This window comes from Numenius arquata, chromosome 6 (genome assembly GCF_964106895.1).
Source record: "Numenius arquata chromosome 6, bNumArq3.hap1.1, whole genome shotgun sequence".
NCBI classification, from domain to species: domain Eukaryota; kingdom Metazoa; phylum Chordata; class Aves; order Charadriiformes; family Scolopacidae; genus Numenius; species Numenius arquata.
The window spans coordinates 28,615,826-28,687,914 of NC_133581.1; the positions used below are offsets into that span (position 1 = coordinate 28,615,826).

General features: G+C 40.0%; 1 protein-coding gene across 2 annotated transcripts; it reads right to left on the reverse strand.

Moving 5' to 3' along the window:
* Positions 1-989: 989 nt before the first annotated feature.
* Positions 990-60,310, reverse strand: ANO5 (anoctamin 5). Of its 2 annotated transcripts, XM_074150002.1 has the most exons (23): positions 60,087-60,157; positions 53,982-54,019; positions 45,023-45,093; positions 39,292-39,339; positions 34,764-34,808; positions 33,461-33,574; positions 27,194-27,262; positions 25,738-26,022; positions 25,269-25,382; positions 23,681-23,796; positions 22,682-22,816; positions 21,353-21,458; positions 21,203-21,263; positions 19,441-19,592; positions 15,354-15,428; positions 14,475-14,697; positions 11,739-11,908; positions 10,406-10,503; positions 10,009-10,139; positions 8,129-8,334; positions 6,841-7,022; positions 5,588-5,693; positions 990-4,704 (listed from the first exon to the last, which is right to left on the reverse strand). In XM_074150002.1, the coding sequence occupies exons 1-23, from the start codon at positions 60,155-60,157 to the stop codon at positions 4,483-4,485; spliced, it is 2,838 nt and encodes a 945-aa protein (XP_074006103.1). In that variant the 3' UTR covers positions 990-4,482. The 2 variants fall into 2 exon arrangements, with proteins under 2 accessions (XP_074006103.1, XP_074006104.1); XM_074150003.1 differs by lacking the exon at positions 53,982-54,019 and having other exon boundaries at positions 60,097-60,310.
* Between the last annotated feature and the right edge of the window lie 11,779 nt (positions 60,311-72,089).

Sequence of the window (72,089 nt, forward strand, 5' to 3'; positions counted from 1 at the left end):
AAGATTGTTTTATTCATCTCATACATTTCTTTCATTTGATTACTGCTATTGCATCCCTCAATCATTTCAAAGTTACAAAGGAAATGACTGAGCAGGTCTGGCAGGTGACCCTGTTGACAGAGAAGTTCTAATAACGTGGTGTAACAGGGGAGATAATGTGCTGATGCTGTCTATTGAGAGCAAGTCATAACCTTGCATCTAGATTCTCTGTGATTTAATCCAAAGCCCTATACTGGTGCCAGAAGTGAGTTTTAAAAAAAGATCAAAACATGTAGAGGTATATATGAGCAGAAAGACTTTACCAGTCTCTTGGAAAAGCTTTTGCTCTGCCATACTTTCCAGTATATGGGCTCCAAGCTATTCAAGTGCACGTACGTGAACCACTCGCGCTGCGTGTGAAAACTGCATGTGTGACTGAGTGAGAACTTGAGAAGTCACCTCAGGTCCTGGCATCGCAAGAATAAAAACTGTATCCAGAGAATGAAGAGACAAGCAGCCTGGCTGAAAATCAATGCGTGTAACATACTGTTCCTACCGTACCCTAAAGGAAGATGAAGGTGTCGAGTCTTTTTCACTGAAGTCTTCTAATGTAAGGAATTTGCAAAGTCAATTCCCTCATGGGCTATAACACACTCATGCCATCTCGGTCCATGTGGATTGCCATATATACAATATATGCAGAACTTAGTACGGGTTCTCCCTGGTTATTCATTCTTAGGAAAATGCATGAAGACAGAAAAGACAGTTCCACAATGTGATTAACCACGCGGAAGACGGCAGTCAGATGGAGGCTTTCTTCAATAATCTCAGTAAAATCTTGTGAAGTTACAACTGCAGGGAAACTATATAAGGCATTCCAATATCCTGCAATGAGTTGCAGAAATCTATATGAATGCTTTTCTCCATGAGGCTCTCTGGGCAATTAACTTTTAATACATCAGCTGCTCTCTGAATTCTTAGAATTTTCAAAAAGAAGCTGACAGCACATTAAAAATAAACACTGCTTTATTTGCCAGATTTAGGTCTTATTAAATGTACATATATAAGTTAACTGAATGCAATGTTTAAAAAATTTATTCCAACATTAGTGTATCATATATACCAGCAATATACTTAGCAGACAAAAATGCCACTCAGACTACATGACAGTACAAGTCAAAACAAGCTGGAAAGTCCATCTATTCTCACTCCGTTCTCTTGTCTCAAACCGATAGTATTACATAAAAAAGTAAAAGCATAATAACAAAACCTTCTAGAAAAAATAGTATAGTGTCTCATAGTAGCACTCTTATTTTGCAGTCATTTGCTTAGAACATACCACGTTAAATCTTTCCAAGGTAAAAATACTAAATTTTAATTGGGAAAAAAAAATAAAAATCCCTGATTGTATTACACTTGAAAGGCCAGTTTTCTTTTTCTAACTAATTCCAATGAAGCAATCATCTACTGTTGCTTAAATTACAGTAGTTCCGACACAGAACTATCTTCACTTTGGTTAAAGGACACTTTTAGATACATACATTAAACACATCAAAATCAAATATTCCAACAGTAATAATAAGCACATCCCAAACTGACCAGTCTGTTTTTCTTGGTTTTGTCACTTTTCAAGAACACTTCAGGAAATGTATATATGTATGTGAACCACTATAATCGTAAACATACTAATAATCTTTTGTCAAAGTACTGCTTAGTGACAAGTAAAAGCAAACTGTTATATAAAGAGGTGTTAAGACTTATTTTGTTATGTGACATTAGCTCTTAATATTACACGTTCTCTTTTCAACAGTTTCTATATACAAAGAAGTAATGCTATGAAGTATAATGATATATTTTTAAGATATAAATATTTCTCTTCAAATAAGCTGATCCCAGGTTTTTTCCACTTTCTGTTGTATGATACAACATAGGCAAAACATCTGTTTGTATAGCACTAAATAGGAATTGATCTCAAAAAATAAGTTTGAAAGAAGCAAGAAGTAGGGGTCAAAACACCAATTCAAATTCAGGGTCTTCATGCAGGGCTTCTGCATATCATTGCTGTATCCCAAACTAAGGTATTTCCTTGGTTTGCTCCATCTTGCTTCTAAATAGCATTATTCATTCACAATACATCTATTTTGCTGACATCTGTCCAAATGCAGTATATTAGGACACTTTATTACAGGACCTGAAGAAACTAATGTTCCGTAAGCAGGAATAGTGCATCTAATGCCGAATTTTCCAATCTGTTTTCAGCTTCAATCAGATCGTATGTTTTGCATAGAAATATCGTTTTGCATCTCATCACCTTACCATTTGAAGCAATTGTTTGCATTGCTAACAGTAACAAAACCGTGAAAACTAAATTAAGCAGTTTATTTAACAGTCTATGTGTAAGAAGCTCGCATTGTGTAAATTCTGGTGTCTCATACATAATTACAGTGACTGATACTCTTCTTTGGCTTATACATTAAGCAGCAGAGCAAATCTATTTATACATGCATTCCTCCAATAAATCCATTACTTCAAATGTATCTGAATATTCAAGAACATGGCCAGTTCATCATGACCATGAATTGCCAACCTGCTTGATTTATCAAGCAAAAACTTACAGAACGAAGCTGAATAACTTACAGTAATGAGAAATGTACATCTGCTTCAACTCCTTGACTGGCAGCCAAACCATGGGATGTTTGTTCGAGGTAGGCACTTCAACGTAAAAACTTTTGCTAATAATGACGGTTCAACTCAAGACATTGATTTAAAACTCTTGTTACAACTTTAAGGTTCCTAGCCAAGTATTCCAAGACGTAGGCTAGGTCTGCTAAAACAAAATACGTAAACCTTAATTTGTGCATCTAGTAAACAATACATAATTTGGCTGATGCGGAATACAAATCTGATTTCTTATTGTGTATACTTGCAAGGAAGTATAACTTTCAAAGTGCAAATATAGTACAATTTCTAATCTCTCCAGCTAGTGTACTTCAGCATGAGAGAACTCAACAGTCTGGTGCTACTTTATCTAAGCAGTTCGCACAGCACTAAACCAGAAGCGCGCCAAGGCAGGCATGGTTTGGCTAACACTGTCCAGCCATGCGTGGAGGTTCACAGTATCACGATGCCTGCAAGCACCCTTCGGAAATAGGCATTTCTCCAGAGCCATCACTTTCACATCTTTTGCCAAATGCAAATAAACAAGGCACTAAGCATGGAAGTGTTGATATGTTTTAAATATACTGCAAAATCATAAAAATGCCTAACTGCTCCAAATTATAAAATGAGGGCACATTCATAAACATCTGGTAGCTACTTTGCACAAGTAGTTGCTATATATTTATAAACTCGATAACTTTGTAGAAAAGCCCCATGACAAAACAGAAAAAAAAACCCAAGAAAACCTTCTTAAAGATTAGAAAGAAAAAAACAGGCTCCTATGTATAAGGACAACAACAACAACGTAAACATGGATTATTTAGCATGCTTAAAACCTTTTGAATACAAATCCACATCCAAACCATCCAGCTAGATGAATCAGTGTGGCGGTGCAGCTCCCAGCCCCCGGCACTGTGCAGGCACACTCCATAGTACATCGAGTACAGACACAAAAGCTTTAGACCTTTGTTGGCATTCACAGAGAATCCAAACAAAGCAACCAAAGAAAGGAGCAGCTTTGGCCAAAACTAATGTTAAGTGTGATCTTCCAATGGCAGTTTTAGAGACCGAGAAAAAAAATTACCTGTACTTCTCCACATTGAATACAACTTTCCAAAAAACCCCTGTAATTAGATGATTCCACAACATTTGCATTTAACAAGCAAACTCTTTGGCGGATGATATCTTCATAAAAATAAAATTATGGGTTTTTTTTTCCTTCATTAGTATGTTTTAACTGAATTCTATGCCTATAAATAATTCCAGGTGGAATTAAGCCAACGTATCTTTAAAAATCAATTCCTTCTAAAAAGCGTATAGAAGTTCAAAGCTGCAAACAAATGTTTCGTAAGACATAGCAGATACAAAAAAAGCCCCAAGCCCTAACCCTTGTATCAGGAGTGTTCTCCTATTTAAATGATCATGTCATAAAAATAATAATTCTCAGCATTTTCCACAGCAGGAGTCCTCTATGGTATCCTTTTCGTTCAGCTGGGATACAGCCTAGAACCTCACATTTAGCAACAGGAGGACAGGTCTGTGGTAATCACCTTATCATATCCTGTGAGCCCTTTGAGGGTAACATTCCCAATACTGGGAATCCAAATTCTAGGATTACAAGACTACACTTATATTCCAAGTGAAGGGTAAATAGAAAACAGTGCTGAAGTCATACTGTTAAGTAGATTTACTAAGCCTAGAATGCTCAGTAAGACTTTTACAGAAAAGTCTAAAATCTTTGGACTGAAAGCGAAGGGTTGTAACTGCTTTCAAGATGCTGCATACTGAGCAAAACACAGATAAAAAAGCTAGTATGAGCTAAACCCCAAACAGTTGTTTTTTCAACTACATTGCTCTGGATAACTCCATTCTGCCTTCTGTGGCGATGAACTCCTTTTCCGTGGCTAGTTTATCACCTTGACACAGTTTCTCCCTCAGTTTTTCAAGTTCATATTCATGTAGGATTTTCTGTGTTAAATATTTTTCACGTTTTATTTTGGCTTTCACGTCAGCAGGGACATCAGGAATCATCCATGCTACAAAGAATTTGACGACGAATACAACATGCTGCAAGAAAAAAAAAAAAACAAAACCAAAATAAAACAGGAAGCCAGGAGAAATGTAACATCTCATTAGCAAATGAAACACACGAAACACCTATTTTTTATCTAATGCAAAATTGATCATTTTTTGTTCACAAACAGAATACATTTCATTTGGCTGTCCTGGAACAATACATAACAAACTGATGTGTATCTGAGATGTGCACAGAGATTAAAGTGCTTCGTTTTATGCAGAAACTTTAATTCCAAACTATTTACGAATTAGCAAACTTAAGTGTCAGATTCTGAATCCTGAGCATCGCTTTCTAATATCTCTGTGTGGTTTCTTAGAAAATTGCCATGACTGTGCTGATAACGCTCAGCTGTTGAGGACTGATAGGATACAGCAGGACAAGTGATGAGAAAAGCACTCGAACAACTTCCTTTTCCCTTCAAAACTTGCAAAACAGTGGCTTAATGCTGAAGTACCAGTTATCCAAATTATTGATTTATTTCATTTTAGCCAATATACCTCCCTGCAAAATGCTTTCTGGATTTTAAATACAGTCATCTCACATACAGCTCTTTAATGAAACCAGTCAGAGTGAAAGTGCTAGTCCTGGTGGTTCATGTCTCTTCCATCTCCATAAAGACTTTTTTTCATTCTGCTGTTTTATTTCGATCAAATTTAGGAGTCTGCTCAGCTGTTTTCTCTGTTCTTACTCTGAGATTATCTTTCTGAAGTTAAAAGACCTAGTTATAGTAATCGTTTAGGACATGAATATTTGGTATTACTTCAGGAAGAAACTATTTTATACTCTCAGTAATTCTGTTTTCTGTAACATTAGTAACTACCTACAGAATCTATAAGGTACCAATTTCAGAAGGAAATTTTGTAGGCAACATACCTCCATAATAATTATAAAGGCCAGTTTTGCAGCAAGAATGTGCCAGAACTGCATAGTGTGTAAATATTTCCTCTCATGATCTGGAGGATATCGATAGTCTCTGTACCTGTTGGACAGAAAGACATGCAAAGGTGAAATGTCATATTCAGTCTGAGACAGACTACAAGCTCAGTGACACTTACAGGCAAATACAGCTGGCACTTAAGGAACCTTTTCATCTTGTTTTAAATGGTCTGTTTCCTTTTGCAGAAAAAAGGTTGCCTCTCAGTTTGCTTCTATCTTATGTTTGCTTAAACACCCTCCCCTTCACAGCAACAGAGCAGAGATGAGGAGGTGAGAAGTGCAATTTTATACACAGGTTGCTTTTTTTTTCAGGCAATGATGAAATAATACAGGACAGAGCGATGGAATGTATCACACAGTAATGGACAAGTACTGAATAAACGAGACAGATGTTGACAGATTATAGACTGGGCAGATGCAGGGTTTAATGGAAGGGCAGTCTTGACTATGGGTTCTACACTCACACATGTAAGCAGGATAAGGATTCCTGGAGCTTTACAGCTAAAACATACAAATATAACTTCTTTAACTGCTGGGTTGTTAGTTTGTTTTGGGTTTTTTTCTGTTTGTTTGGGAATTATCCTTTTTTTCCATCAAATCAATACTTTCCTTTTTTCTACCATGTACTTCTCCGAAGCTCTTTCTCAATTCTTCTAGAACCTCCAATGTTTCTTCTAGCGAGAAAGGACTATTTTTTAAATGAAAGCAGGATGGCCCAGGTCCTTGGTGGTATCTAGCACAATAACGATTGACTTCCAATACCATATCTCATTTTCAGCTTTGGAATCTAAACATCCCCTTAGTGATACTTTGTCCACTTAGACAGTGCAGCCTAAAAACCTTTGAAAATATAGGCTGAAGTTTGCAACCTTAGGGACATAAATCTTCTCCATCACTCAAAAACCAATAGTTTAATTTAAAGTAAAAAACGAAAACCAAACAAAAAACCTGTTAGCAATGAGACTCTCTTAAACAACAAAAAGGTGATTTTTTATTTTTTTTTTATTGCTGGCACAATCTCTTACCATCTCAAGCACTGCCTTGTTAACAGCTTAAACATCACCTCTCACACTTTAGGACGATGAGAATGACATCATTTAATTTCTAGTGGACTACTTAGACCTGCATTGACTTTCTATGCTGCGTTCTAAACAAAGTGATACAATATTTATTATCACACCAACACCAACCTGCATATGACAAAGTTTCCTGGATTCATTTTAGGCTTGTTTCTGTCAGGAAAATCTGAGATTTGAAACACTGACAAACTATTGTTTATGTATCCAGACATAGGGGAGTCTTCATTTTCGGAATAGGCATAGTAGTAAACTAAACGAGGAATCATATCTGATGTGAATGCAACAATAAAAGCCTGAAAAAGAAATTGGAAAAAGAAATTAAGGAAGTGACACACAAAACTTGTGAGCGGATTCATAAAGGGGTTTTTGTACAGTGACTCTGTGGCATCACCTGGGATCTTTTAAGCAAGGGCGAGCATGATTAGGGCACTTTGCCTCGGCAAAGATGCTGACTGCAGCCTCTGCTGCAAGGACCAGCACTCGGTGAACTAAATATGTGAGTAGTCCTTACAAGAGGCACCAAACCCCAAATATCCCCTCACACCAACCTGTCCTCTATCTGTGATCACAACGCTCCTTAGTGAAAGAAGAGACATGGTTTTGAATTCTTGTGAGAAAGGATGAACTGGAATCCAGTGTGATCGCTTTGTGAAAGAAGGGGAGCCATTTTCTCCAGCTTCCATTTAAAGCTGGAGCCATTTCTCCAGCTGTTTCCATTTTAAAAGGAAACAATGGCTACCAGCACATTTTCCCAAGAAACCTGAGATACCTAAGATACCCAGGTACCTTGGCTAATTAGGCAATACCTGCAAGTGGGTTTGTTGCCTAAGACACTTGCAGATCTGATAGTCTTTACTATTCTACATTAAAAAGAGGCAATTCTTTTGCTCAGCAGCCTGCTTTACTATATATTCAGGTGAACTACTAGCACAGCATTTAGCTTCTAGTTTATAAAAAGTACTCTGAGCCGCCGTCCCCATACAGGCATCCCGAAGCAGTTAAACGAGCAGAATTCCCACAGAATAGGCCTCATTGCGACAAGACAGAAATGCCATCTGGCCGACAGAACTAATCCACCTCTCCTGTCCCCTACAGTCCCCTCTGGGCAATCTTCAGACTAAGCTTCAGACTGGCTTATGCCGTTCTAAAATGCTGGAAAACACGGACAAGTGAATGAAAGATTCTGGTCCAATGAAATGTGGATTGGGAGCTGCATGTCATGTCATCAATATACGGACAAGCTGATCCACCCAGATGGCTTGACTGTACCTCTGTAGGGTAACGTGTGATAAAGTGAATAGTGTCGAGGAAAGAAAAAAAGCGTCAGTTGATTTTTAAATGGGCAAATTCTGAGTGCATGGAAGAATCAAAGTTGATGTAGCAGAGTTAACGTACTTACATTAGTGACAACAGACAATATGGCCATTCCATTCAGGATTTCTTGCCAAACTCCTATGCTATGTGCTTTTGCAGCCACAGGTCTCCTGTACTGAGTGGTTAATTTCCAGGAGTCTACTCGAATCTCCAGGATATTATTCATCAGAGCAAGAAGGGGAGCCAGTGGAAAGGATGCCACGAAGAGAGTAATGAATCCAAACTGAATGACTGCAAGGGAGAAAAGAAAAGTGCCAAAATCTGCCTCTACAAAAGCATCCTCAGGGTGACAATAAGACAGTGAAACATGCAAGTTGCCACTTGCAGACAAATGGCAAACCTCTACCAGGTAGAGGCAAACCTCTACCAAACCTCTAAAGTCATCTCCAGCCCTGGCCTGAGCTAAGTGAGAATGTGCCTCAGGCCCGAGACTTCTTTAGTTCCCAAGGGCTGCCGTTCAGCAGCATCCAAGGGAACGGGGCATTTGGGTCCTGTCTCATGATGCTAGATACCAAAGTTTCCAGTAGTGCTGGATACTCATTCTTTCATGATGCTGCAGCTCTCTCATGAACGGAACATATCTGTAGGGGAATGGGAACCTACTCATACATCACATTTTTAAATTACGAGAGAGGAGCAATTTAAAATACAATAAAATGGCTGGTTTTCCCATCCTGCAGTTTGTACAGAGCAAGCCCGCTCTCCTAAATGAAAAATAGGAAACACTTTTATCACGCACTTACCTCCACCTATTGTCATTGGCTTAGTCAAAATATTAATACAAATTCTGTATATAATAATTCCACTGGGGAGTCTTAATATTAGTTTAAGAATTGCAGATAAAATACACGTGACCCCTTTAGTCATTACAAAAATGAAATGGCTCTTGGTACAGAATGTGGCAGTCCTCAGTGCACAGCCAGTACTGTCACTGTATTTTAAAGACAGGAAATAGAACATCTTGTCTGGTTGAGGCAGCGGATAAAAATAAAATCCCATACACCAGTCATCAGCTCTTCCACGATTTCAGCAATCAGTTCTTTATCTTAGAGAAGTAACAAAATTCCTACTAGCTTAGCAGCCCCAGGACAGTGCTGGAGCGTACTGGTTCAGTTCTGATGCAGGAGGAGGAAGGACACCTATTAACAGGCAATGGCTGACAACGCTGATGGTTCTTAGCGTATGTATTTCACAAGATCACAGCCCCGTATGAAATATCATTAAGTGTATGGAGTGACAATAATACAGTTGCAAAGCTCTAGCCAATAGTTATCTCTGTACAAATAAAATAGTACAAGGGACCACTTCTCAACAAATTTCATCCTTCTAACAGACAAATGCTGATTTTTTTTTTAAGTGTCTTTTAGATTTAGTTTGGCTTTGGCTTTTAGCTTTGAAAAATCCTACTCTGTTACCCATGCTCCCTCTGCTGGTCTCCTGGACTGTATCAAAGCATAACCAGTGCAAACCTACAACTAAAAGGATTCTCCATGATCCAGTTTGCAGATCTCATATCTGCAGTACCCATCCTTACGGCATGTTTGGCACTCAGCCCATACATACAGTTTCCACTGACATCAGCTCAGAATATGCTTGGGAACAAGAACAGAACAGACACCGAGACAGCTGGCTGCGCCGAGAATAATGTTCCCCGTTCAAATGAGGGAAACAAACAGTCTTTGCAGTGAAATTCCCTGCAGTCTGAGATGCAAAGGCAGGTTTTATTGGTTTTGTTTTTAATTGGGCTGACCTATTTAATGATTTCCAGCAGTTAATCGTCTCCTGTTTACCAGATGACAGTGGTGGCATCAACCCATAACAATTAATTGCTAAGCTATTTTTTTTTTGCAAGTGTCAGTACAAGGTGTCTCGTCCTCAATTCCAAATGTGTATTTTTAAACTTACCCATTTCTAGATATTCATAGAACAGCCCTAAGGCTCCAAATATCTGCAGATCATGGTCTTGCTCCCAGCGACTGTATAAATTTTCTGGATTATTTCTGGCTTTCCGGCGACCCCACCAGTTACAAATCCAGCTGTATATGCAGAAAAAAGTTAACAATGAGAGAAGCAGTTCAAGGATCCATTTCTCTAAGAAAGCTCCTTGTTACAACATGCTTTTACAAGCATGGCTCTCACAAAAAGAGGCCAAAAGCCTCTATGAAATGAGTCTATTTGTCAGAATTTGTGCTTAATTTACAGAAATTTTCTTAGTTTCTTCATACGGCAATACTTGTTATCACTCCTTCCAAGAATTTCTTCTGTCTATACCATGGGCATCTCAATGTAAGAGATAACTTACGGTACAATGGCCTCTTGGATATTTCCCCAGATCTGTTTGCCAGCCATGACAATGGTGAGCTGTGTCGTCAGTTCTATCAAACAGCCCGCAGGATCGCACTGGCAGAGACAAATTGGAGGTTAATGGACATGAATAATGGACATAATCCAGATAACCTATATTCTACTGCTGAATAAATGAAAGCAAGAAGAATTCTTAAAACTTGTTAGGACAATACTTAACTTCCACCTTGACTGCCAGCTAAGATACCCTCTCAGGAAAGCTGTTACAATCAATGTGCTTGATAAAACACACACCAAAACATAGTGACCATTTAAAGACAGAGTAATTCAGAGATGCTTCAGGCCGACCACTGTGCAGACACACAAAGATGGGGCAGCAGGATCTGAAGGCAGCAGCCACCCCACAACCCCAGCAAGGTGAATCTATGGCGCTCGGTTAGCCCTCAACACCAGACCAACCCTGACCTAGCAAGCACCTGCATTTTCTATTCATATCCCTACAGCAGATATATTTAAATACCTGCCAGTATCTGGTCTCTGCTCTGTGCTGAAAACACTGGTTTTAAAGTTTCAACTCTTTATTGAGGCCTTCTTAAGAACAGAATCATAGAATCGTCTAGGTTGAAAGAGACCTTTAAGGTCACTGAGTCCAACCATTAACCTAGCACTGCCAAAACCACCACTAAACTGTGTCCCTCAGCACCACGTCTACCCGAACTTAGAACTTAACAGCCAGACCAGTATTAGGAGATACTCTATCAGTAAGTGCACTCCATTACTTCATTGTGTTTTGCATGAAGTTTTTCCTCCGCTATTGACTCCCAAGCAATGCTTCACATTAAATAATGCATTTCATCTCTGTACAAACAGCATAATCAGCAATGAAATCAGGGAAAAAAGCAAAAGTTTATACATATGCCTCTTACCAAACGGTTTCTCTGAAAATGTAGCGCTTGAAAAAGCTTATGAAGACACCCAAAAGCCAGAGACCATTTCCATTTATACTAGCTTTCTTCAACCTAGAGGATCACTTTTAAGACCTATGGCGAGATCCACTGGTATTTTAGGAGAACTGGGACAAAGAAAAGCTTTTTGGATTTTTTCACCCTTGTGACTGAGAGCTACCGATTTTCACTGCTGGTGGTTCCCTGACTAGCAACAGCAGGAAGAGTCCTTGGAAGCCCCTCCATCAGCCTCAGAACGGCCAGCTGAGGTCCTGCTTATTCCAGTCCAAACCTGCACATGGCAACTTATGACTGCACAGGTTAGAGGGGATAAAAATTTAAACTGATTTATTATTATTCAATCCAGCTTCATCAAGAAAGTCCTACCTCTTCATTTCGCCAGCGATTAAACATGTATGTGTAGGCACCTGGGTAACCAACAAACTTTCCTTTAAAGAAGGCCACGTAGAAGCAGGATGAATAGTAGTTGACAAACTGGAACAGAAACATTTTCATAGTGAGCCTGTTCTCGTACTCCATATGAGTTCTGGGAATCTCTGTAAAACCAGAAAACAGTAATTTTATTTTCTTTTATTACCTTTAAAAGGATACAGATTCATAAATACTCAACACCCACAGTGCCCTTACATCCCAAAGGGGAAAAAAGAGAAAAAAAAAAGAAATAAAGAAAAAAGAAAACCACCTACAAACAGTTCAGCAGATGGAGCTCTGGCTCTCAGACACCCTACCCTTAATTTACAATGCAATGTTCTCAATAGGCAGGCAAGTGAAATTCATTCTTGAAACATTTATAAGCTTCAATTTCCCCTTCTTTTGTACTGTCCACTACCACTTAACCATCCTTAAATCTTACACAATTTTCAGGAGATCCAAGATGAATCTCAAACATTAACACTAGCAGTCTCTCCTAGACTACGAAAATTCCACTGTTAGCAACACACATGATAAAGAACTTTTTTTTTCTTTGTGGTAGAGAAGTATGTTACAGTATTGATTTTTTCAATATGCTGTATGTGTGTAACTTATCTCGAAATTAGCAGAAACTGGATGGGCCCTGTGCCTCTGGAATATGAGACTTATAGTAAGTAGGGGGAAGAACAGGGAAAGATACAGGCATCTCAGTGGTACTGAACAGCACCAAGCCTTTGCATAAGATTTTGCTGCCTTTTCATTCTCCATCACGCTTACATTTTTAAAGGTAGCAGGAAACCCTAAGCACATTATGGGTAAAATGTACTGTTAAATGGTAACATATACCCAATTCAAGCTGGGAGAAAGGGGATAAATACACCACAAGCATTCAAGTCCCTCTGAATTGGTCAGGACCTGACAGACGTGTTGAATTTACTTGCCCTATGGCAGTTATTTTATATCCGAGTAACCTAATGTTTCCAAGCACAAGTTTGCATGACAGAAGGTACTTGCTGGAAACCTGACATCAGTGTGCTACAGAGGAGGCAGTCCTGAGGTGAGGTACTGTGCCTATGTTGCAGCTCATTAAAGCATTTTTAATGTCAGAGAGCTGTTCAATTGTCTACGTCAGACACACAATGTTCAGAGCACCAGAGGTAGGTCATACCTGCATGTCTGAAAGCAAAATCTGGCCTAACCTTTTGAAGGAATTCAAGAGTGACAAGAGTCAGACCAGATACTCCTGGCAACAACAGACAACGTATTTCATACCCTGGACCCAACTTTGTCTCTAAGCCTGGGTAAGCGGAGCTGCCAGGGCCGCCAGAGGAGGGCAGCAGTCCCACAAAAGTAAACCTTTATTTTGCCTCTGTAACTGAGAGCCACAGGTAGTGCTGACACTTAAGAAATTAATGCTCCACACTTGCAAGCTGCAAAATAACATTGCTGAGGCTTCATGCTTACGATTCATGGCCTTCAAGAAAGAAAGATTAAAAAATGATTATTTTCTGTGTTTTTTTTTTTTTGTTTTTTTTTTTTTTTTTTGTTGGGTTTTTTTTTGTTGTTGTTGTGTTTTGGTTTGGTTTTTTGCTAGCGGCAATTTTACTTATTACTTGTTCTGTCTTTCTTTGGTCTAATTTGGCCAAGTGAGAACAACAATAAAGATCTCTGAGACAAGAGATGGTCCATAATAAATCAAAATAAACCCAATGCAACACCCCATTAAGTTTCTGCAACAAACACCTTTCAATTCTTGATCCCACTTGTAAGACCTCATAAAAAAAAATCACCCAACCATGTTTATGACACCTGTACAAACTACAAATATATAATACTTTCATCTCTCCCATTTCCAGCTGAATATTCCGCAGTTATTTCTTTCTATAAAGCACCTGCAGGGACTTGTTCATCTAAATCATTAAGGGCAAACAAAGAAAAAGACATAAGAAGGGCTCTAGGGAAGGATATTTCCAACAGGCAAGCAGGAGTCAAACATGAAATCTGCTACAAAACCAATAGATCTTTCTGGGCCTGCCTGCCAGCTCCTCCAGCTCTGGTGTGAGCCTACGGCCGGTAAAGCTACCAGCGGCTGCAGCCACAATAACACATCCTGCGCCCAGCATCTCAACCTGCTCAATCTTTGCCTTCAATCCGTATTAACTCCAAACCTGTAAATCCACAGCTAAGGGAAATAGGGCCAAGAAAAAGAAACCCTGGAAAATCTGCTGTCCTATCCCATCCCCTAGCCTCCTAACTTTTCCTCCCAAATTAAGAGACATGATTATTTAGTCCACTTTCTTGTAAAGATGTCTGTGAAAGCTGTGATCTGTTTTTAAATATATATCTTCAGGATTTCTAATTGAAATACTGCTAAATCAATACAGTTTGATCTCGCTTTAGTGACTCTAATATAACACATGGTATTTTTTTAATTATGTTCAGAACTACGATACTTTCTGTAGGCTAGTTTTAATTTAAGCAAACATTATACTAAGAGAAACCAGCTAATGATAACTATTCGATTGAGGGGAAAACCTTCAGTATGGCCATGGATAGAACTGAGTCATTGCTGCAAGCTACAACCAACGTCTCCCACTGGGCCCAAGGTGAGAACAACTCCACAGAGCACCTTTAGATGGTTTCTATCTTCGGTAACTCCTTGAAAGTTTTGTCTTCAAGTACACTGCTTACCCATATCAGTAATCCAGATGGCTATTCTCTCATAAAAGAAATTCAGTATCATGATGATGACAAAATTCAGGCATGAGGCTGTGACTGAAGTTGCCAGCTGAGGGGTCAGTAATCCACTGATGGACTCTAAAGATTGAGTGTTCTCCATCAGGCTGGCAAAGGCAGCATACACCGCAAGACGATACACGATCACAGCTATCATGCTGGCTATAATCAGAGACACCTAAGGAAAGGACAGAGATGTGAAATACACTTATAGCTCAGTGTAGCATACACATGCAACTTTTGAAGTAAGATGTAAAACATCATGCATTATACTTTTTAAATTTTATTCTGTATGGGTATGAGTTCAGCAGCATTGAAATGCAAAGCACAAAGGCAGAACACTTTGTTATATTAGACGCATTAAACCTAACAAAATTATTTTGTTAACGCAAGAAAACCACACAATCTAATGCCAATATAAAAAAAATAAACAGTGCAGAAGGATACAGATTCATAGAAATGGAGATGGAAGGGAGAAGTTAGATTCTATTGTCCACCTGAAATTCACTCTGTAGATACTTCATTGTAGTGAATAGTATCTTTTTTTTTTTGCCTTTAATGTAAATTTTTTCAGTATTGCTTGTTAACAGGCAGAGAAAAAATTATCCCTATACCAAAATGTCCAATCAAATTACTCATTAGTGACAGATTTCCAAGGACTTTTTTTTTTAAATCTGAATTGAAGCGTATTTTGCATGAGAGCAGGAAATCAGCAGGACAATGATAAAAACACGTGTTAATGTCGTGATTAAAACTGGACTGTGTTAATGTCATAATTAGTTATGATCAGCAACTCTGATATATATTAAAATGATGATTCCAAAAGATGCTCACCCAGAACAACACTGTAGTTCCCGAGATGCAGAACCGCACAGCCTGGCTAGTTAAAGGCAAATAAGGCTCCATCTCCTGAAACAGTCAAGCAAGCACAGCACAGTTCACAAATCCATCATCTTATTCTAACATCAAGCAGCACACAGAGCTCTCATCAGCTGTGTGAAAGTGCCCACATCCGAGGAAACCCCTTCAGACTCCCCTTAAAAGGGCAGATAAGATGTGATTTTGAATATGTTGGGGAGGGTGGGAGGGGGGTGGGAAGATCAGGACAGAAGCGGCCATAACAATGCTAAAATTAAAGACAGTACTTGGAACGAATGGTAAAAGCTTTGCAAAAAACAACCTGTAGCTGAAAGAAAAAGACCACCTCCTTCATTAGATGAACAGGACAGAAGTATTACTGTAATGCTAGGTCAGCTGTCATACAGCTCTGAGTCCAGAACTGGACTGAATTTTAAGAAATTCTTTATGTCGAGATTTCCTAAAATGGTCATTTACCTGGATGTACCATGTTTTTCCACACAGCCAGAGAGGGTTTTCCTCCACTCCTTCAATTTATTTTTTTTTTAATTGAAGAAATGGCTACATTCGTTAGTTGCCAATCTCTGCTGCAGCACCAGGCAGCTAGATCTTACCCAAGCGAGTATCCCCATATAGCACATGAACAATTTTCCATGTTCGTGTAAAGTTCTCTTTTTCGCAACCAATTCTAATTCCTAAAACATCAGATTATATGTATTAAGAAAGGATCATTTAAGAACTAATGCCAGTGGAAGAAGATGTAGTAAAAAATAATCTGAATTTGGTAAATCTTGGGACAAGGCATTGTAGTATGCTTATGCTCCTCTTGGACAAAGGGGCACTGATTACTACAGGCAAGCACAATATTAAGTATATTATCAATAAGTATATTAAACCAGGAAATGCTTGTTTTGACAACAGAAGATATTGAACCCGTAAAATGTTGTTGAAAGGAATTTCTTTCCCGTTGCACCCAAGCTCAGAATGTGCCCAACGCACTGGCATAGTGCGGTGTAATTACGCTGAATACAATGGCCACAACCGAGCTGTGCGCTCGTCTCTGAGGCAACCGAGTGATAGCAGTTGTTTCACAAGCATTTCTTCTTGATGGGGATATTCTCCAGTCAATCAGCATGCTCATAGCAATGTGATTTTGTTTGAAGTGCAATGTGCTATTCTCTCAGGAGAGATATGCTGCCTGTACCTGCCTAAGTATACTTACTAAACATAATTATCAATACTGTAGTCTTGAGTCACAACAAGTTGTTCGATGATGATAACAGTTAAAGGCTCTAAAAACAGAACTATAAAAAAACAGCTGAAGATAAGATACAAGCACAGATACCGGGTGGCTTTACATAGGCTCATAACATTTTATACCTGTTAGGTATTAATAAGTAATAGATATATTCTAGACTAAGAAATGTTTTGCACATTCTGGGCTATTCAAAAGTTTTCTACTTTAGAACAAAGCGTAGACAATAATGTGCAATGACAGAGCCTAGGTTTGAACGGAATGTTTCACTATTTATGTAAATTAAGATTCTACTGTAAGCAGCAAAACCAGATTTTAGCTATCATCTAGCCAGGTAGTTTAGCATAGTGACCAAAAGAGTTGTTAATTAAGGCCTCAAGATGGGCATTTCTGTTTCAGTGCACCTAGAGCTTTGAATCATGGCCAGGAATAATGAGGAAATAATTTTCTGGAGTGAAGCAACGCCAACCTTTGGATGCAAGATACTCAGTGACCTGTATGTGTATTAACTTATCAGTCTGCAGAATTAACTTATTTGAAATCCCCGTCCTTTCACGTGTTCAGTATTGCACATTATCTAATGAAAGGAAATTACACCACAGCGTGGCTAATCCGTATGGTTTGCTATAAAGGTTATTGATAAGGATCACTGCTAAACCCTGCCACACAAAGTCTTCTAAAAATCCACCAAAGTAATATATTGATGTGTCATAAAATAAAGGATTGTATGGTCATTGAATTTTTATGGCAATTGTTAATGCATTCTTAGAAAGCACAGAACAGTGCAGTATCTCTCTCTGAGATAAGAGAAATACATTACAGTCCAATTTCTATTCCCTGAATAAAGTCCAAATAAACCATCCTACCTAAGAGATCTGCATGAATGAATTTAGAGAGAGAACAATCTTCTCCCCCAGGACAGTTATACGAATACCCCTCACCCATACCATCTTTAGCTGTCATCTGCTGCAGCTGAGTCACCTTGCTGGACTATGGGTTTTGGTCCACGCTGACCATAACGGCTGTCTGCGAGCGAGCCCATTACTCCCCTCTCCTCACACCATCGCCCTCTGCTGCAGCCCCGTCCTTCGGGGCACACAAGGGCCATGAACCACCTGCGGGATTTCCCCTGGCTCTTTCGTTTAACTGCAGCAGAACCACCATGGTCCAGCTGGTTTCGGTCACTGTGCAGCCATGTAAGAAAATGGAGGTTTTGAGACTGAGCATACACAGGGATGCAAAGTAGCAAAAAACACACAACAGGCAGGCATCTGTTTTCAATTAGGTGAATGAGCTAATCAAAAATTGATTTACCTGAAGCCGTTTTCCTGAGCATGCAGAAATCAGTACCTTGGGAGAGCTACACTCAAAATCATAGTGCATTGTTATCAAAGACCTCTGCGTAACTTGTATAGTGTACAAGCTACAAGTATAAGAAGAACAACATTAATGCTGCATGTGCAGAAGGGAAGGAGAGACAGAAACACTGCCTCTCATAAGAAATAAGAGTGATGTATGTATTTCCTAACAATTAAAGAGACAAGCCCTGAAAGACTGGAGTTGTTATATATCTTTATATAACAATGATGCTTTCTGTGTTCAGGCTAAGCTTCTGTTTCTTTTCCAGAGACTGTGTTATCTTAGTATACTCACGACTAGTGAAAATAAGGTATCTATATATAACTCTAGGAAGAGGAAGGATGATTTAAAAATACGTCAAATTGAGGTGGTAGATGTTGTATTGGAATGCAACCATCTGATCCCTAAATTTGTCAAGTAACTCCTACCTAAACTAAATTTAAACGTAGATGATTAACTTCTAGTAGGCATTTATGTACAGCATTTAACAGAGTTAAATAGTGTGGTTAATTGTACCTCAATCAGATTTCAGACACAGGGCTTCAGCAGCCTTCATCTCTCTAGCATCCCCCAAACAAAGCAGCTGTCTCTCAGAAGCAAACCCACAGCTACTCCCACCTATGTATCCTTAGCTCAAGAGGACTGCGTCCGCTCTGTTGTGGAGGGATGAGAAAGAGCGCTTTCAAAGGTGTGATTTCAGAGACTGCCACCTTGAAACGTGAAGGACACTGTAAAGATGGCGTTAGCCAAGTGAAAGCTATAAACTTTGCCTTTGTATTCCCAATTTAATATACCACTTTCCAGTGGAAATTAAAATCAACAGAGGATAATTAAATTTATGCACACACTCCAGAGGCAAAACCTCCACATTCCCACTTATTCTGTGTCAAAAGCCCAGATAACAAAAGACATCTGCAGGAAGAGAGCCGTGGTCTAAGAGATGGGGCACGTGCCGCTGTGGTGACAGCCTTCAGTTACTGTTACCGTCGGACTGGGAAGCGGGACAGCCACACGGCAGCGGCTCTGCGCCAGGCTAAACAGACTCCTGGATTGACTGGATCGCTAACACAGCCACGCTGCTTTCGGCAGTTGAAGCGTTTCTCTCCGATACCCGTCAATCACAGAGCGCAAACCTCAGCACTCACCAACCGGACGCCTTCAGCGAGAAAACACCGCGTTACTGAATTCTGCTTTGCTGTTTGATGCAATCCATTGTGTTCAGTGAGGGTGTGGTTGGCATCACGTCCTACGTATTCCAGCCAAGCTCACTGCTACCATAAACCCTACTCTGTGGAGATGTAATAGCCAAGGGCATTGCTTATGTGTGTGTCACAAATCTTTACCTAGCCACGAGATACAGGCGTTCCCGAGGCAGAACCCTCGCATTATCAAACTATCTTTCAGCACACGAGCGGGTTTGCACACTTGTCAACCCAGCAGGCTCACTACCTGAGTTACGGGATTCTTCTTCTTTTGGGTACATTTTGCCTCGTACTCAGGCCTCAGCTGAAGTTGTTGCTGCTCCTCTTCAAAATCAACCAAATCCCACTCGTATTTCAGTCTAGCTTGCCGTCTCTTCCAAAACTCCAAGAAAAGCGTAACTGCAATTTGGAAATATTAAAATCCAGTTAAGAGAGAAGTGAACAAGTTAATGAAAAAAGTTAAACTTGTTTCTGTGCTGGCTCCTATTCTGTTGTCCCTCACAATATGACCCATCTATTTTATTGACTACTATTCACAGCTAAGATCATAATATGGATTAAGTAATTTATCAGCTAATTGAATTCCAGAATTAGCTGACAAGGAAGACACCAAGACAGGATGTGGGTATCTCCATGGTTATGGCAACCACACTCAATTACAGTTTAACTATTGTTCATACGCAAGTAGCAATACAGAGTAAAGGAATGTGATAATGCAACTAATTGCTTGTGTATAAACCTGTAGCACATGAAGAACTATTACAAACAAGCAGAACTGTTTTCAAGTAGTATGTTCAAAGATTTCTGTTGCTTTTTGATGATTATTTGGTATCATGGTAATCTGAAAGACAGTGTATGTCTGATGCTTTTCCTGTGACCAAGAGTGAGGCTGGCTAAGAAATCTGTAAGACACTAGATGGAAAAGGTTTCATATATAAAATAAACAACTATAAAAGTTATGACACTATATAACATTTTAAAACTCCTCTGTAAACTACTTTAAAATGTAAACCTTCAGTAATCTGATTGTTCTTATTTGAACTGTAGGGGCTTTACAGTTCACACAAACACAGGAAGGCTTATCTTCTGCAGTCTGAAATCTTTTGCCGGTACTTCCTGAATGACTAATCCACGTCACTCAAATGCTAGTGATTAAACCAAGAAAAGTTAGGAAAACAGCCATACAACAACATCTAATTTGAACTGGTTTTGAGAATTCTCTATGAAAGTTAGCGGCTAGATCCTTCGATAAAAAATGCACAGATTTTTTATGAGCACACGGAGATCTTTGTGTGTTGATGAAATACCTATATCTAAATCGAAGATTTAATTAAGATATTTCATACAGACAGTATGAAACAGGAGACAAGATATTTAAGGAAATAAGAAACAATAACTGCACTATGCTGAATCTACAAACCCTCACAGAGCTTAAGAAAAGAACGTGTATTCAAGACAACATGATGTTAAAGTCTGAACAAGTACCACTTGGCGTGAAACCAGTTTACAGACAGAGTCAGGAAAACCACCCATTTCTGCATCATCAGAACATACTATAATGTATGAACTTCATCGGAACAGAAGCCAACTAATTCTCATCCTAAAAGTGCTGCTAATAAAGTGGTAGCACTGAACGACCATCCAGGGAAAGGCCACAAAAGGTCTCCACTCTTTCACAGGGACACTGATAACTGGCAGCACCCATTAGAGAGAGGACTCTGACAAGGACCACTCTGTCTTAGGTTACTAATGAAAGAAACAAAAGTTAGCAGAAAGAGAATGCAATGCTTATGACATTCTAGACACCCACGAGATTTTTTTTTTTTCGATTTTGGTGAAGTCAAATCCCTCTGTAGCTTTAAATTATTTTTATTCTTTCATCACTTTTGCATCTGAGGCAGAATATTAAAGCAGAGCCATTACTATCCTTCTTCCCACCCCCAGTGTTCCTCAGCAGTTTGGTTAATATCTCCTAATTGCTCGACATAAAACTTATCAAATGTACTCACCCCATATGCCCATGAAAATGGCAAAAAAGAGAGTTGCCACGTTGTCAAACAAATGGGAATACTACAACAGAATAGATGTGAACAGGTCAGTACTAAAACAGTTTTCAGTATGAACAAAAATGACGAGTGGCTGGAGAACCAGATACAGACCTCTGAGGACTCACAGGTGGTGTTCAGTCTCCAGTACTCACACTCTCGGTCACAAAGAGGGCACATGATGATCTCTCCTCCAATTGCAGGGTCACAGATTTCTTTGCTGAGGAGAAAATACTGTACAGTATCTGTCTTCATAGCACCTTAAGAGCTGCTATATGAAATCTATTTTTAAAAAATAATTAAGAGCTTCATTTGTTCCAAGCTCAGCATCTGCAGCTTCCCAGAGAAGATGCCAAGTCTTGTCACATTCACTGGTGTTAACCTGTAGGTGGTCAGGGCAAGCCGAGAAATGTAGCAGCTGCTACAAGGAGGGAAACCAAGAATTCCCTTGGTACGGGCTTTCTGATTCTGCCAGTAATGAATCACAAGTCTGTAAGGAGCTGAACTGCACACACACTGCTTTCAGGTGAGATACAAACCCTGCTATTTTTCATCAGGTTAGTAATGAGTTCAAAACGCCGTTTCTAAAAAGCGGAGGTATTCATTCAGCTTTGCTATCTACAGTAAAATTCGCTACTTCAATTTAACTACTGCCGTGGGCGAAGTTTACAATCTTATGATAGTCCTTCAGTATCCAGAGAAATCTGAACATGTATAGCAGTATTCCGAGGTGAATTCTGAACCTAGCTAAAATGCAAGTCTCAAAATGACATAATTCAATAGAATGGATGAGAATTTTAACCTGTCATTCATGTTTTATGGTTAAAACTCAAAATTTTCTGGAAGATTTCTTATAAAGAGCAGCGAGCAATGAAATGTCAACCCTCTTTTCCTCTCCCCACCCCAACACCCCCAAATCCCTGAATGCAATAAATCTTGGGATCCTTGAAGAAAAAAATATAACTCTTATTTAAAAAGAAGCAAACTCTGGCTTCCGAGATACTGGATTTCTCTGATGGGAGAACCTCAGCTTTTGGTGGTTAGTACAAATGATGACCTAGACAAAAAGGTCAACAGACTGCTCTGCAAGATAGATTACAAAAGAAAAGCTTAAGGCAACAATAAACGCTTGAAGCAAACAATTTTGAGAGATGTCAGTGGTACTCTTAGGACTTTAAGTATTGCAGGTACGCCAATACAAAAAGCTATTACCAAATGGCCATAAAATACTGCTTTTCACCTACAAATTGAGTCTTACTAATTAATAGTCACAAGGTCTGCGTTAGCTGTCCACCACCATTTCAGTCAAAGATAGCTGAAGAACAAATTTGTCTGCTCTGACAAGCTTTTAAATATTGTTACCTGTTTTCTGCAAGAACAAAATTTTCATATTACTTAGCTTTTCCCATAATAAGACCAGGAGATTTTCAACATTACACTCACCTGCTCATATTTTCATCCATTGTAAACAAGCCATAAAGAAAACAGATTAAGCCAACAACTGCTGCAAGGAATAACATCTCAGTGTAAAATCCTAGCCAGGCAAAATAGATTCCAATCTTCTCACCATAGTACTTCCTGAATAAAAAAAAAAATAAAAAAAAATAAAAAATAAAAATGCAATTAATAGGATTACAAAGCAAAGTTTACACACTTGGCAAAATTCTCATTTAACAGAAGAGTAAATGCATTGATATACACTGGAAAAATGAGATCTGAAGCTAGCTGTGAGAAGTTACGCAAGCTGCATGAGCAAAACATATGGCCTCTTTTGACCCTTCTCCTCCTCCTAGCAGAAGCTCCAGCTTTAAAATCACTCTTTCCCCTTCCCATGGGATAATGTAAATGAAGATTTATTTTTTTTATTTTCCAAGGAGCTCTATAATTTAAACTGGGCACAACAGTTCCGATCATACGGTTAGAATGAATGGGTAATTCACAGAAATACAACTGGTTGTGTTACGAATGGGGCAACTGTAATGTGTGAATGAAGTAACATTTTTGTTATATCGTATGAGCTGAATCAAAGAGATCTTGGGTAAGACTGGATTAAATTTGGGTTTAGTGCTGATTTTATCAGTGTTTTTTCCGGTCCATTTTGAAATTTAAAAATTTCAAACCGATCTTTAAAAGTTGTGGCAGATATTGATTATAATATGCAAAGTATTATGTGTTCCTCTACAGCTGAATAATCTGTAATATACCTGACCCCAGAACTGGCTAGATTGAAAGTGGTTTGATTTGGAAAACTGGCAATTTTCCAGTTGCTAGTAAAAACTTGTGCCATGTCCTCCAAGGACGTTAGTGCCCAATTAAGTATCCAATTCTCATCGGATCTTAAAAGTAGTAAAAATTTCCCAGCGGGATCAAGCTACAAATGAATACACACTTGTATTACAGTGAAAACCAAGTAAATGTAATAAAACACACAGGGTATGTTACCTGATGAGGTCCAAAGGCTGTTCTTTGTAGAACCGCAAGAAACGGGCCCACTCCATGTACAGCGTGTATCTCTCATTGTCACAGTTTGGATCATTTGCCTTTTTCCAGTACTGACACTGTGAGCAAATCAGAGTAAAGGCAAAACACCTCATCGACAGATTCAAGGACTACATTGAAAGAAATGAACATTAACGGTGATGATGCATCCCTCTTCAGATTATACCAGTTAAACTAATTTGAAATTCAAACTTAGCACTCTACTTCACCACTTAGGTAGAACCCTTTTAAAATATGTTTTAAAATAATACAATACACATTTTCAGACAACTTTTACCAATTTTAGACATTAAGCCACCCCGTACTGTAACCACATCATGTTACGTTACACCAGTGTTGTGCTGGTTTAACATACTCATTTCCACTGGTTGATTACTGCAGTGAATGGTTTGTTCCCTTACTCTGGTGTAGCATATGAAATCGCAGAATTTCAAGCTTTCCTAAAGTAGAAAACTATCGTTTTACTCCTGCTTCATTAAAAATAATCATAGAATCGCAGGATGGTTTGGGTTAGAAGGGACCTTAAAGATCATCTTGTTCCAATCCCCCTGCCATGGGCAGGGACACCTCCCACTAGACCAGGTTGCTCAAAGCCCCATCCCATAATGTAAATTCAAATCCTGTTCTCTCTACTTCTGAATCAGGTTCTCATTGTAAATTGCAAAGCCAAAAGCATTTCACCAACAAGACGTAAACTAGGGGATATAAATTAGTTTCCTGCCTCCAGCCATAGCACTGTGATGTACTCTGTGCTGTGCTCTCCTCAAGCTGCCATGCGAGGACATGCACAAAGAAATTCTGACACTAATTAACTTCAGTGGTGTTCATCACCATCATGTATCTACCTGTCAAACAGTAAGAAAATTTTGCAAGTCCATCAGTTTCCTAGAAATTAAACAGCACAAAATAACTGCAGTTTCTGACAGCTCTTGTAATTTTATTTTGTGTTGTAGAACTCCGCTTTTAGAAATACTTGGTTATGTCAAATATTCAGTTTGTGATCTTGGTTTTCCTTGTCTTCCTGAATGTTTCTCAATCACAAAGAAAAGCATGAAAACTGGTTTCTAAATAGAAATCAAGAAGTTTAAACAACTGAAAGTCTGCATTTTTAAAATATTTTAAAAGGTTTGGTAGTTGTTTTTTAAACAATGATTTGCGAGTTTGGGGTTTGGAATTTTTCATATGATTTCTTAGCATTTAAGGTTGGTTGTACTTGTATAGAAGAGATTCTTCTACAACTGCTTTTTATTATCTGTACTTTTAGTAGTCCTAACAGTATAGAGCCTGACCGACACATATCCTAAAATCTCAGTTCCCGTGTGCATGCACAGGAAGAAACATATCAGCACATAAAAGTCAAATGGTAGGGCTGGCAGATATGTCTTGTGTATTACAAATCAGAATCAATTACTGGGATAAATGGAAGGGTTTGAGTGCGTTTTCACTTCTGCTGGAAACAGCAGTACCACAGTGGGTAAAAGAGTAAAAACACTGGGAAATGTTCAAGGGAGCAGAAAGCTAAAATACTTACATCATGAAGAGGATATGCAGCTGAATAGGTGCCATTATTTAGTAGTCTCTTAATGCCAAATTTTTTCTTCCCTTCTTCTGTTCCGTACGGGCAACGTGTAAGAATATAATTAACCTGAGATTCAAACACAAGGATTTCAGACCTTTCCTGCTTTAAGGCCATTGAACAGAAACCTTTAATGGTTGTGCGCCGTATATAATCTGCAGGAATAATACACAACAGCAAAAACTGTTTCTTCAGGAGGCTCTACCCTGTATGAGACCATTGAGGGCATGCTTGTCATGTAGACACCTAGAAGATCCATTCCAACAAATACTATTCCAGATTTGTAAGAAAGATGCACACACATCTAGGTTTCCTTATATTTACCCACAGATGTCACAGTTTATATTCTCCCTCTTGCATGAATATTCCTACAGGACCGTGTAAATCTACATGTAAATGTAAGTAGGAAAATTCACATACGTACTATTCTGTTTCTCATGGATGGTGAGAAGAAAGTGCTCTCGTCATTAATGAGGTACAGCTCCTGCTTCTCCTTGCTGAACGGGGCCGTGAAATAATCCGGTTCAGGGTGCATCACCTTCTCAGGAAGCCTGAGCGGTGCAAGCATACAGTCCAGGGGGTTTTCCACCGTGGATGGAATGTCATTTTCCTTGATGGGAACTTTAATGTTCAGCACTTCTGCATACGTGATCAGAACCTCCCACGGGGCATGGATCTTCACAAAATAAATCTTGCCATCTTCAGATTCCTGCCCCAGGAAAGTTACATCGGACATCAGACTAAATTGTGCTTTAGTGTAAGGTTTATGAGAATAGTTGTTATACAAAATTTATTGCCTTTTATATATTTTTGAAAGCTTAAAAAAAATGGGAGGGGGAACTGGGGATCATTTATTTATTTATTTATTACCCGAAAGGCTTACCGAGTGGTTGATTGTTCATACAGACAATCTCTGCACTAATAAAAGCTCACAAAGGCTTTTCAAAGTACATTAATCTCGTACATTGAAGCCTGAAAACTCTCATTACAGCCCGAGTGTGTTGGAAATGCAAGGGTTTGCTGTGCCGGGCTGGCCACTTGGCAGCCCAGGTGTCCTGCAGGCCACTGAGCTAGATTGCAAAGTTGTTCTCTTTCATACAGTGGAGTAGAGCATACAGGACTCCTTGCAAAAAGGAGTCACCAACCAGAGCTGAGAGCAGTTACAGCCCCACAGCTATGATAAGGACTAATCTCAGTAGAGGCCTCACCCCGCAGTATGTGTTCTTCTAGCGTTCCTCTGCACACACTGGAGAAAATGGTAACCAGAAGGTCTTTTCAACATGTTGCTCAATGAATCCCCATCTATGGATGTTACAGAGTCTAAACTTCATCAAGAGTTATACTGCCCCACTCAGTCCGAAAAAAAAAAAAAAAGAGCATCCTGACTGAAGTCAGCATCTCATGTTCTCCAGTTATTGAACAAAACAATAACACTAATCAAACATCCTTAAGGCGTTACACCGGAGTCCTTCCTCATTGTAATTACAACATCCAGTGGGCATATGCTAATCCATTCACTGACTTCCAAACATGTCACTATTTGTTAGGTGGGATTAAGTCTAACTGTGAGCGTACTTCCCATTTACATGGGTTTAAATGAAGTCGCAGCTTTTTCAGAAGTGCTTTCTTTTTGTTGTGAAATCAAAAGCCATCACTTCCTCCTGAATCAAAATTACTTTGCTTCCACAATTCTTATGAATGTACCTGGAAAAATAACTCAACGAAACTCATTATCTTGCGTCACCTAAATTAGTTACAATTCACTGAAATCTGCTAGAATAATTTATAATTTTGCTCAAAGAAACAAAGTGGTATATGCTAATTAACAATTTGCAGATCTATTTCTTCGGTCCTACTTTTTCTCTCTATTTTTTTTTTACCTTCTTATCTTCTATTTCTAGTTCCAAACCAGCCTTTTGCAGATTGCTCTCAAATTCTTTTCTTCTTTCCTGAAGAGAAAGAAACACGCTTTATTAAGTGATGAAGTTAGCAACTAACTGATCGCTCACTGATGACTTCACCGAGTTTCGCTCCTCCTGACTGCCCGGATGACAACCCCTCAATGCTATGTGACCTTTGCAAAAGAAAGCAGACCAACAGACAAACCCCAGCTGAGGCATACCAGGCACTTGTGCGGGAAGGCCAGCCTCGTGCTGGCAGCCCATCGGGAATTGCATTAACTAGCAACAGGAAACCTATTTGTTAGTCAGGAACAGGCTCATAAACTGTCCAATCTTGTTAACCAGAGAAGGAAATGAAGTCACGTGTCTTGAGCGTTTCTGACTCTTCGGGAGGGTGATGTGCGTTGTGTGTTATCGTTCAAGTTTCTAAGAGAATGTTAAATTTCTAAGAGAATGTTAAAACCAGATGAAAAGAAAAATTCTAGAAGACTGATCGCTTATAGTGGCATCTATTTACCAGCGTAACAATCATGCCCGATACAGATGTTCAAGTACCGATTACAGACAATTCAAATAGTGTGCTTCACAAACAACAGAACTGTAAAACTAGATAAGCTTACATGTGATGACCTGTTGCTCTAACATATGCTTAGCTTGCATAAAGTCAGTGTGGACTCCAGGCAGAGATAAAGAGACCAGCCTGTGGCAGAGCACGATGGCTGCATGACCTCCAGGAGTCCGTGACCCTTCTTGAACTCTGTATTTTGCCAGGTAATTCCTAGGTGGTGTCTTAAGGCAAGAACATTTTCTTCCCCTCCTTCTCTGTAGAATTTTTGCTCCTATTGGGAGACTGTATTAATTTCCCTTCAATTATATAAAATTTGCTGAAGAACTGCCAGAATAACCACAAGCTAAGCTAAATATTGAGCCCCTGGCCTCCTTAGAAAGCACTAGTTAGACTACCAATTTTCTTTCTAGCTAAAATCTGCAACGCTGGGTGAGGTGTTCTCTACTGAAAGGTCTTAAATGACGTTTTTCAAACACACTTAAAAAACCAAGATGCCATAGTTTTCAGCCAATTTTTTTCCCTGTGTGTCTGTGAGAAACAGGCTGCCCTATTTGCATTTCTGTTTGCATAATCCACTCAGATAAATGCCTACAGACCGAAGAATAGCTTTAATGGCCCTTAAATCTATGTTAAAATGTGTTGATATATTTTCCTGTGTTAGTGGCCTTGCATTTTTACCTCTCACGTCTGATTTTGCCAAATACTATTAGATATTAAAGTAGATACTGGCCTAGATAAACTTGCAAATATAATAATTCCTGAATTGTAGCACATGCTGGGGGCAAATGCAATTCCATACATTATTTTTTTATTCATCTGTCCCCAAACCTGCCTACATGCACCTGTATAAACACACCTGAGAACTCTTGGTTGCTGATCTAATAGAGAACAATACAACTAAGAGGTGATTTATGATTACATTTGAAAGTGGTATATAGAAGCTGACATTTAAGCCTGATATCCAAAGCTATGTGCTATTCTGGATTAAATTTTCTCCAAAGAAAGCATGCTGGTGTGTGTTCTTTCCCCAGCAATCACTGGAGGAGAGCCAAGCAAGACAACTCAGAGGGTTCTCAGCCACCAGAGACACCAGCCAGCTCCTCCTCCAGCTGTGCAGCTTAACAACAGACAGAGCCCAAGGGTCTGGCCCCATCTTACTGATCTTTCCTTACTATACACTTTGTGTGATAAATTGCAGTGCTCTAATAGAAATTATGCTCTTTTTACCACCTTGTTCTCTTCCCATAAGCCCCTTTCTCCAAAACTCATGCGAGTGTACTATACTTTCCAGTCACTTGAAACAACCATCTTTAAAAGGGGATCAATCTGCTGCAAAAAAACCAATACTCCTCCTTTTCTTGCCAAATACTGGATTTCTTCATGTCGCTGTCAAAGGCTTAAAATAGACAAAATGTACCCTTGGACGAGTGCTGTTTTCTTTTAAATCATACTTGTAAGAACTTTAAGCTTACTGTGCCAAACCTAAAAAGCTAGACTCTGCTATAGATGCCACTCTGCAGTCACAGAGGGAAGAGAGAAACAACATCATTAATCACATTAGTGAAGACCGGTAATAGTGGGCTAATGCCCTTCCTCACATTTTGTTTAATACAGTTCTTAAGCCTCTCCAAAGCATCTCTAAGAGACTGATATCCCATTTTCTGAGACCACTGTGGCCTAGGGAGGAGAGAGGCCAGTCTCCAAACACTGCTGGGGATATCCCACATACTTGTACACAGTAACCTTCCCATCTAACATATGCTGGGCTGTAATGAACCACCCCGATAAGATTAACAAAGCAAGATCCAAAGTCCAGCAGTACTAACATGCCCAGTGCAGATCCAACACTGCACGATTAGTTACCTATGGACGATAGACAACTGCTATAAACCTGCTTCTTGATAACAATGCTGTTACTGCTAGTAACAGGGGGATGCTCTGTGTGCCCTCCAACAGGCAGGAGATGCCAAACACTTTCCTTCTGCAAGTACCAGCCAGGCTGTTGAAAAGGTACCCAGCTTGGCTCAAGCCCAGTTTTCAGCTTCTCCTGCAGAGCTGGGGACACGGCTCCTCCCAGTCAGCAGCCTAACGGTACAGCAGGAGCGACAAGCATCTGGTATTTTGCTGCCCCTGCCTCCCTAACTTTGGACTTTCTGATGGCTGGGAGAAAGCAGAAGTTTCTGTCTGAGATGATGAAAAGGACTAGATAGAGTTTCTTCCTGCATCTCCATGCCCCATCAGGGACAAGGGGACTTCACTTCCAGTAAACATAGGAACATGTTACTTTGCAAAGAGATACCAGAGTCCCGACCATAGAATCATCTAGGTTAGAAGGGATCTTGAAGATCATGAAGTCCAACTACTAAGCTAACACTGCCGAAACCACCACTAAACCATGTCCCTGAGCACCACACCTACCCATCTTTTAAGTACCCCCTGGGATGGTGACTCAACCGCTTCCCTGGACAGCCCGTTCCAATGTTTGATAATCCTTTTAGTGAAGAAAGTTTTCCTAATATCCATCCTAAACCTCCTCTGGTGCAACTTGAGGCCATTTCCTCTTGTCCTGTCACTTGTTACTTGGGAGGAGAGACCAACCCTACCTCACTAGCACCTCCTTTCAGGTAGTTGTAGAGAGTGATCTTCCTTCAGCCTCCTTTTCTGCAGGCTAGACAACCCCAGTTCCCTCAGCCGCTCCTCCTAAGACTTGTTTGTGCTCTGGACTATTTTATGAAGAAATACACTTAGGGACAATAAAGATCATGTCCTGGTCACACATTAATAATTTGTTAGATATTTTTAAAAATTATATTTATTTTTCCACGGTCACATGCATTTCATATATGAGTAAAATATTTCCACCTATCTGCTAGAGGCTTTGAGGAAAAATATAAAGTATTGTTGCACAAAAATGTAATCCTAATTTTTGTTTACAGAGACTTTGTGGTTAGGATCTATTCATGTAGCTTATAGAAGGCAAGTTCAAAACAGAGTTTAAACTGCAAAGTTTCTGGTGAACATCAAAGAAGTTAATGCATCTGTTCTGCATGAAGCTAAGGGAGAAGATGAAGAGACCGCCTCTTACATCTGTATCAGGGCTGTGCTGAAACACACAAAGAAGTTATTCTTCCCTTTCTTATAAATGCAGAATAAAGCTGTTTCCTTAAGACAAGGAAATAAACCCCTTTGTCACAACTGTTGACAGAAACAGAGTAACATTTCTATTCTTAGCTGTTCCATTTTGCTGTCTCATCACACGACAGTAAAAGAAATTCACATTTCTTTCCAGCAATGACTGTACAACAGCAAGTACAGTATGTCAGACAAATTCCAAAGGCTGCAGCGCGTCACTATTTCCATAAAGACAACAGCACAGTACTTCTATGCTAAGAAGTCTGCATTGATTTTCAGGCATATTCATTGTATGAAGGTCTATGCTGGACATACATGTAGGGCAAGTTTAATTTTCTTAGCAGATTCCTCAGGAACTGTGTGAAAACTGATGCGTCATAACATTGATGATCTTTATGCGTGTCTGTCCTGCAACCGCAGAGCTAATCTATAGGAACACAGACCAAATGCCTTCTTCCACGGGGCCATAAACTCTTGTGCGAGTAATAGACGTATACAGAATTAAATCTCACCAAACTTGATGCAGATGTTCTATACTTTTGCAAGAGAAAGATGTTTCTTCCTAACTAAGCGCATTTTAGCCTACAATATTAGCTACTAGCTCTTGGGTCTTTCCTCACGTGAATCCTCCAGCCAATAATGACACCCACGTACACAGCCTCTGGTCTGGCAAAGGTTCCTGCTACCCTCTAACGACCCATAAAACAACGAGCAGGAAAGTGCTGCACGCAATATGAATGAGTGACTAGACTGAGCATCTGGCTTGTTCTCCTTCGCACTTGAAACATTACCTAAATAGTCTCCATTTCTTCCCTTGTGTTATTTAAGTATGACTAATGGAAAAGTTTATTTTAAGAGTTGCTTTCACATATTTTGCATGGATATCTTTTTCTTCTCTCTACACCAATTAGACTCTTCCTTCTTTTTTGAAACGTGTTTCACTTTATGGCAGAAGGAGGAATCCAGTTAGGATTGCTGCCTGGCACAAAATCAGTGTGGGTGTGAAAAAGTATGCCTGTATATAAACCTATGGTACCATAGCTAGAACCTAACCCTGGTCTCCCAAGCAAACCTCCTGAACGTGGCTAGCCCAGGAAAGCAGATTGTGAGATGCTTAAGCTGGGAAAAGCACCAGTGATGATGACAGAGATTCTTGGGTTTTTTAAGGAAACAAGAATATGATGCAGGGCCTGCGTTCTACACTGGATGATATTTGCATATAGACAACGTAAGTCCTTAACGAAAACAGTGTTTCCTTCATAAAGGAGTGTAAGCAGTAAGCAATTTTTTGAACAGCCTAATCTTGTAGTTTTTGTTCAAAGGACACAATCATTTTTAATTATGAAACACTTTAATAGGACAAGATATGGATGAGAAACGTTCTTTACTTCACAGATACTTAGTTTTGAATGTTATTTTGCCATAAGCCTCAGTATAATTAGTTTTCTTCAGAAAGTCTTGTCTTTCAAAATAATGTGATTACATGAGAAACAAGTCTTTTGGTCTTTTTTTTTTTTTTAAGAACAAACTTTGGAGATATATATTGCAGAGACTAGTTTGTAAATGTAACCTGTGCCGGCTCAGAAAGAAGGCAGCGAAAAAAGAGAAAACATAATAACTAAAATCCCTGCAGTTATTTTTTAAAAATATTATGCTTTAAATAAAGTTTATTGTCTTGACTGCATCTCGTAGTATAGGACTATTTAAATAGCTTGAATTTACATATTAGCCAAGTTAGAACTCAAGTATCAGTGTGAGCAAAGCCCAAATACATGTCTTTTGCTGGTTCTGTCTGACCCACTGTTACCATTTAAGCAACTGGGTCTCGCTGGGGAGTGCAGGGATGATCACTGACCGACGTTATAGAGAAAGCCTGGACTTTGGGCTCTGTTACACAGGAGGTCTGTTAGCAAAGTTACTTTAAATATTCTTCTAGAAGAATGAATACACATGTGTAGAGAGCAAGTCAAGGACAGGGAAAAGCTCAAAGAGGAGATCCTGTGTTTGTTTTACTCAGAGTGTATGAAAAAAAAAAAAAGAGGTCTTAAAAGTCTTAAGAGGAAAATTGCATGGATTCTTGGACCTAAAAATCTAATTCTGCTCTAACTGAGGTCAAAGGACAGGGGAAAAATAGTTATTATTACATCTCATTTGGATAATGCTTTGCTTATTTAGAAGAAACCTCCTTCATTTAACAGTATTTGCAAACATAATTTCACCAAAGCCACAGCTAACTAGAAGACTGTTTAATGAAGAAAGCAAAATCATTTGGATTACTTTGCACTGATTGTATAATATATTGACCAGTCTAAGTAAAGGAGAGGATGAACTCAGTAAATAAAGCCCCAAAAATCTAATAAAATTGGGTCCTAATGCACAACAGTAAATTACACAGAAATTTCAGTACCTGGAATGGCTTTTTACACAGCTGTAAAATTTTTAGCTAAGTCCCATTCCAACGGAGTATAGTGATTTGAAAGGCTTAGTAGTTGATATTCAGATTATGATAGGTAAGAATTAAGAGGACCTCAAAAAGATAAACTTACCAACTTTTTTTCCCATTCCTTATTAAGATCATCCACATAGGAGAGGACAAAATCAATTCTCCTGACACCATCCCTGAAGAAAATAGAATCTTTGCTTTGATGTCTTTTATCAATCTGTGGAAGATATAGGCATATGATTAAAAAAACCCAAATATTGCTGTTGCTCTAAAATATAACAGAAGACAAAGAAGTTCCCCAAATTGCCTCATTTCTTCAGTTTCTTCATATTTGAAGATATACTTGTGCAAGTTTTAACAAGGGCTATATCCAGTTAAAATAACTTCCAAATTAACTGCTTATATACATGAACACTACACGTAAATAACTGGTACGTGAAGAATAAATATATGTTAGTGAAGCAATACCTGTGAACAATGCTACCATTTATTCTTTCACAGTCTTTACAGTGTGTCATAAATTATCATGACAAGTGCTATTTGACATCATGATTTTTTTTCTGCAGTTAGTCAAACGCCACTCTACACAGAAGCCAGCTAGGGCACAGCTCATTGATTTGAAGCAGGCAGCAAGAAGTAAATTCCATGCATTTTCTTCTACATAACACAACTCACTAAACCGAGCACCACAAAGAAATATGTCCCAGCAATGAGTACATATGAAAATGCACACAAATGATACAGGGGTTACATTTCAAAATTAAGTATTTACTTTCTTGGGGGGAAAAAAAAAAAAATCTAATAAAATGTATCAATGCGACAGGGTAATTAGTATTCTAATTGATCTATTAAAGGTCATATTTTCATTTATCAGCATGCCAGAATGTCATAATAAAAACATTAATCTTTTTCACTGATTAGGCGACAACAATTAATGTTAAGCAAATAAAGACTATTACTTTACTCTTCTAGAAATGTTAACATAATACTAGGTAATATTATTTATTATCATATCAATATGTAGCTCTCCCAATATTGTTTACAAGACAAGAGGTTCCTACAGTGAAGTACTGTCTGTAGAAGCCAATGCTCTGGTCTAAATTTAACTCTATGCTAAGGGAGGTTGGTGGTGTCTTTTTTAACTGCACCCATCAGCAAAACTGTTTTTTTTTGTAGGACTGGATTGGGTTTTCATTTTTTTAGAGTAGGAACAAAAAAAAATAATTCAGAGGGATATGTCTCTGTCTTCTCTCTCTTAAGCCATGCAAGGATGCACGTGAAAAATATTCTCGGAGAACTCTGTAACCGTGAACCTTGCTCCCAGTTAACAACAGGCACCACACAGTGAAGCATGTTATTACTGCAGCCATCCAAGCCACTTGCAATATCATTCATCACTGTTTTACCCTGAGACGTTGCTTCAGGAACAGATTATATCTCCTTCCTCTCTGCTGGAATAACCAACAAGCAGTTAGCAAACCCGCTGTTCTCTCCAAGACCCAAACCAACCCCCCCTTCAAGCACATACCCCCCAAACTAGAGACAGTGAGAAATCTGTGTCCTTAAGAAAGCCAGGAAAAGCCTCCAACTATTAGAAAAACACAAGCACCCACAAACATTATGACTATAATGTCTTTTTTATTAAAGGCAAAGCTGTGCTGGCTTCCATTTTGATAATAAGCTCAGGTATTTTTAAATAATATTTACTTCAGAACAGAGCCCCTGCCAAATTCTTTGGGTAGCAGAGTTATAATTAGATTATTCCATACAACTGAAGTAATACTTTATCTTTAGTGCCATCAAAGTTTGCTCATTTTCTAAGATATAGCAGAATCTTGCTCAGTCATTAAAGGTCTGACTAGCAATTTAAGAAGATGCAGTAGTCATCGTTGGATCTGCTTTGGGTAGGGTAATACTCATCACTTCGCTCTCCTCTGTACATAGGATTATTCATCATGGATAGTGACAGGCCTACTTATTAAACCTATAAATTATTCCTTTCCATTTTGCTGCACTTGGATTTCACAAGAAGAACAAGATCAGTCTTGCATATTCATGCAGTTCTGTGCAGAAATGTGCACTTACAGGTTTCAAATATATAAAATGTTACTCATTTGCATTGGTTGCATCAGTGAATCATAAAACATTATGGATTAGTACACCTTATTTCTTAACAGCTCTTTCCAGAACTATATTCAAATTAATTGATCTTAGACAACCTGCAGTTATTAAATGAAGTCACACCTCATCAGAGCAGATATTCTATAACCTGTACCTTCTGGAATACAAGTAACCAAATTAAAACTTCCCAAGGCAGCAAAGATAGCAAGCAGAAGCTTTTGAATAATTGGATTCCCACTGAGGAATTACAGAAGAGATGGAGCCCCGAGGCGCATGGTGGAAACTCAAAAGGCAACAGCCACAAGTTGCAACAAGGGAAATTCCTACGGGATGGGAGGGTGTGGTTGAGCAGGAACAGGTACAACAGGTTGCCCAGAGAGACTGCATAATCTCCATCCTCAGAGATCAGACAGCTTGACCAAGCAAGGCCATTACTGAGCAACCTGATCCAAGTCTGAAGTCGGCCTTGTCTTGAGTAGGAGGTTGGCCAAGGAGACCTCTGGAGGTCCTTTCCAATCCAAGTCACTATATGATTCCATGAAATGGTGTTACCACAAGCGTTTAGCATTTACCAGTGCTTTCAGAAGTTGTATAAATCCATCAGTTACAAAGCAAGTTTACGAAAAACTACATGTTCAAAAACAAATACTACCTTCCTATTTTCCTGTAGTAACGTTCCATTTTTAGTAGTCCAATTATCTCTGTAAGAAGTAGGTGATTTCATAGCCTGCGGACAGATCTGCTAACTGAACGCTGTAACGGTCTATCATAAAGAGCTAAATTTTCCTGTGGCTACATAAGTGCAAACTTAGTGGCTTCATACAGAATTATATTAATATTCCTAATTGTTAATATTCCATAATTGTTATCTTCTGTCTCGACATCTAGATCAGGATATTGTATTGTGTTGCACCGAACAACCCTCTAAGTACCTGAACTTGGAATCCTCATGTTAGACACGAACTAAAACTCCGCAGTAGGAAACCCTGACTCAAATAGGAGAGAGTTACAGGAAAGACCAAGAGTCAGTATCGAAAACAAAGCACAGCTCAAGATGAAATAAGGCTCTAACACCCCACGTTCAGTTCTGCCCAAACTGGTTTGGGTAAAGCGTGTAAACGCTGGCTGGTGGTAGCACGCTGTATTCAAACCCAGCAAAACTCTCCCACGCTGCTGAATACTTGAATGAGCAAACCTTGGCCACCTCGCTCCCACAGGTGGCTCCGAGAGGCTTCTCCAGGGCCAAAACAAGCAAGCCAGTCACCGCAAAGAGGAGATGGGAAAGCCAGCTGCTGGATGTGGCATCAACTGCTAAAAACTAACAGAAAGTGCTTCAAAGCAAGGACTTTGGATTGAAGCTGAAGAGACCGCGGTACACATTTCTGTGGCCCTGCTCTCCCACCAAAGCACACAGAGACCTGACCTCGGGCAGCACAATCAGCTAGCCTTCAGTGGCCTAATGATATCACGGTGCCCGAGAAGCAAATATATTTTGCAGATTATACCCGAATGATTTAATCCTGTATATTTTCACAGGACTCAGAGGGATTTCTATTTCTGGTCATCCACATAGGAGGAAATTTATGTCCTTACGGGCCACTTAGCACAGCTCTCTCCTTGCAGGCACCGGAGCTTCCTCCAAATGCATCTTGCTAGTACATATCCTAGCCCTCTCCACATCCATACCTCAAAGACGGAGGAACCTGGCTTACAGCAATGCTTTTCAGATTAATATTCAGTCAGAAAACTGCAAGTTCCTTAGGGGCCTGCATTCAGAAACACCCTTCCCAAATTCAGTTTCCCAGAGTTCAAGCGTCCAACCTCACAGACCTGGGACTGAGGTTCAGACCTCAGTGGCCTTCACCTTCTGCTTTTTGTACCTCAGAGTGGGAAGATGGTTTAGAGCAGCAATTTCAGTAACAAAGCAGTAACCAACACTATCCTGAGATAGAGGAACCCCGTACATTAGCTTCATTAAGAGTTATAGCACAGTGAAGAACCTCTGGCTATGAGTAATGGGTATTCTCAGAAGTTACGTCAACAACACGATCCCCACCAGCACAGGTAGGAGTTATATTATCATAATCCTACATCAGCAGACAAAAAGTTGCCTGAAATTACAAAACAAAATTGATTTGCAACATTCTTCTTACTTACAAGATACAGTCTACAAACCAAGTATTTGTTTTATTTACTGCATACCTTTGATAAGCATACAGGCAAATTAGTTTTTATCACAGACAATGTAATAAACCAGAATAAATAGATTACAAAGCAATTATTTAACTTCTGAATTAACAATCCACTGCAGAAAAATTTTCAGAATATAGAAATGGACAAAAAAATAAGGGTTTGAAAGCGGAATCAAAATATAAGAAAATCCTCCATAATTACATGGGTAGAAAACATTCAATGGCTTAAAAACAAAATTATCACCCTCACTTAGATCCCCAGTTCACACTGAATATTTATATATCCCACTTTTCACAGAATTAAACATGCTTACAGCTGTAGGAGAAACAGGCTGATTAAAGTGCCACTGTGCTAAAAATAACCATTTGATAAAATTTATTTCCTAAAGCAGAAAGCTCCTGGAAATGCATTTCCACAACATACAAAAATATACAGGCACCCCCTACTGAAAATCAAAATGGCAAATTCCTGGTTTACGCACAGTAAATTCCGTTCCCGTTATACCAGAGATCACCTTTGCATGAAGCTCTCTTCAATATCCTTCCTTGGAGGAATCCACGCAATTGAAATCTACTTACCCACTTCAAAGAAGTGTGTTAACAACACTTTTCACGCCACACATTCTCATTTCCAGTTATGCTTCATGCAGGCTACAAAGCTACACATGAAACCATAACCCTTCCCATTCAAAGAAACACAAAACTGCATGTAGTTCTTGTAGCTAAAACTTGCAAGCTACTTTTTGCACCATTATCACACTTGTGTTTCCATTTTGAACCACATTAAAATCTGAAAGCTTGAAAACATGCATTTCAAAGCAGTTTAAGACACCAAGATGTTTGCACTGAAATTGAAATGCGCAGAAAAAGTCTCTCTGGATAAAAGAGCACATTAAACAAGAACACAACAAAGGAAAATAAAAAAATATGCTGAGAGCATATGTGTTAATGTAAGACACCAGAGCCCAAGGTAAGCAAGCAGACAGTTTTAATACACCTCAGCATGTACTTCATCAATTATCTTAAATGAGTTTTGTAATTTTTTTTTCTCCATAAAAGAATAATGGTTAAGTTTTCTGATTTTTTTGATAATTAATACAATTATCTTGTCTGTGAATTTCGGTAAGAGGATATTTTAAGCCTTTCCTTATTATTTACTACAATAAGAAAAAAAAAGGCAACACTTTTCAAACAGTGTCAGTGTTTGTTTCTTGCTCTTTAAAACATTTTAAAGTATCATGCTGACTCAGAGAGCCCACCAGATTATTATGATAAAAAGGAATCCCACATTTGTTAATAACACCATAGTCAGAATATATCCTATATCCCATCAAACCAAAACAATGATAAAAAAGCAAACTTTCCAGTTTACTCCACCAAGACTTAACTTTTCAATTTTGTCTATTATCCTTTTGATTTGCATGAATTTATTATTTAAGCCATCACTAGGAATAAACTCAAAAACCACATTCATATTTACGCACCAGAAAAACAATTCTTCTTGGAAGGATGGCTTCCTTGAAACTGGAAAATTTTTCTGGTGAGGGACGTTTTGGCATACGGTAATAGAAGACGCCACACAAATTCATGCAAGGCAGCATGAATATTGCTTACTGCTTACCACTTGATGTTCAGGGATGAGTAAAGTAGTCTCAGTGCTGTTTAGGCCCTGCCAGTGGCATCACGGGAAAAACATAATGTTGTTAGCGATGATGCAAAGGATGCTTTAACATAAAAGGCTATTTCAGAAGAAACAGTGCAGCTTCTGGTTGTAAGTTGCTGAAAGGCTATTCTGAGGGACAGCTGGATTTTCAGTCTAGATAGTCAAAATTTAAACAAACCTCTGCTTCCTCAGATGAGCTAGGTCTCTAGCCTAAGCCGCGGACTTTTACACGGCCCATATCGATTTTTGGATATTAATAACTTTTAGTAAAAGCTACACAGTATTCCTCAGCATTTCCCTTATAAAAAAGGAAGTGTAAACAACTTGGCACAGATTTCTGTTTACAGGCTGATATAGAACAACTTTTAACAGTACTTTTTATTATTTTAATAGCAAAGACAGAAAATGTACGTAGCATAGAAGGCTGCACCTGCGTTCAGAACAAATGTGACATTCCTTACTTAGCTATTTTTTCAATACAAGCTGAAATTACACCATGTGAACTGAAGGAAAACAAACGCCAGGACATAAAACTTTAATCTCATAGTGTAGACAAGGCAAATTGGCATCAGTAATTGCAGTTGTTACGCCTAATGAGACTAGTGAGGGCTTCCCAGCTTCCAGTTCTGATCCATGCCTGGTGAGGCTCTACCCTGATTTTAATTGTACAAGATCTGGGTGCTCATTACTTTCCTGTATGTGGGCCTAGAGGGTGCTGCAACGTCTTCTGGCCTGACCCTACACAGGGGTGACGGGAACACCAACAGCAAAGGACCCTGCAGAGCACAGTTATCCTCCAAAGACACATCCATGGGCTTGGATGAGCACAGGATTTTTGAGATCAGGCTTTGCTACTGGAATGGTTTGCAATACCTAAGCTGTTTCTCAATATCTAATTCTGTTAGTCAATTATTTCTCCCACTGTTCTTTTGTTTCGCTACTGAAAGCGAAACACAAGTTAAAATAGTGCAACCAAGTAGGGTGAGCGCATTATGAAAATGACAGTTCTCTGTGGAATTAAATTAACTTTCAACAGAAGCAGAATGCTAACTTCATTTCATTATTGTATCATCATCTGTTGTTTTAGAGTCGTAATATCTCAAAAAGTGTATGTCCCAAAATTCAATTTTCATAAAGTACTATGACTTTTGAAATTAGAAATGAATATTTTTTCACTTTTATTACCATTTTACTTGAGAGAAACCACACAGGTCCGTTCCTATAATTCTGTGAAACAAACATGCTAGTTTTTTTCCTGTTTACACCGCAAGTAATACATACACACATCATCACATTCCTTCTTAATGATGCCATCTCTGAGTATTTCTTATCTATTTAAGATAAAAATGCCCTTTTCAGAATTCAGTCAAATAAACAGAGAAAGATCGACCTGGTTCTTGGCAAGGAATCCACATGGGAAACAGTGCAAATATAAATAGCCGCACTGTGCTCTTACCCTAAGATAGTCTGAACTGGGTTTAGAAGTCTAATCCTCACGTCACTGGTGCTGCTGGAAAAACCTGCACTATCTGTAGAGAGCTAAGGGCTGAGGCCCTTAAATGGAAAGTTTTTCTCCACTTATACACTGAAATTATCTGCCGTTTAAAGTACTGTATGAATTTGACATCAATGAAAGCGCAGCCTTGCTTTTCCTTGCTGCTCTGTGGCTCCTGACCTCTCCACTGCACCCTCCCCCCCAACTCCAAGCTGGCCCCCTTCCATCTGCTCTCCATCCTGTCCTCCTCCCACCCACAGCTTCCCACCTCCTCCACGATTAGATGTAAATAGAGGTTTTACCCACCCACCGGCCCTCATACTCTGCTCACGCTGCTCCGCTCCGAGATAAAATTTTAGTAAGTTTAGTGAAACAGTGAATTGTGGGATGAAGACCCAGAGCTGGCAGAGTCCAGCTGCTCAAATCCCTTCGCACGTTCCCGTGCCTTTTGTGAAAGGCCTTCCTGGTAAACTGGGGAAATTACTCTGCTCTCAGTACAACTGCCTGAAATTAATTAGCTCAAGTCATGGGGGTTAAGTGTTATAAAACTGCTGACAGTCAACACACCTTTTCCTGCACGTTAAAAATGTAAGAACTCTTCCAGGGAGACACCACTTTTTCATTATACGCCAAAGCCTACGTACAGCACAAAGGTGCTCCAATCTTGATACCGCATGACCCCACAAACAAGAACCAACCAGTGCTTTCAGAAACGCTCAAACAGTCCAACTGTGTTGTGATGAAAACCAAGACTAAAGAAGGTTGGCAGTGGTGGCAGCAGTGTTGGGCTGGTTCTTCATACTTTGAAATCCACTCTCATAAATCTTTAATGCTCGCTCTCACGTGTTCTCTCTCTCTCTCCCCAAAATATTTCTCAGATTGTGTTTTGTAGTTAAACTTGAAAGAAGCCTTTTTGTATTTGCTTCTAGATTTTGAAACCGATTTGGTCTGTCTTCACAATACTAATAAAGGTATTTTGTTTCTCCCTACTTGAAACCCTACTACTGAAAAAGTGAGCAAGCATGAAAAGTAACGTACATTGTGATGGTGTTTCTTCAGAAAAAAAAAAAAGAAACAATTCATTTGGAACACCTGCAGCACCTGCTGCTTTCCAAAAAAAATAATCTATGTGTCATACCCCTAATTTTGGTAAAATACATTGCTTTAATACATTTGATGGAGCTCTGCCAATTTACTTCTGCTAACCTGTTTTAAGTAAAGACTGCTTGTTCTCAGGTTCTCTCATGATCAAATCACAATATGGAAAAATCCTGATTAGTAGGAATTTTTAGTGAGCATTTCATTGGTGTGAAATTAACGGGAAAGGCGAAAATTTCATATATAAGTGTGCAAAGTTAATACCTGCCTTCACACAGCTAGAACAGGGCACAATCCTGCAGATTTACTCAGGGAGTAGTGCAACCACTTGCCTTTTATGAGGGTGAGAAACCCAGGGTCCACATACATGCAAAGTAAACATTTTAAGTGACTTTGTACTACTTAGTTGGAATAGCAGACAGACAAACAGTCCTCGGTATACACCTCGTACAGATATCAATAAACGACAAACTAGTTAGTGATTTAGTCTTCCATAAAATCTGTACTAATTTTACAATTATCCCACTTGAAAGTTCTAAAATTGTACTATCAGGAAATTTAATACAAATTCAATTTTTTTAACCTTTATCCCAATCTTGAATTATTTATCTGACCTTCTTCCCTCTTAAGAATATGAACTCTATTTTGTCAGTTGGTCTCATCCTCATTTAATTTGCAACTTGAACAACTAATGCTAATCACGGCACAGAGATGTACCGTGCTATCAAAACAGAATTGTGCCATTATGTATTTTTCTAGCTCTCACTTTGCATAAATATAAAGCACAGAGGAAAAACAGACTCTCGGGTTTTATTTCATTCAATTTCCAATTTGTTTGAAAGGACTTTCAGAGCCATTTATGTATTTCTTGAAACAGGAACTCCATAAAGACTGATTCAGGTAGATTATACCCAGAGACTCAATTAGGACAGTTGCTTATCCCTAACAGAAGCAGCTGTCTGTGAATTATTGGTTTAACAACAACATAATTTGAAGCAGTTCCCACTGCAGCACCTATTTGAACATATCCCTATAATATGCTTATTTTTTTTCCTCTCCAGTCTGCTCTTTGCTGAAAGCATCTTGTTGCCTCCCTGCATGACAAAGCATCTAGAAATGATGCATGCTAGAAGGCTTCTAATAGGAAAAGCTGTTGAATTCCAAGGGATCCTGTTTCTCTTGTCTTTGTGAGAGATTAAGAAGCAAAAAAATAAGGAGGCTCAACAAGAAGCAGATAAAAGAAAAAACCAGGATAAAAGTAGGGAAGAAGCAGTGGATTCAAGCAAAAATGCAAAATCATAAGGAAGGACCAAATGCACCGTTAATTAGAGACACGATTGCTTGCTGAGTCCTGGACTTCATCCGACTTTTGTACGTATGTTGGCAGGCTTCACTACAGACTACTTTTCACCTTCATTTTTGTTTTACTTGCATCATTCTTTATGTACAAATCACGTATTCCTTTACAGATTACAAAAGAAAAAAGAAAGCCACTGAATTACAGATAGGTAATGTTTTCTGCTCTCCATATTTGAATCTAGACTTCTTTTTCTGTCCTCCTCTGTTGGTAAAATCAACAATAAGGATATAGCTTTTTCTCCCTACTGCTGAGCAGAAGCATACTGTTATTGTATGTTATGTTTCTTCTCCTTCAAAAGAAAAGACAGCCCAAACATAATGAAATTGTGACCTGAATGTAAGCTCATGTAACTCTTTCCCAATGGTCTTTTTATGAATGAATTCTACTTCTGTTTTAAAATTACCTGACTTAAATTGTTTTAAGACTTCCAAGTGCTCATACTGTCCAATTGCAGGAACAAAGTTAAATACATTGTTAAGTAACAGGAAAATTACCAACCATCTACTCAGAGACACTCAGAAGGAACTCAGAATCAGCCTCAGACTCTGATGCTTATCATGGTGTGATGATTCATACGCTAAAATTTGAAATCATATCTGCCCAGGGTTCAGTGAAGTATTTGATACGGCTCTTAACAGAAAATTTTCCTGGAGAAAGAAATTACAACTCCTACAACAGATTGAGAAAGTAGCAGGGAGAACATACTAACAACTTTTAAGATGGAACTGGTAGATTTATGAAAACATTTAGATGTCATGGTTTCATATGCTAGCAAAATAAAGATCTGTGTTATCTAGGAAGCACTTCCAAGTTCTCTCTTCACAGGGCCGTCTCCAAATTTTCCTCTTAGAGGTAGGTGAGGACACGTTTTACTCTTAAGACGTTCTGCAGAACAGCTAGGGTTCTTCAGCACATAATTCAACGGATGTCATTTCTGATGAATGCTCGTGGCCAGTATGAGACTCTACTTTGACAGAGCAACTACTTCTTTTCCTATCTAAAACTCTTCCTATCTTCCTCTAAGCACATAATAACCATAACAAAGAAATCAGACAATAGAAATTAAAACAAAATACCAATTTTAAGAATGCATATTTTCTATGTTATTCTTAAATCTATTTCTTAACTGAATAGTAACCACACACTGCTATTTAAGATATTGTGTACTGTACATATTAAAAAATGAGGTACTGTGAAAAAATGAAGAGAGCCAATGATGATTTTCGTATTGCACACGTTGCAAGGAAGAGGTTTCCTTGTAACTCAAATCTTTATTTTCTTTCTCATAAATCTTGCTGCACTGTCAAAAAGTTCCTAGAGCACAGGAAATCAAGAGTGCCTTGATTTCCCTATTAAGCCAGCAATACAATATGCAGCATAAAACAAAGTGTTGGGTTTGTGCAGAAGCATTATGTTTTTCCAATTGCCAAAACACTCTCTTGTGATTCTGTTTTCAAGATTGATATTGGAAACGCTGTTAGGCCCATACTGTCTTCTACTGCTACTGTGTTGCAGCACTAACACGTAGAAATCTCTTATAACACTCAATGAGTAGCAGTGTTACTTTTGTGGTTTTGCTCCTTCAGAACACTAAAGGAAGAAAATGTTCACATGGATAAGAAAGAGGTATGAGATAATCTAAAAGAAATATTATTTTCAAAACTAATTCTTTCACAGCAACTACTCCTCTTTCTTCCTACCACTAGTACGTTAACACCATCGGTATTGTGCCTTACCTCGGAGCTGCTTGGGGCTTCTGATGCTGTGGTTGAAATGGTTTCACATAGAGGTCCATTGCTTTCTTCCCCTAAGAAACATTGAAAGAATGATTCAACCAAATGCATTCCTTATCTTAAAGTGTGATTGTATCTGAAAATGAAGTGAACCTTGAAGGCATGGAACTATGAACAAGCAAAAGCTGGAAAATAATATTCAGCTACATAAAATCTTCAAGAATGGTTCTCTGAAGGGTTAGACACAATATACTCTTACAGACTGAATATATTGTGGTTCTACCTGGTTGGAACATTGAAGTCACAGCAATACATTTTTAAATGTGGCAAACAAAAATCTGTCATCATCACATATTTGATGAGATAAAACTCCTCTTGTCTCAAATGTCTGATAGGTGACTGTCTATGAAAGTCTCACACCTGGAGCTTTGCTGCCTCAGTTATGAAAGTTCAATTATCTCTGGAGTTGCTTGCTAGAAATTAAATTATATCTTTTTGTTGCAAAGGGATTAATGGTGCATAACCGCAGGATTAGAGATGCCCACATAAGGTAGATATGATGGCAGGATCAGGAATAGTAATATCATTAAATTAACATATTAAATAACCAAGCTTCTTGTTGTTAAAAAAAAAAACAAAACACAACAAAAACCAAAACTAACAAAAATCCCCCGCTTCGTTTTAAGAACAGTACTGAACTTGAACGCAACTATGCTGCAAATATAGTCAGTCCACCAAGGACACTGTTACTTAAATGTTAGCATTATAGGGAAAAATCACATTGAATATCTTTAGATCCCTAAACCATACTGAGAAGTTTGCTGGGTTTGTGGCTCTGAACATACTCTGTCAATAATTGCCTCCGGAGAGCAATTCAGAGCCCATAAGCAAGGCTCCTGGCTCCAAAAAGTTTTCGTAAACAACCATCTCTCTGCTGATTAGAGGGACAGACCAGTCTCCTAAATCAGGCATCTAAATAAATCTACCACCAATGTAAAAGCATAAGCAGTTTTGAAAACAGCTCACCACAACTTAGAGCAGGCATCTGATGAAGTTGCCTCTTTCTTCCAAAAAAAGGATTAACCATACTCCTTTTCTCCATCAAACAGCCAACGAAGTATTGAAAGAAAAACAGTAGAGGAAACAAAATGCTCTCAAGCTGTGTTTAAGTTCACTTACAGAAAATGGTCTCTGTAATTTATAACTGTACGTATGATGTGATGAGAAACTGGGCAATAGTATATAATAGTATATAACACATAATGAAGAGGTTTCTGAATGCTGAGACATTCAAAGTTGTTGCATGCCATTTTGCTAAAGCAAACTATGCCTGCAAAATCTGTGTTAGTTGATGTAATTTGAACACTTGTTTTATTTATGCACCTGTAAAAAGAGGCGTGCATCTGCTGATACAAGTTGGGAGACCAGCGTTAAGTCATCTCTAAACAGTTAGCGTGGAAATAAACAATTTGGGATCATTGTGCCTACCCAAATATACTAAAAAAGGTAGAGGGACTACGCTGTAAGACAGACCAGCAAACACAGAAAAGGTTTACAGGAACAGCTTCAGCACGGAAAACTGAATTCACTTCACCTCCCAACACAGCACAAGCGTTCAACATGTACGAGAAACAGATGGCACGTAATGGGAGAATATTATAATAAGAACACAGGAATCTTGACTCAAAAAACCCAACTATCACAATACTCAGATTAACTTACTTGAGAAATTGCTTCTGCAAGGATATTCCTAAACAGAAGGTCTACCTCCATACAGGGCTGCCCAGGACAGCAGACCACTGCTCCATGGAAGAAAGGGATCCTCACCATCACGCTCTGCTGCCTGCTCTTCCTACAGCCCTGGGGAGCAGGTGGCTGCTGAAGCTTTGGCCAAAGGTAGCCAGCCCAGGAGCAGAAAGCCCAAAGATTTGGTCGCACAACCCTCTACGGCAGGAGCAGCCTGGCACCTCATCCCTGGAGCAGTAACATTCAATTTGCCTGTGCTGCTGAGAGGACTCGAACCATTTCCACGGCCTACAACAACAGCCTTGGTGTTTGGTTTTTCTGGATTTCCTTTCTGAGTTGTGAAAGTTTAACATCAGGAACAAGCACGATTCGGGTTTCTACATTTTAAATGCTCTCCCAGTATCATAGCGGATTACTTAGGCAACCTGTGGATGGAAATCCTCTTGGTATCTCTGATCCAGGGGAGTAAAACTGAATAACCCTAGTGCAGCACACAAGAAGGCAAAAAGAGAATGGAAAACATGTATTAACCGAGAAGTACAACACACTTAATACAGCCACTCCTTGAAAAACACATAAACATTTCTTACACTAAGCATTGTAAGAAATGCATGTCAAAGGCACGTAGGAAGGTATAAAGGAGCTGCAACCCAGGACTGCGACAAGCACCAGGAATGGAGACACCCAGTTAGCTCTTAACCAAGAGAGCTGCCCACAGATAGCTAAAAATTGACTTGTAAATCCCATTGCAAAAAGCTTGGCTCATATGTGATATCAATGACTCATATAAAGTGAAGTCTGATTTCCAAGAGGCTCTCAGAAGAATGAAAAAAGAAGGACAGAAGACGCACACAAAAGGGACGAAGGCGTAAGGCTGGTTAGTACAATACCTTCTGACCGTGATGGCTTGAACTTGGTGAGAATCGCAATGTCATCTTTAAAAGGAAAAAACACTTCAGTAAGAACCAGGAGTACAATCCACATTTAACATGAACCCATTTAATAATTCTCCGCTGTCCTTTACAATATGGCCACTGTATCTAATAAATGAATAAGCCCTGGGAAGCAGAGACTGCGACAAAAGCACGGAGCAGGTTCCTCTTGAAACACCAACATTCACCTTTTTTGTCCAGGCACCTTATTCGACAACACAAACAAGGATGCCCCTTTCCTGTGCCAGCAGCAGGGAGGACCATAATAGTTTCTGCTAGCCAAGAAAACACCATTAAAATTCTGCAAGAAATTACAATTTCATATCTTAAGATGGGAGTAAACCAATCATATTCTGATAAAACCACCACATTTAAGGGAATGGCCTTATTCTTCAACACTACATGCTCTACTGTACATAAAGAGATCTAAGAACTCCTGCACACCAAGAAGAACTAATGAGGACATCTACTAAGTATAAGTGGCCCTTCGATACAAAATATGTTTGTACAAATTACAGTCACTCCTTGCGAATTTTTTGTTCAAAATTAATCCCAGAACCACACTATGACTATCGGAGCACATTAAAATTGTTTTAAACATATATAATTCTAGTATTTATTCAAATCGGCACCCTTTTATGGGCATGCACGTACCCCAGAAATACCTCTTTCCAAATGTAACCTTATAGTTCTGCACACAGCTATTTGCAACTCCTTAAACACGCGTGTCTTGGGAGTTTGCACATTCTTGGAAATAAGTAAGCTTCACGTGGCCTATAATTTTGCAATATTAACATACGCTGTCCCAAATTACACTCTACCACAAGGCAACCAACCTACTTACAAACTTTCGGTATGCCACCCCTAAGAACTACAGACCCTTTCTATTTCCATTACAGATCCAGAGGATCAGATCAACAGTAACCCAAAACAGCTCACAGAAATCAACATTCAGAACTGACGACTGGGGAACACAATCAAGACTGATTTCACCTCTTAAAGTGTAAGTAGTTTACCCCACAAAAAAAAGGTACTTTTATTAGTGCAATCTTATGATGTCTGTAACTAGCGTGAAAAATGGCTCCTTGTGTAATGAAATGATTACAATACAATAGTTTAACTTTGTTCACACTGCATTACTTTCTTTTTCTACATAGCAAAACTGCCATTTTATGAAAAAATAAAAGGAATTTAATTCCACATCTGGACCTAATGGTTAAAAGAAGTGGTTAAATATGATTAGTATTTCAGGAATCACAAAGTTATCCTTCAACACTTTCCAATTCATTCCATGATGAAAGATAGAAACCCTCTAATGGTCTAGACGCCAACATGCTCACAGTGGTACAGAGACGCTACTGTATCTGCAATTTACACAATTGTCACATGTTTAGGATTATACAAACAGATGGGAGACCACAGGCATGGCTTACTTACCCCTTATACGACAGCATGACAGAACGTGGAAAATTCTCTTTGACAACTAGAATGGTAATACAGGCTTTATAGAATTAAAAATGGAAGTCACCTGCATAAAAACAAGCAGCTCAAAATAAATTCTGTTTATTTTGACAAGTGCTGTTTAATTTCATTTATAAAACCTCATAAAACACGAATAAGCATATTCAGTGCTGTCACAAAAAAAGTAAGGATGCCTTTGTAAATCAAGGCTCCCCCTAGCCTCCTGTTTTCTGATAGCTGGGGTGAGGGAAGCAGCACGGCTCAATGACACCACAGGACCTGCCATGTATCCCTCTGCACCAAAAATGAGCTGTACGTTCTCTGGGAGAAGTGCAAGCCATCACAGGTCATGTCCTGGTCCAGCTGTGCCTCGACTAGGCAAATAAAAGGTCCAGGACATAAGCCCAACCACAGGACTGCTCACTCAACTCCATTATTAGCGCACACTGTGGAACGGTTTTTCGCTTCTAGCTCTCCCAGACAGAGAAGAAACACACTCTGAAGGACACCACAGGCCAAGTTCTGGTCTTTGGAGAAGTCTGTCCAGCTTGGGGAAGAAGAGATTTTAGCTGTATGGACATGGCTGGACTGTGCTACTTGTACTTGAAGGCCAATGAAGAATCCTTGGCTTTTTTAATTACTAGGACAGGCATAGCCTGGGATGCTCTAGCATCTTTAACAGTACCTAACCAGCAATCTCCCTAGAAGAAGATGATCTATGTCATTTCAGGATCCTTAGCTAAGCTGGGGTCTGCCGGCAGATGGGAAGAAGAAAAGCTTGGCCGATGACACTGCACTCAAGGTACAGCTGGGCACGGAGCAGCTGGTGGGTAGACCCTGCAGTGTGGCACAGCTCAGAGCAACTCTGCATCACAAAACAGAGCAAGAGAAGGTACCCAAGTTTTCCTTTCTTTCAACTTCCATCATCCTGATTCATCTGCGCCAAGTAGAGCTCTCTGTAGATGTCTTTTCTGAACCCAAGTGGCAGCTGAATAAATATTTTTAGGGGTCAAAATTTTCATTTTGCTACTAAAACTAGAGCATCATCTGCACTTGCACACTTAAGACCTCTGACAGAGCTATTCCAAAGGCAAAGTCAGATCCAGGATTCTCATGCAGATGCTGAAAAACTGTTTATTGTTTAGCAGCAGTAAGACTATTACTGCTGGTACTGCTATTACTTTCAGTATTGTTTACAAAATACTGCTTCCATTTATTTCCACGATTTTCTTAGACACAGTAACAGCATCCCTGTCTGTCAACAAAAACAAGCAGGTAAAACTAACTCTCAGACCTGTCATACTGTCCCACATATGTCTGATGCCTTTGGCATATCAGTTTACACACATACATATCCCTTGAGCAAATTTTTGATAGTCCAGGTAAAATGAAAACAAAACAAACTAAACTTACACGGCAGTTGTTACAAAATAGCTACTTTGCACTATGAAGAAACTTCCTAATATTCCTAGGTTTTATTTCTAGATATCTTGAAGTTACCATGTTAATAAAGCTCTGCCATTATTCAATAACCTGGCCTGCCTGACAGAAAAGAGAGTTAAATTTAAAACATAATTATTTATCACTAAATCAATACACTGTTTACAGTACTGTGTCCTTTGCTCCCAAAAGACATCCGTGAGATTCCTGCTGTAGTGGAATCTATTCTGACCAATTTCCATCTTTGATAAGGAGTCTGATTCAGCACTGAGTCACTAACAAAAATGCTTACTGAACAATAACCTCTCCACAGTAAGATCACTCCTTCCAAGTAAGCTTCATGATGAGTATTGTAAGCTCTTCCATATCTAAGAAAAATACGTCTTTAAAATGACTTAATAACTAAATTTATGCATATGTTGGCCATATCCTCCCAGAGCTGGATGACTGGGTTGCCAAGGGGAACTGAGGACCCACCTAGTACGCTGGCTCCTGAGCAAGTAAAATAAGCGTTATTACTTCATCTGGCATCATCTGAAGAGTAATAACTGCACTGCTGAACCAAAAATTCCATCTCAAAATTACACTTGAAGTGGTGGTTTATGCACATTCAGAGCTGCTCCTAAAAATTTAAAACTATTCCTGAACAAAGAAACCATTAAGTTCTCAGTAAATCCAAGAAAATTTATTGGGAACATTTTAAAAGAACTTTACGACTCCCTTAAAAAAAAAAAGAAAAAAAAAAGATTACATTCAAGTATAGTCTGCTTCGCAGACATATCAATTTCCAGAATGTGTTTTATTATTAAAAAACCAATTCCAGAGAAAAGGTATTTATCAATAAAGTAAAAGAAAAGGCAACAGTATTTTATATAGCCAGAAATATACAGAAGATAAATCTGTTCCTAACAATTAGAAAAATCTCATTCAGCATTTGGAAAAGACACAAAGTCCTCAGTTCTAATCTCTAATACAGTACAAGGGTATTTTAAATCAGAACGGAGGTTTACTCTGAGCTGCCTTCATTTTAAAGAACCATAAGACATCCTGTTTGATTAAAAGGCACTGGGTTAAAAAAAAAAAAGAAGGAAAAAATAAGGTTGTGTAAATCTGTTTTTAGCAAAAAGCCACAAGCATAGTGTTGTAATACAGAACTTGAATGGCATTTTAACGTGGTTAAGGCAGTAACCATTACTGCATTGTACATACCAGCATAAACAAGACTTAAAGCGGACTGTGAGCACTGAAGCTAGCACTTATACTTTTCAGGTATCATCATTTTGCAGAATGACAAACAAAAAATGATTAATAGGTTTAAATGCAATTAAGAAAAAAGAAGGCCCAGACCAGTGATAGCTGGATAAAATCAGGTATTTTAAAATTGTGCAGCATTTAGGTGCATGTTAAGTAAAGGGGAATAGGATGGCAAATAAACCTCAGAAGAGCAGGGTGGTGAAATACCAGACTGCAGAAGTCCAGACAACTCACGAAGCACTCCGGCTGTGCTTTTTGGCATGTGGACTAATTAGATGTGCAGGGCCAGAGTTCATCGGCACAATCTGATGCAGACAAACAGCTTGGGCAGTGGCCTTGCACGTATGTGAAAGTGCCAGGTGCTCTCACATCTCCTTCAAGATCAGACGAAGAAAGGGAAGTGGTGTATTGCTTCTCATCACAGCCTGAGGGAATTACAAGCCCTTCACAAAGTGTTAGGTACAGACTTGCTTTCCCAGTGTTAACCCGGGGCACACTTAAAATCTTATGGAATAATTCACTAAAGCATTTTTCCAACTTCCACTGAAATCACCGATGTAACCCTGAAGCAACAAAATCTCTGGTTTCTTTCAGCATTTGCAATACACAAATTTTCAACAGTAGTGGAGGGCCCAATATATTATTCATTCTATGGACACACAGCACATTCCCACCCTTGTATGAGATCTTCTATAGATACTGTAAGAGAAAAGTGATACATGAACAGGGAGCTAATGATGGGGAAACAGTGAAAAAATGGTGGGAAGAGGATTAGCGTAAACTGGGAACACATATAACTTGTACTTTTGAGAAAGTAAAAAGCAACATATAAAAAATTACACCTCAAATTTACTGTCCTCTGGCAGCATGACTCAGTTTCATGCTACCAAGACATTTAATTTCAGATGGGCAATTTCATGTGCAATTCTTTGTTCTTTATGGTCCTCATGCTCTACCTAGTTCAATACTATTTTGGTTATGCTTCCAATGAAACGTGTCACTAGGAATTTTGCTAGTGTATTCACCAAGTATTTAATTTTTTCATATTAAACAACATAAAGATATACTAGTATAGAGAGACTTTTTACAAACAAATCCCATCTTTTTTTTTTTTTTTCTGAAGTATGCGTTTGCAAGGCTTTTTCTGCCCAAATTATTTTCAAGACAATGGAATAACTCTGGAAGTCACATACTGACCCCAGAGAGAAACAGCTCCTATCAATCAAGAAAATGAGCAGGGCACTGAACCATGGCTCCCATCACTTAAGAGTTTTTTATGGAAGCACCAGTAAATTAACAGGACTGAAGTATGTACTAAAAGGCATCCAACTTGCCCACGGCCTCAGAACCACGTCTGATAGTCATTACTCGTTAGCACGGTATATTTCTAGCACACCATAAATTGTCCAAACATAGGCTCTCTGATTTCTTACCTGATAGTTAAGAAAACCCCTTTGAATAACAAACCACAGGGCCCTTTCTAATTTTGGGCTAGTACAGAAAATTAAAGGCCAGCCGTCTGCATCACGAGCCCTACCCACGTGGTTTGCTGGGCTTCTACTATCTGGCCAAAGGCCTCACATTTCACATTTACCCTTGGAAGCCTGCTAAAGAAGACAAAGGGATCACTTGGGATTTCCACTTATAAAACTGCACTCCACTCAAAGATACTCTCACTTCCTAAAACAACAACGTTTGGAACTTCACCACCTCTACTGCTCCTCACCGAGAACGAGTGGAGAATGGTTCTGAAAGTACCAAAAGACCCAGGCAAACCAGACAAGATGAAATAATAAGGTACTTATACTGTTATGTGTAAAGGAGTAAACCATGCGCACTGGAAAAAAAGTTTGATTTGAAACAGTAGTCTAGAATGAAGTTTTTAACGCAAGTAACATCAAACGTTGGTCTATTCTTAATTTATTCTTAATGGACAGATCTGTAACAGGCTACTACATTACCAATGAAAAAAAAAAAAAAAAGTAGTCGTAAATCCCATAACCCATTAATCCACAGAATCGTAGAACAGTTTGGGTTGGGACTTTTAAAGGTCATTTAGCCCAACCTCCCCTGAATAAGCAAGGACATCTTCCACCAGATCAGATTGCTCAGACCCCATCTAACTTGACCTTGAATGTTTCCAGGGATGGGGCATCTACCACCTCTCTGGGCAACCTGGGCCAGTGTTTTACCACTCTCAGCGTAACACATTTCTTCCTTATATCTAGTCTAAATCTTCTCTCTTTTAGTTTAAAGCCATTACCCCTTGTCCTATCGCAACAGGCCCTGCTAAAAAGTTTGTCCCCATCTTTCTTGTAAGCCCCCTCCAGGTACTGGAAGGTGCTATAAGGTCTCCCCAGAGCCTTCTTTTCTCCTGGCCAAACAACCACAACTCTCTCAGCCTGTCCTCACAGAAGAGGTGCTCCAGCCCTCTGATCATCTTTGTGGCCCTCTGCTGGATTCCTCCAACAGGTCCAAGTTGAGATCTCCAAGTCTGGATGCAGTACTCCAGGTGGGGTCTCACCAGGGCAGAGTAGAGGAGCAGAATCACCTCCCTCACCTTGCTGGCCATGCTTCTTTTGACGCAGTCCAGGATGTAGCTTGGTTTCTGGGCTGCGAGTGCACATTGCTGGCTCATGTCCAGCTTTTAATCCACCAGAAGCTCTAACAGGATCTATTGAAAATTCCAGATAACAAATGTGTAAACAAAACCCAAGACAATTTCTCTCCTCATTTCTTGGGCACAACTAAAGTAGAAGCCCTACATTAGCAGAAGCAAATGATGGAAACAGGGGCTAGAGAGAGCAATGAAGGCAGGCCTACAGTGTGTGAGAATAAATGCTAGTTCTGCCTTGATGTGGTGGAAAGAGCAATCCAAATTTATGCATGCATGTATTCTGAATGCACAGAAATAGATTCAGAAGCCTTCACTGGATTACTGCAATATGAGTACTGCAGGTATGGAATAAAGGTATTTTCTCAGCTGTTCCGGAAAACCACACTTACACATAGATTTTCATGTTACACCCCTCAACATACCACGAGATGGTTAAATTAGATACTGCATTACGTTACATTAAGACAGATAATTATTGCTTACAGTGCATGTCAGCGCAGTTGCACAAGACGTGTAGTTTCAAGCATCGGTTCAGGTGTCTTGCCTTATTCTGCAACTTTTTATCAGTTGCAGCCAACTAGTCTGCCAGCACGCCTTTTGGTGGCATGCATCGGAGCAAAGCAATGAACAGCGTTAAGTTTAACAGCTGTAGGTTCTCGCAGGAGGCCCTTCAAAGAAAACCACGCATCGCTATAGTGTAATGCAAGTAACCAAGTCCCAACCTCCAATCAACTCCTCCCCAAACAATATTCTGTAAATAATTCCTGACATATTATTCAGCTTCCCGCAGAGAGCCGACACCTCAAGATCTCTCCATATCTACATTATAATTGCAAGTACTATCCCTAGCAATATGGCACAAGGATCTTCCTTCCCCTTTCTGCATTTATACATATGCGCACGTGAAAAGCTACTACCACATACCGTGAAATTACTGCTAGATAACGAAGCACAACCTGGCGACCACATTGCTCTTCAGTTCAACCCCCAGATAACAATAAAAAACTAGTGGAAAAGTTCACTGGGTTATTACCTTGCCACTTAACATCTAATACAGCAACTCTTGACGCATTTTTACATTACCTATACCTTCTTAATTACATGTGTATATTAGAGGACTGTACCTCTCCTCTGTGTGTATTTACGACTCATTCATTAGTTTACAGATACTAAATATGAAGACAATGAATGGGCTTTTTTTAACAAAGTATCTGGCAACAGTTCTCAGCATAATTTTCAAAGCACATTTTCAGTAGTGCCCTTATATCTTATCCTAGTTTTTCCTTGCATCAAAGTAATCATTAATCATTTGCAGATAGCTGTTAAAGTGCCCTTCTTGTTTATGATAAAATTATCTCCTTTCTGTAGACTTTTCCAAAGTGCAAACACTCACATTTGAACACAGCTTTCAGTTCTCAGCACGTGCTGTTAATGCACCTGCTAAATAAAAGCTTGAAAAGCAAAGTAACTTTGAATTTTGCTTGCAAATTGAGAAGAACTAGTTACAAAAACCTTCCAGGGTGCAACATCATATTTACAGTGCAATTTCATTAACCAGCAAAGACTGGAAAGTTTCCAGCTGCAGTTATACTTTCAAAATTTTGAATTTTACACAGATCAAAAGCCAAATTTTTATTTAAAAAAAAAAACAGAAAGAAAGGGAAAGTAAACCCCTATGTGCTGGAAACCTGCCTTTCCATTAGTCCTATAGTCCTTTAGCACCTAGAATGGGACATCCCACCAGACAGTACCTCAGCTAGAAACTGCCTGGGAGGGAAACCCTGAGAGAACATCCCTCTGCCTTACGCTGCAGTACAGTTTCAGTTCCTTTCTTAGCGTCTATTTGGCATTCCCAGCCCAGAACCTCTGCCCGCAGCTGGAACCCAGCCCTTCCTCCAGGAACCTGTGCGAGGGAGGATCAGCTGCAGAGCATTTCCTTGCATTTTCCCAGCAAAAAGGTGAAGCTGCGGATCCATTATTAAATAGAGGTTAAACAGCATTCATCAGCGCTGGGCGGGACGGTCGCTCAGTTCTTGACCCAAGGGAGTTCAGCAATATTGCCCAGCTCTCCCAAGCGTGGCCTGAACTTCCCACATAATTGCTACTGGGTTGACGAGGTATGCCAGGGACTCTTAATCCCTCCTCGGGAGCTGCCCTGCTTTGCCACTCACCAGGTTGCAGAGAGAGGGTATAACAGTGACTTTAACATCATGCACAGGGTCCTTATCTAAAAGAGAAGTGTTATAAATCTCAGTCTCCAGTTCAAGGGCATTTTTTTTTTATTTTTATTTTTTAAACTGACACAATCTCTGAGTAAAATCCATATTTAACAGCTGTGGTGGAATGGACTTGATGTTTTCATTTTCTCATTAAAAGCACCGCAGCACGTATACAAAAAAACCTATGTGAGGTGATACTATGCAAGCTGCTGGGATCAGTTCCCAAAAGCAGGCTTTCCTACTACAAACTGGAGTTTTCCGTTAAAAGGAGGTTTACCTTCCAATAATCAACCTGTATTTACACTGTGCCCCCGCAGTGACGCATCGCAGCCGGTAAAGAAATTCCACTTAGGAACTGCACGTTGCTTGGGCTAAGGGAGTATCTTCTCCCCTACCTTTTATATTCTGAACTATGTTTAAATTTCTCAGAGCTTTCATTTCATTACCTAGGAATAATCTTTAAAAAAAAAAGCTTCCACGTTAAGAAACCCTCCGCTTCAGCCCTGTGGGAACATGATATCCCATTCAGCGTTTCCACAAATAGATCAGAAATTACTACATACATTTCTCCGGTAATTAAAGACAAATGTAGTTTGGAACAGAAGCCTGCATTTTATGTTACTAGTATGAATCATAACCATTCTGATTAAGTAAGTGAAGTATCATTCTATTAAATGACAGCAGTATTTGGTCCTGAATGCTGAGGCACGTCGTGCCACCAGCCTTCCTGATGTTTTGCTGCCTTTCTCAGAGGGAAGATGAGCAAGGTGACAACCAACCTAAGCAAACATTTGAATTTACATCAGTCTTAGAGCATTTTGAGTTCAAAACACACTCCTGGAAGTTTTGAAAAAGGAGCCATGCATATACAGGCAGCGTATTTCAAATCATGGCATGGAGCCAATTACAAGTTTCCAGAAGATCCACAGTCTTGGGGATATATCCCACAACACAGCTAGTGTAGCCTTAACATTTCATGCTGGAAAAATAACGCTGAACGACAGCGTAGACATAAAGAAATATTCCCAACACACCGTGGTCTTCTTCCTCCAATATTTACATTCCAATTTTGCAGGTTCACTTGTCTTAGTTTTCAATATTTGAGGTAAACGCCACACAGCTTCCAACTGAAAGCAAAATCACGCACACGAAAATGAAATTTATTACCTCACGCGGGTGTAATTCAACAGGAAGCCAGAAAGCTTCCTTCAAGGTAGAAGTTTTGGCGCACGGTCTCCGAGCGCAGACTCTGCAAGCTAAACTTTCCGCTGCTGGTAGTAGCTTCTCACCCTCACAACCTGTTCTTCAGCATTCAGGTTTAATGAAATGCAGTAGTAAACCGGAATTAAATACACATCTTGAAGGAAAGTAAGTCACAGACGTTTTTTTCTTCTGCCTCCTTCTTACTGACTCACACAGCCCCTGCTTCTGCACGTCAGGCATTTATAGCTGGGAGCCTCCTTAAGAGGCTATCTTCTCCTTAAAAGCATAAAGTAGATGTTTAGATCTTCGAGAAGTCCTAGCGGCAACATATGCATACTGTTAACTTTTCTAATCCATAATTTAAGGAAGATTTTTTTTTTAACCTTGAGAGATTTTTGGATAACAAATAAACTTCAAGAAGTCTACTCACTTTACCCCACATTCCATTTGTTTCTGTTTGAGAAAAGTGGTTGATTAAAAAAAAATGAATTGAACTGGTGCAAGATTCTGCGTGCACGGTTATGTGCTGCTGTATGGTAAATCCTACTAAATCATCCTCATTCACTGAGACCCCTCAAATCTCCTTATGTTTGATGTTTATGAGTATAAAACACCCTCAAGACGCTCATGGGAAAGCTGAATGCTGTGGAATTAAGTGCACAAAGCTGGCTTCCAACATCAGTCCCTAAATGGTTATCTCCCATTTTGTAAATATTTTTTAGTCTCAAGCTACTTCAGAAGAACAACCACTGGTTAGAACAGCTCGGTCCTGAGCACTTTTCATTGCCCGCAGGCAGTGGGACAGGCAATGACTCAGGCCTCCCCACAAGCCTTTGGAAGTGCTTTGCCGGCCAAGAGTCTGGGACACCCATCTGCTCGGGTTCCGGGCAAACCTGCCAGCTCCACCGGGCTCGCACAGAGAGGGCAAATCTTTGTCTGACACTTTGCTGCGGACGCCTGCCTCGCTGCAGGTGGTCACCGCTCCTTGCTGTCAAAAGCGGCTTCTTTTCGGATAATTTTCATAGTCATTAGCTGTTGTCATAGCTCCCTGAAACAAGATTGTCAAATATTTTGAAAAAAATCATGATTTTACACTAGTATTTAAAGTTATATATTTTTCTAAGAGAGACAGCGTACTCACGCTGCGAGGGAAAACACACAACCCAAGCAGCCAACTCGGCAGCTTAGTGATTCTTTCCTGCATTAGGATCTTCACTTCTAGGACTGATGCCCAAGCGTGATTCCCATATAGAATTTTTCCTAGGTCCCCATTTTTCTTTTCAAGTATCTCAGAATCTTTCTGAAAGCATCAAAGTACTATCTTACATCTGACTGTTGATTCGCGTTGCCAGGTGAGGAACTGATAAACACACACTTAGCGTTTGAGTCATGTTATTTTACGGAATCACACTATTACTGCATTTATAAGTAATTACATTACATACTGACACGACTTGGAAACTGTAACCTGAATATTGGAAACTGTAACCTGGCTATTACAAAAAAAAAAATAAAAAAAAAAAGCAAAGCCCCAACACAAACCGACCTGGGATGGAGCAGGGCGGGAGAGGGGCAGCTCCCACCTCCCGCAGCGAGGTGACCTGCTCCGCTCTGCCCCTTCTTGTCCCGACAATCTCGGCTACTGGGCGACACCGGCTCATCCCAGCCTGGACCCAGCTGGGGCTTCCCGAGAGGCTAAAAGTTTGCTGCTCGGCAAAGGCGACCTTCGCGTTGGAGGTTCGTTTAAAAATAAAAATTAAGGGCTATCTCTAGCGTTGGTTCCGAGAGGCGTGCTGATGTAGGAGCCATTTTTTCAAGGTTTATTTTTGGGGTTTATAAAGACCTAATCAGACTATGCTCTGGCTCGTGCAAACGTTGGTTTTTTTTTTTTTTTTTTGCCGTTTTCAGTGGAAAGCGGAGGATCATCCCCATCTCCCAGACGCCTGCCTGCAGACCCCCGGGGAGGAACCCGACCCCCACCACCCCCACCCCCCCACTGCCGTCAGGTTGGTGTTCTCTGCCGGGACACCCCGCTGCCTCCCACCCGCGAGGCTTCCACGGGTGTCACCATCCGAGTCACCAGCGGGCAGGAAGCCCCGGCCGCGCCCGGCCCTGCAAGCACCCTCCTCGGGAAAGGAGGGGGGGTGGGGGGGGGGAAGAGGCGAAACAAAGCAGCGATCCCCTCCCTTCCCCATCGCCTCCTACCATCCGCTGACAGAGCCATCTCGATAAGGGTCTCGTTGGCTTTCTTCCCCAAACGATTCATGGTGGCCGCCTTTTCTCTCCTCCTCGCCCGCGGCGCGGGAAGGAGCTGCTGGTGGTGGTGGCGGGGGGGGGGGGAGGGAATGGGGGTGAGATGCCTCCCGGGAACGGATGGGAGAAGAGGGGGTGAGTCAGGGACTGAGTGGCCGCCCCATGCATGCGCACTGCCCGCAGAGGCGGAGCACGGAGAGGGCCGGGGGGGGGGGGGGACCGGAGGAGGGAGGGGAAACCGGGGGGGGGGGACCGGAGGAGGGAGGGGAAACCGGGGGCCGCCCGCCGAGCGGGCGCGGTTGCCGCCCGGAGACTCACCCGTCCGCCGTCCCCGGGAGGGAATCCCGCCCGGTCGGCTGGTTCGAGCCCGGTGGTTCGTTACCCCGGGAAGGGGCGGGAAGGTCTTTACCTCGGTAATATCTCCATTAAACCCTTTGCTTTTCCGTTACGTAGCGAGGAATGACCGATAGACGAAGTGGGAAAACATCCAAAACCTGAATATTGATTAAATCTCCAGTGTTTCGGCGCCCTTTTTAGTGGCATTTTGGAAGAGCAACTCCTTTGTACAATTTTATTTGTCCGTAGCAAAGGGTTTGTGGGGTTTTTTTGTGCGTGTGTGCCTTTTTTTTGGCCTATTCGGTGGTAGTTGATAGTTTGCATATGCTTTTAATAGTTGTTCTTTCATGAGAGGAGAGGGGAAAGAAAGCGGGATAAAGCAATGCTCCCTGTGTGGGTGGGTGTTGTGGCGGGTTACTGAGTCCCACACAGCCCCCAGCTCACTCCCCTCGCAGTGGCGTGGGAGGGAGGCAGAATCTGAAGAGTAAAATTGAGAAAACCCGGTGTGTTAATATAAATGCAGTTTAATAATAATAATAATAAAAAAAAAAAAAAAACAAACAAAAAAACCCCACCCTACCTAAACCACAGAGGGGAAAAAAAAAAAAAGCAAACAAGAAAAACAAGTGATGCAAAAGAAAACAATTGCTCACCACCAACTCACTGATGCCCAGCCAGTCCCTGCCATCCTCCACCCCCACCAGTTTTATTTCTAGGCATGATGTCATATGGCATGGGATATCCCCTCGGTCAGTTGGGGTCAGCTGTCCCGGCTGTGTCCCCTCCCAGCTTCTTCTGCACCCCCAGCCTCCTCACTGTCGGGGCGGTGTGAGGAGCAGAAAAGGCCCTGACTTGAAGCTCAAGTGCTGCTCACCAATAAGTTAAACATCAGCGTGTATATCAACACTGGTTTCATCGCAAACCCAGAAGGTAGCCCCGTACAAGCTACTGTGAAGAAATTTATCCAAGCCAAAACCAGTACAGTCAATGCTTCTTCTGTACTGAGGATAAATTTGCTGTTACTTGCTCTTACTGACCCTGCAGGGATGCTACGAGCAGCACGCAGTTCTCCTGCCTACAGGGCGAAATTAAGCTTGTGTCAGGCAGTAAAGGATAATGCTGTTCGCTGTCCTGATTACAGGCTCAGAGCTAGCAAAAGCATTGTTTTGGCTAACGATCCTGGGTCCTTTACAGTAGTCGGGAGAGAGAAATGAATAAGAATATAGCCTGAGGAAGGGGAAATGAGGCATGAAAAGGTGGCAGAAGAAACATAAGTCTTTCATTCCAGGTGTGGGGAAAGAAACGCCGTCTTGGTCCGTCAGTCTGGCCAAATCTAGTCCAGGCTCCCTCAGGATCTCTGGAGCAGAGGGGATCTCGCAGGACCAAAGTCCGGCAGTGCCGGGGAGGACGTGAGGCTCCAGTCACAGCTGCTCTCCCGGAGCGGGTGCCATTTCTGTGTCTCCTCAGCGCTGCCTTCAATAATCTGAGGTAATTTCCAACAGGGTTGTTTGTTCAGTGTATATATTTCACATATTTTTTGTTTGTTAATATCGTCTCAGGCCTTCTTTCAGATTAATTTGTATATTCAGCTTTTACTGCCTAAGTAACTATTTAATGCACCAAACTGATAGGGAGTTCTGTTACTCGGGCAACTGTAACACAACAGTGGTTTCATGAGGGGATTTCTTAATCATGAAGTTAATTAAGTAAAGTGAGTCAGTTAAGGTGCTGGGCCTGTGTTCAGGTCTACGTACAGTATTAGGCCTTTATTTGTATCATGCGGCATTCCTGCTCCGAGAAGTATATTTTTAGTCAGGAGCAAGACCAAAAAATGTGTCTGGTTGCTTTCCAAAGTCAGAAATGTTGAGTTTGGTGTTCAGTCTCACGATGCAGGGTGACGGGAACAAAGAGGACGGGCACGGCGCACCAAAGGACACCTTTAAACAGCTTGTAACTGCTTACAACATACAAGGTTCAGTTCAAAAGCTGTGTTTTCTAAGCCTTTCATTTCCTCACAGCATTATGTATCTGGGATAAATGCTGTTATGCCCGTAGAAGGTGCAATTAGAGACAGTATTCAACAGGAGCCAGGAACAGCAACAATTGCAGCGGCCATCGCTGGGTTTTGCCTTCTAATTATGCGCTCGCTCTTCCCAGCGCCACCCAGCATGTGCAGTGGGGAAGCCGACCATACCTAAAGCTGTGTTAAGTACCACATCTAGGATGCTAAAGACAATTTTGCGGATCTCTGTAATTGGACAGGCTCATGGCTTGCTGAAGCACTGAATTTGTGTAAATGACACAGTGGCCTGTGTCAGGGAGGGGACAGAGGTCTGCCCTCCCAGAAGGAGCTATCTATGGAAGGCCTTCTGCACGTGGCAGGCACACAGGAGGTCCATGCAATACCAGGCCCTGAGGTTTCTTGTATATTCAGAGTTTAAGCAGCCATTGTCTGACTGTGTGGTTTCACAGTAAGCCTAAGCGATCCAGGACCATGCCTCCTGCAAAAGGCACAGACCTTTTTCCCTCCCACCTTGCATTTTCACTACTGATTGATTATAAGGTGATACAACGGGTCATGTCAAACTGTTACACTGACTGATCTTTTTTATTTTTCTGGGTTTTCAGTTCCATGATTCGCTGCAAGCAACAGCTACTGCCAAAACTACCGGAGTTGCTCTCTACAACCACCTGAAAGTAGGTCGTAGAGAGGCGGGGGTCGGTCTCTTCTCCCAAGTCACAGGCAATAGGACAAGAGGAAATGGCCTTAAGTTGTGCCAGGGGAGGTTCAGGTTGGATATTAGGAAAAATTTTTACACTGAAAGGGTTATTAAGCCTTAGAATGGGCTGCCCAGGGAAGTGGTGGAATTGTCGTCCCTGGAGGAATCTAAAAGACAGGTAGATGTAGTGCTTAGTGATATGGTTTAGTGGTGGTTTTTTATCAGTGTTAGGTTGATGGTTGGACTAGATGACCTGAAAGGTCCCTTCCAACCTAGACAACTCTATGATTCTGTGGTTCTAAAGCAAAGGAAGAAAAGGAGAACCACACAACAGCAGAACCATTTTATTTCTGAAATATCAACATGATAACCAGGTACACCATAGTATTTCTGCTTTTGGTGGTCTGGAGTTCAAATACTATTTCTAATAAAGCAAAAAATAGCAAAAATACCTGGAAGGCTATGAGTGTAGGTAACAAGCATCACCAGAAATTCCTAGCAGTGATCACACTTAGGATGTTCAGTACCAAAGCATAATCCTTAACTGTGTGTGCTAAAGGAGAGCAGATTAATTTGTAGCTCTTATAAAGTCGTGCTTTCCATTGATGGGCTTCTTCAAAAGCAAGGAACTGATTTCATATTTTAAAAAATTATTATTTAAACACAGAGAATTGGTGCGATTGGAAGGCCAGATTTTAAAGATATCCCATCACCCATTACCGTCTCAGGTAGGTACACCAGGGCCTGTTCAAAACTACTCACAACTTACAACCTGAGATCCAAACTTTTGAAAGTCCTGTTAGAGGACTGTCTAAACCTTCTGGAACCAAAACACCTTTGAAAATATGACCCTGAGTCCTAAATGATGTGGAAAATGGAACTTTTGTGTCTATCAGTTAGATGCTTTGAAAAATTTCACTTTATTATCTGTCTTCTCGGAAGGAATCTAATATATACAGCTTTTGAATTTACCACTTGGGGATCTACCTATAAGTTGTTCGGATAACATATGCTTTCAGGATTCCCTATGTTGTGCGTGTCATATATCCATGTCACAGTCTCAGAAGGTGCAGCAACTTTCTGTTAAAGATATGTGTATTGCATACACTCCTTTTGTTTAAAAAAGTTTTATATATATATTCAGAGTTTTAGTAAGTTTTCAAATCAGGCCATGAGGACAAGTAAGAAATAGATACAATAACAAAACACAAATTTGAAGCTGATACAGGAACAAAAGGGAAGCGGTATATCTCCTTTCCAGTCTCTTCAACCTGCTTTTTCTCCTCCGATGGCTGAACAACCGCACGGATGGTCACTTTGCTGTGCAGTTTCAGTGCATGGGGGCTGCATCCCAGAAACAAATGTTGCTGCCTCCCACATCTTCATGAGTGTGCTTTTGTCAGCCTGTTAAAGGCTGTTAAGGTTTTCTAGTTGAAGAGCCAACCAATTTCTTTCCCTGTCTTTGAATTAGCACTTTAGAATATAAATAATTGTGTCATTTGGAAAGAAATGTATCTTTTAGAGACCAGTAGGGCCAGATACCAACCAGGCTTAGAAAGGTAAAGAGATGGAAGTTAGGTGCCCAAATCCAGCATTATGCTCCCCAAAACTGCTATTCAGTTATCATGTAAACTTGGAACTTCCACCGGCTTTTTTTTTCTTTTAAAAAGCACTAGAAAGGAAGCGGAGTTTCTGTATTCCAGGCATTAACAGCAGTTAAAGTTTCAACACATGCCTGGAGTGTGGGAGGTCACGGGCCATTTACTGTGACTGGGTGGGGGGCGGTTCAGCCTCTTCTGGTGTACTCCTGGTGTAAGGCTGCAGGCTGGGGTAGGTGTGGGAGGGAGTGAGCAACAAGCAGGGATAATGGGGAAGTACTGCGTGCTCTCCCGTGAAGGTTGCCACTGTAAAGAGTATAACAGTCACTGACCAAAGCGAAAGCCCAAGGGAGGTTGCGACCGTCTGGAAATTTAATATGGGCTCCCTAAACTCTTTCTACATTTTACTCAGAGGCTGTTTGACATCTGACTCTGCCCCTCCCGCTTAGTTCCTGAAGCTAAACCCAGCTGCTTGAATACCATCCCAGGGTCAGGCACTAAGAAATACAGCAGCGCTTGCTGAGCGGATGGGCATTTGAATTTGTATACCAGGACAGCTGATTCTTTGTGCGTGCTGCCACACAGCACTAAAGCTGTCAGGAAATGAAATGCGAGTGTCATAAAGAGCAGTGGAGCAAGGCAGCAGAATGCAAACACTTTCACAGGAAGTAAGAAGCTTTACATAGTATGCAAAAGTTCATTATTACTCACTGCATTTTTTTCCTACTCCATCACTTTTCAGTTAGTCAGCTGTTTGTCAAAAGCAGTGCAAGTAAGAATAACATCTATGATATCTAAACAAACAGATGACTTTAGTCTACCTTTTTCTTGGCTGGAGTTACTACACATTTGCAGCAGTAGAACTAAAACATACTACCCGGTTTGCGCTCTCCCCAGGGCAAGGAAACAGTGTGGGTGCGGTCCCAGCTAAGCCAAGCCATATCCTGGCGGTGCCAGCTGCTGGAGGAGGAAAGCCTGAGAGAAGGACACCACCGGGGACGCCGGCTCTGCGTGAGCAACAGCGAGTTTGAGAGAGCTGTTAGAGATCAAGGTAATCTTAACAGAAGCCTGTGTCCCGTTCCAACCACAAGCAGACGTTTTAGTTCTTTTTTTCAGTAATCTTGCAGTTACACTCCCACAACTGGATTGCCCGGTTTACAGCTGCCTCCAAAGCCTTCTTAAAAAAGTAATCCAAAGAAACCACAAAAAAATATGACGAAAAAATTACTTCGGTGTGTTTTGGGGAGTAGAAAGAATTAGTCTCTTTCCTGCTGGTAGAGACATTCTTAAAGGTACTTGAATATGTACAAAATCTAGTCACTGACAATGTCTGAGAAATCATTCTTCACTCTCATCGTATCTCCGTGGATATAGTTCCATTGATTTTGCTAAACTGCTCCTAAACAGCATGAGTGAAGATCACTATTTAATTCTGATGGGTTTTGCACTGATAGGTACGCTCGCATAAAAGATTATTGAGTGCGGTAGGGTTGGGATAAAGGCACTTCATCAGTTCTGGCACTTAAATGACAATGTTAAGATAAGAAGTTGCATCATCTTAGTAAATTCCTGTGCGCTTCTAGTGAGATCATCCATTTTCTCGCTTGTGCTTCTATAGACAATTTAGTTTCTCGGGGGTTAGTGCCCTCTGGTGGTGATATGTTTCCTGGGAAACTAGATATACTGACACCTCATGCTTAATTTTGGGGGTTTTTTATCTATATCTGTTGATTATCACATAGTGAAAAATGGATAAATAAAACCTAATTATATTATTTTTTTAAACACAGAGGATTGTAGACTGAATATATGGGCTGATGTGTGAAAGGCAGAGCACTGAAATGATGCAGGGAGCTCAGTAGCTGTACCAAAAATATTAACATGTTTTGTTCAGTTCAGTGTGCATTAATCAGCTTAGACAGTAAAGCAGCACTGAATGATAAAGGTACCATAAAAGTACAAGAGAACAAAAAAATGCAGTTACATATGAGATGCACACAAATAATACTGTCATCACAAATAAATTTTTGTATACACCTTTTAATTTCTTGTGCATCTGTCATATATGCAAATTTTAATTGTCCTTGATTACATATTTTATTTAAAAGTGTATACAAAATACATCAAGAGATTAGCAGCTTTGTCAAAAAATATAGAAAAGTGTAAGCCCTTCAAGGTATTCAAGCACAAGTTATTTTGTGCGAGATATTCAAGCACAACTTATTTAGCTGGCAGGCTGGTGAGAATAATAAAAATAATGGTACAAGTGATTGTCTAATCCTATGGGTAGTATTGAGTGAATGTGCTCTTCTCTGCTGTTTATAAAATTCTCCATGAAGAATAAAAGTAGTTACAATGTGAGCTTTAAAAAAATGTTCCACATATGCTGTTGTTACATATTATTGTTAAATTCTGCATATTTGGTAGACCTACACTTAGTTTTTAAAACTTCTGTTTATTTCAGTGCACATACACAGCACCCCTAAAACCAACTCAAACAAAGGAAGCATCTTTCCATGTTGGCTTCTCTTGACATCAAATGATCATCTCTTTTCAGCCCTTCTCCTTGGGTAGGCTCTGCAGGCCAGCTCCAATTCTTTGGCTGAAGGTTTCCATCTTTCACAAGCTCATGCAGCTTCCTATTTTGCCCTTCTTTGCCAGCAGTCCTGTTCTCCTCCTTCCCTGCAGAAGCAGAGAGAAGACGCTGCAAAGGCCTCATATCTTGCAGAGTGGTCTAGATGTAGGGCTGCAGGTAGCATTTCTAAGCAGAAATGAGTGAAGAGGGACAAGCCAGGAAATAAAACGACATGCAGTTTTCCATGGAGACAGAAAAGATCGGAGAGAAGGAGAAAAAGTTAAAAAATAGCATTTATAGGAGCAAGCAAGATGAGGGTGTGCAGGGCTACCTGCCTTAGGTGTGATGGTCATAGGCAGAAAGGAAGGTCACTAAGGCTTTTCTGTAATAACCAACCCTTACCAAGCATACACAGGTTTTCCCAAATTCTTGGTGCTGTGCACTGGCTGATAGAATCTCGCAACTCAGCTGTGCGCTTCAGGGTGCTGGAGATGTGGAAGTCTGTGCTGGCCTGTACCCGGATGGATGTAGTAACACTAATATGTGCTGGAAGGGAGCCTTTCTCATAAGAGGTAAATTCCATAGTGAATGACATCAGCCTTGATCCAGTGCTACTTGGTACAGTACTTGTTTTTAATTCTAAGAAACCTGATAAGTGAGCTGGTAGCTCTTGGTTGTCGCAGCCCTTGAGTTTCCTTCTCATTTTCACAGCTTTTCCACGCAACTGTGTGAGGTACAGTGACCGTATGGTTTCCAGCCTTTCCCTGGTCTCTAGCCCTAGCTGATCCCTACCCCAGATCCTGTCTGGATAATGTAGCGCTTATCTCCCCACCCAGGGGAACCCTTGTGTGGAGTTGTCAGGGCTGCCCCAGCTGGCCTGTCCATCCCAGCCGCGGCTCAGGCCAGGCATACAGATTAGTCGTGTGAGCTCTGTGAACACGATGAGCATCCAGGAACAGCAGGAGCCGTGAAACGCATTGGCACCCTCAGCCACATCAAACAGAATCAGAAGGATCAGGCAAAATCAGGTAAAAGTGGCAAATTGAAGCAGAAATTATGCATCTAAAAATCGGTATTTAAAAAGTAAGATAAGAAGTATAAATAGTAGGGCGAAATCAATAAGATCTAATAACTTAAGCATGCATTCTAAACAGGGAAAGGCAAAGCCTGTGAAGAAGAGAGTGAAAAAAATAGATGCAATAAATAAGAAAAATGTAATATCGAATTAAAACATTCATAGGGAAGTTCATGGGAAGTATATTTAAAATTTCAGAGGAATAGATGAAAACTCTCAAAATGCAAGGTGCTGCTTTGTTTCATCTGGTTTCAAAGAGGCCTGTGAGTGCCAAAAATATAACTTCTTTTTTTGCTGTAGGAAAACAAAAGTGTAACACAAATAAGCCAGTGCATAATTCTGTAATTTCTGTAGAGCAAATCTGCTATTTGAACATTTTTTTGGTGGCTACCTCTCAGAATATTAATTCTCCTTTCCTGTCAAACCACTGAATTCATAAGAGGAACTATGCCATCTCTAATAAAAGTCAAATCTCTTTTCTCGAGATCGTTGCTGTGTCTATAATATAGTTCTTCATATGAATTGTAAATTTTATTGTTTATCAGAAGAAAAAGTAGTGGTGCCTTCTAACTATGCCTTCTTGGATATCCATTCAAGTGCATAATATATGAGGAAGTGTCTCATTTGTCATTTCTTGTTTCCCTCACTTTAGAAGTTCTACTGGTGCACACTTCAGTACAAATGTGAAAAGAGGCAAGAAGATATCACGGTAGTTACTTATCCAGTAATTACTAATTGGGTCATTTCTGAAATCCTCAAGTCTTGCTGTATGAATTGTGAAGACTTCTCCTGATTGTTGAATTCATTACTTCTCCTATTAATGAACATACAATATATAGTTTCAGATGGTTCTCTTTAAGTTAAATCTTCAGGTAAGTCAGTTTGCTAAGATAGCTGATGTCAGCGTCCCTGTCAAATGCTAGAAATTACTGGGCTTATCCTTATCTGCAAACATAAAAGATGAACGTACAGACATTTGTTGGTAGACCTCTGTATTGTAAAGGAGAGAAAGTGATATTTGTGTGCTCTGGTACATTAACTCTGGTACTGCAAATATATTAGTACGTCTATTTTTCAACAACTCCTGTTATTGCTTTTTTTTCAAGCTAGACCTTTCAGTCCAGAATAACCATTCCTTTTCTTGGACCAAACTTGGTCCTCAGTTTTCTCAGTTTTCCAGCACAATCATACTGAGCTTGTCAGAGGCATAATCCATGCTTCACAGTTTTAAATTTTGTGTAAATCAAGAAAAGAGCTAGCATAAAACACACAGTACTTTTTGGCCTGGCTTTTGAAACCAGTCAATTGCACAAGGACTCGGGGGTCACATTTTCCTTCATGCCTTTCCATGGGTGACTGAAGAAGCAGCAGCATCCGGATTTGCAAGTGTTGTGGTCTGACTCTGAATACCTGCCCCATCAGTTCTAATGGGTTCATTAGAGGAGTGAGTGTGACTTTACATAGGAGGGGTAACACCTGCTTTCCTGATCCATCCCTACATTAATTAAGACAAGTGATGCTATGTTTGGATAGAATTCTTGAATGATACTGCTACTATGAATATCAAGGTGATGTACTCTTTGATTTTCACGCCGTCTTTGGAAATAGAAGCAAAGCCTTGTGAGGTGTCTGTAAGTACAACAGTTCTTAGTCCATTTTTGCCTGATGTTCTCCTGAAACTTGTCTGACTCAAGTTAATGGAGTAGGCGTTAGTTAATCTCTCCGTTAAAATTACTGAGGAAAAGTTTCATAAAAATTGGCCTTTCAGTAGTAGGTCGGTGGCTTCTGACGTGATTTAATTTTCCTGTGTCTGACATATTGAAAATTAAAATAGAATGACATTTTTTAAAACTGTCAGTAATCACTGCTCTTATCAATCATTAGCCAATGAGGCACCATTTGTATCAGCTAACTTTGCCTTGGCCTGCTGCAGCTTTTCCCTTCATTTCCTTTGTACTTTCACGAAGTAATGATGTTATTAAGCTTCGTCCCTCCATTTCTGTTTGTAAAATTGATGTCCTCCCCACACATTTCCTGCCATGCTGAAATGAAAGCTGAAACAGGCAGAGCATTTCTCTTTGCCGTGCACTTATGAGCATCCACTCTATTTTTAAATAATATTTATGACTGTCTGCTTATGGTTTAGTATCCCCATACTACAGCCCTTAAGAAATGCTCTAAGAGTCTATCATTGGTTTTCTATCTGCATGCCCCAGAACTCATGTTTAAAGTCTCTTACTCTTCTGTTATAAAGCTTTTTAACCAGACATCTGATAATCTTTTTTCTGAATTAATTTTCAAGATCATGCTTTGCTGCTAGATTGGGACTCATATTCTCTAATTCAACACAATTGCATATGTTGTCAGGGTCAACAGCAGTTGCAGCACTTGCTTTAATCAACCTTTCTTAACACTAATCTTTTTAGCGATGTTATCAGACAGTGGAGAATTGATTATTAGTATTCTTTTACTATGGTACATTTTACTAAATCATACAAGAGAGCTTCCTCCTCCAAAGACCAGCAATTTTTGTAGTAATGTTTCCTGAAATACAGTCAGCATCCCACACTGCTTCATGAGCTCTTCTTTTACATTTTGAGAAACTAATTTCAAATGTCTCCCGTAAGCTTTCACTAATTTTTTCTTGTTGGTCTCATTCTTTGTTTTTAGAGCTGTGACATGGAATTATGTGATTCTTTCTATTGCTCTTCTCTCACAAGAAACTCCAAAACACAGTTATGTTCCCCACCGTGATTATGTGGTGCATCGAGTGCAATCACCATGACTGCGTATCGTGTCAGAAGCTAGATTAGAAACTTTCCCTGTGTGGATTCCTAACACTGACCCTTTCACCAGATAAAAACCAGGCCCAGACAGTGATGGGTTAAGCAGTGTCATCAACTGCTCTGGGTCGTTCAGCCTGGAGAAGAGAAGGTACTGGGGAGACCTTATTGCAGCCTTTCAGTGCTTAAAGGGGGCCTACAAGAAAGATGGGGATAAACTTTTTAGCGGGGCCTAGTGCGATAGGACAAGGGGTAATGGCTTTAAACTAAAAGAGGAAAGAATTAGACTAGATACAAGTCAGAAATGTGTTATGCTGAGGGTGGTGAAACACTGGCCCAGGTTGCCCAGAGAGGTGGTAGATGCCCCATCCCTGGAAACATTCAAGGTCAGGTTTGATGGGGCTCTGAGCAACCTGATCTGGTGGAAGATGTCCCTATGCATTGCAGGGGAGGTTGGACTAGATGACCTTCCAATTGGTCAACTAGATGACCTGACCAACCAATAAAGGTTCCTTTCAATCAAAACCATTCTATGATTCTCTTTGTCACTACTCATCATTATTTTTGATCAAAACAGTCCAGTGATAATCTGTCCATTCAAGTTGCAATGATAAAATTATTACCAACAGGAACATTGCTCCCTGTTTTTACACTGTACATCTCTGCTTAGCTAGCAGGTGAGGGGTATGTCAGGAAATAGGGTCCTGGGTGAGTTGTATGAAGAATGTGCCAGAGACTTCCCTTAGTTTTATTACACCTGTTGTGAACTTGGCCAAGTGAGCTTGGCTTTGTGCAACAAATAATTTTCACTGATAGGTTTCAAGCTTCTATCAATTTGCCAGTGAAATCAGTTGTTTC

What these genes read in the sequence shown, in the direction of transcription:
- ANO5 (XM_074150002.1), bottom strand. Translation starts at nt 60,157, where the DNA reads ATGAATCGTTTGGGGAAGAAAGCCAACGAGACCCTTATCGAGATGGCT. An exon ending in GAACTACAGTGTTGTTCTGG is followed by an intron (nt 14,698 to 15,353) that starts GTGAGCATCTTT and finishes TCCTTTCCTTAG; the next exon opens with GTGTCTCTGATTATAGCCAG. An exon ending in TATTGTCTGTTGTCACTAAT is followed by an intron (nt 7,023 to 8,128) that starts GTAAGTACGTTA and finishes TTTCTTTTTCAG; the next exon opens with GCTTTTATTGTTGCATTCAC.